The sequence below is a fragment of the Peromyscus californicus genome, unplaced genomic scaffold, assembly GCF_007827085.1.
Source record: "Peromyscus californicus insignis strain IS unplaced genomic scaffold, ASM782708v3 Scaffold_13__1_contigs__length_99412109, whole genome shotgun sequence".
Taxonomy (NCBI): domain Eukaryota; kingdom Metazoa; phylum Chordata; class Mammalia; order Rodentia; family Cricetidae; genus Peromyscus; species Peromyscus californicus.
The window spans coordinates 47,655,972-47,727,309 of NW_026294424.1; the positions used below are offsets into that span (position 1 = coordinate 47,655,972).

General features: G+C 44.6%; 1 protein-coding gene across 1 annotated transcript; it reads left to right on the plus strand.

The window, feature by feature from the left end:
* The first annotated feature begins 2,222 nt into the window (after positions 1-2,222).
* Anapc4 (anaphase promoting complex subunit 4) lies at positions 2,223-35,468 on the plus strand. Its single transcript, XM_052734936.1, has 28 exons — positions 2,223-2,534; positions 3,882-3,987; positions 8,102-8,234; positions 10,641-10,715; positions 10,832-10,858; positions 10,951-10,995; positions 11,574-11,658; positions 12,291-12,395; positions 13,879-13,962; positions 14,970-15,056; positions 16,867-16,931; positions 17,455-17,497; positions 17,607-17,683; positions 19,334-19,434; positions 19,525-19,576; positions 23,871-23,926; positions 24,109-24,155; positions 25,214-25,270; positions 25,580-25,636; positions 27,909-28,002; positions 29,883-29,980; positions 30,572-30,633; positions 30,714-30,752; positions 30,847-30,948; positions 31,795-31,869; positions 32,884-33,057; positions 34,576-34,699; positions 35,080-35,468. Exons 1-28 carry the CDS (start codon positions 2,406-2,408, stop codon positions 35,359-35,361), a joined length of 2,481 nt encoding a protein of 826 aa, XP_052590896.1. The 5' UTR covers positions 2,223-2,405; the 3' UTR covers positions 35,362-35,468.
* The last annotated feature ends 35,870 nt before the right edge of the window (positions 35,469-71,338 follow it).

Consider the following 71,338-nt stretch of genomic DNA (forward strand, 5'->3'; position numbering starts at 1 on the left):
TCTAGTTCCATCCATTTGCCTGCAAATTTCATGCTGTCATTGTTTTTCTCTGCTGAGTAGTACTCCATTTTGTATATGTACCACATTTTCTTAATCCATTCTTCAGTTGACGGGCATCTAGGTTGTTTCCAGGTTCTGGCTATTACAAATAGTGCTGCAATGAACATAGTTGAGCATATATCTTTGTGGTATGATTGAGCATTCCTTGGGTATATGCCCGAGTGGTATAGCTGGGTCTTGAGGTAGATCAATTTCCAATTTTCTGAGAAACCGCCATACTGATTTCCACACTGGTTGTACAAGTTTGCATTCCCACCAACAGTGCAGGAGTGTTCCCTTTGCTCTGCATCCTCTCCAACATTGACTGTCATTAGTGTTTTTGATCTCAGCCATTCTGACAGGTGTAAGGTGGTATCTCAGGGTCGTTTTGATTTGCATTTCTCTGATGATTAAGGATGTTGAGCATTTCTTTAAATGTCTTTCAGCCATTTGTGATTCTTCTTTTGAGAATTCTCTATTTAGCTCTTCAGCCCACTTTTTAATTGGATTGTTCAGTATTTTGATGTCTAGTTTCTTGAGTTCTTTATATACTTTGGAGATCAGTCCTCTGTCAGATGTGGGGTTGGTGAAGGTCTTTTCCCGTTCTGTAGGCTGTCTTTTTGTCTTATTGACCATGTCTCTTGCCCTACAAAAGCTTCTCAGTTTCAAGAGGTCCCATTGATTAATTGTTGTGCTCAGTGTCTGTGCTGCTGGTGTTATATTTAGGAAGTGATCTCCGGTGCCAATGCGTTCAAGAGTAAATGTGTCCTTTTAATAATTACCATATATTGCTGATTATGCAGTGTGCTATTTATGTTTCATATGTAACAATAACCACATTGGTAAGTGGGGTGCATGTTTCCTATAAATGCAAATACTTCTTATAAATGCAAATACTATGGTTCTAGAGCTCTTACTAGAACTTCAAACTGGATCACATTAAGTTAGCTCTGAATTTCTTTCCAAAAACAGCAAGTGAAGTAGTGGGGAGACAGTGTAAAAAAAAAAAAAGCACTACAGATGATAAAATGTAGACTCATTCTGCTAAGAAGGGTGCTCTCCCATCTTGCAGAATGGGCTTTATACTTATACTTAAAACTGCTCCTCAGAGCAGTTGTAATCAACATACTGACTATTGAGGTTGTCTGGGCAGTGTCTATCCACATTCACTCACATAATGACTGCATAGATAGCTGTAGAATAAATCCTGATTCATCTTTTTTTTTTAAATTTATTTATTTTATTTCATGTGTATTGGTGTTTTGCCTGCATGTATTTCTATGCAAGAGTGTCAGATCCCCTGAAATTGGAGTTACAGACAGTCATGAGCCGCCATGTGAGTGCTGAGAATTGAACCCAGGTCCTCTGGAAGAGCAGTCAGTGCTCTTAACCGCTAAGGCATCATCTCTCCAGCCCCATATCCTGGTTCCTGTTAACCGTGGTGGATTTGCTACAAGTTGTGAAGTGCCCATTTAAAAAGTGTGAGAAATCAAACTATTATTTGTCCCGTGTCATGGAGGGTGTAAGCGCTTTAACATTTGGCTGTAAATCGTAATCACTTAGTGCTTTTTAAAAAATGGTTAACTCTCTTTTAATTTGCTAAAATGCTGCCTGATAGGGAGGGTTTTTTTGTTTGTTTGTTCCAGTTTTTTTGTTTTGTTTTCCCTCTCTCTCTCCAATTCTGTTCTGTAGCCCGGGCTGAAAACTATCAAGAGGGTGTCAAAGGAGGTTCCAGGAGTATGTGGATCGGGAGTATTGATCAGAGCACAAACCTGTGACAATCCCTTCCTCCACAGCAGAGAATTTCTGAGCACACGGAAAAGATCCAGAAGGGTTCCCATAGATCTGCACGTAAGCACTGAGAGTTGCTCTCGGTGCTTGCTAGGTACCGGGTTAGCAGAAGTAGCGGACCCCCGGGAACCTCAGAGCGCGCTCCGCCCTAGCCACGCCCTAGCCGCGCCCTAGCCACGCTCCTCGCACCTCTAGCCGCGCCCATCCCTGCTCTAGCCCCGCCCATCCCAGCTCTAGCCAGGGCCAACTTGGTCTGTGGCACTGGCCCGCCCCGCCCATACAACCCCGCCCTCCATCAAGCCCCGCCCAAGTCTGCCGCCATCCGCTCGCCCCGCCCCGCCGGCGCCCCGCCCCCGAGCCACTCACTTCCTCTCGCGAGGACGTCCAGGCGTCGGCGCCGCCGGAAGCTTCCTCCGAGCGCGGAGGGCGGAGGGAGAGGGCGGGGAAGGCCGCTGGCTAGGCGTAGGCCGAGTTGGTGACTCTGGCAGGTATCGCTGCAGGCAGGGCTCTGCGCCAAGACTAGTGGCCGGGTGCTCCGGCGGCCTTCACCTGAACGTTGTTGCAGGGCAGTCCCCATGCTGCGCTTTCCGACCTGTTTCCCATCCTTCCGGGTGGTGGGAGAGAAGCAGCTGCCCCAGGAGATTGTTTTCCTGGTCTGGTCACCCAAGCGGGACCTCATTGCTTTGGCCAACACTACAGGCGAGGTAAGTGAGCCGGCAAGGAGTCCGTCATGCCTCGAGCCTCAGTTTCCCCTTTTGCAGACATGGCGCATCACCTGTCTACCCTGCTCCTACATCTCATCGTGGCAGTTGTCTTTAAGTGAAAGTGTGAAGGACCGTATCTGCCAAACGTGGTTTATATTTCCATTTCCTGTGTGGCAAGCACAAATGCCCGCAAAAGTTCTGCACACCCAGGTCTCCATGGATTGATGGAGATCAATTTGGCCAGGGTTGCAACCTCTGAGCAGACCCACAGACTCCACCCAGAGTTGACGCAGATTAGCAGGAGAATGAAGAGGAGCTCAAGTCCAACTGGAAATGTGTGTGTGAAGTTGCTACGGAGGATGTTTGATGATTTAAATCCTTGTATTCTGGGTTTTTACATCTTGGTTACATCTAGCTATTTAAAAGATCATGAAGTTTAAAGGCCCATGCCTCACAGGATTCCTGACAGAATGGGTATGAACATTGTCAATTCGCATTTCTAACATTAGAAATGTGAACGTGAATTATCGAGTATAACCGAAGCACACCCAACTTTCTGTTGAGAATTACTATTTATTTACCTGACAGCCATCTTGAATGGAAACCTTCACCTACGCCCCTCTTTCCTCCTCAACCTTTTGTCAGTTTCCCTGACAGCAGCCAGGTAATTGGTGTGTGTGCAGCCAAGTATGGAAAACTAGATGTTCAGGAAATCCTAGTATCCAGGGAAACTTAGTGTACCAAATTGCATTATCACGCTGTCTGCCATGACTCTGCCTCTAAGATCCACAGCTAGAAAGTGGCATAGTTAAAAGCCTGGGCTAAGATTGTGATCATGTCACAGCTCCCTTTTGGTGCTGTTTGTGTTGTTTCTTTTGTTGTTGTCTTAGACAATCTTCTTGACCTTCTCTAAAAAGTGAATCTTAAAGGGGCTGGAGAAAAGCTCGTGGTATTCTTGTAGATGACCTGGGTTCGGTTCATAGCACCCATATGGCGGCTCGCAACTGTCTGTAACTCCAGTTCCAAGGAGATCTGATGTTCTCCTCTGGCCTCCTAAGGCTCCGACTGCCCAAATGTGGTACAAATACATTCATGTAGGCAAAATATTCATACAAGTACTTAAAAAAAGATATGAAAATGTTTAGGGTACAGAGCTACGTTCGGCCTTCGCAGTTTACCCATTTCTTTGAAAATATCTTATATTCATTCAGACACTGTTCTCTTTTGTTTTTTGGCTAGCTAAATACTCAAAAGTAGTAGTTCAAAAAATTGGTTCTGTGGCTCTAGGTTCATTTTATTCCTGAAAATGAGTTTGCAAGTTTCTGCTATTACATCTTTTTGTCTTAGGTTTTACTTCATCGACTTGCAAGTTTTCATCGAGTTTGGAGTTTTCCGCCAAATGAAAATACAGGAAAAGAAGTGACCTGTTTGGCCTGGAGACCAGATGGCAAACGTAATGATAATGCTATAAACATATTCTTCATTTTCATAAAGTGTACTCTAGAAGGAAGCCTGTTTTTTAGAAGAAAATTGTTCTTGGTATATTTTAGTTATGATTTTGTTTGTGTTATATAGTCTTGTTGTATAGCCCTGACTGTCCTGGGACTAGAACTTACAGAGATCCACCTGCCTCAGCCTCTGAAGTGCCGGGATTAAAGATGGGTTACCATACCTGACCTTATATTAGAATTATAAATACTAGTTTGAGATTTTTTTTTTCTTTTTAGAATGTTTAAATTTTTTTTCATGGAAGTCTGTTGTTGGCAAAGATGACTCTTTAATGAACCCTGGCTTTGTGGCAGATAGACTCAAAGTCTAACACATTTATAGAGTTCTTGGCTTATGTTTTCTGTGCTCTTTCATCCTACATCATTTGATCCAAGTACCACACACTAGTCCATACAGCTTCATCATAGCCTTTTCTCCACCTGATTCATTTATCACTGAATGTGAGGCTCATAAACACTCTGTATGCAAGTGACTTGCCACACCTGAGGGCCATCCACTGTGACTCTGATCATTCAGTGTGTGTGTGTGTGTGTGTGTGTGTGTGTGTGTGTGTGTGTGTGTGTGTGTGTTGTTTGTTCTACATTGAGAGTTGCTTGAGCTGTTGTTCAGTGTCAGAATAGTGAAATGCTGTGAGCTGCATCCTGAAGTTCATCGGGATGTCCAGCCTATGGTCTGTAGGCTACATAGGGTTGTGGATAACAATGAATGTAACCCAACAGAAAATTGTTAACATGCTCAAGACATTTTTCACAAATGGGATTGCACAGTTCTCCAGTGTGAACTGTGTAGATGACAACATTGTATTACCATGTCAAAAGGTTGAACAAGCCTGAAGGTACTTGTAAAAAAAGTAGATTGCCTTTGTAAAATGAATATGTCCTCTGGCTTATTTTTTTCTAGATTAATAGAAGTAAGTACTTAAAACTTCTTTAAAAGCATATCACCTAGCCATAACTGTTTTGGTGAACCACTTTGGCAACACTCCTTGATAAAACATGTATGTAGAAATCTATATGTGTACTTTGATCAGAATTCATTTGATACATACTATTTCAATAGGTTTTGTTCAGGCTCAATAGAAACAGATGTGCCATGTTCAATGACCACACACTAACCCACTGTACAGTGTAATTTACATCTTTTGACCCTGATGCTTATCTTACTGTCAGTTTTCAGCTTTTATAGGCAGTGGATAAGTAGTCTGAACATGTGGGAGAACTTTGTCTGATTAACTCCTTAGATTAATTCCTAAATATAGAATTTCCAGGGGGCTGGAGAGATGACTCAGTGGTTAAGAGCACTGACTGCTTTTCCAGAGGTCCCTGGTTCAATTCCCAGCACCCACATGGCAGCTCACAACTGTATGTAACTCTAGTTCCCTGGGAACCCAATACCCATGGCAAAATACCAATGCACATAAAATAAAATAAAAAAATAGAAAGAATGTTCAGGAATGCTTTAAAAATCCCATACTCATTCTCTACTCCTTTTCTTAGAAGATGAATAAAGTGTATAAAGCCAGAGGAATGTGGCTCTGTGCAGGTCATAGTGTTTGCCATCAGGCCTCAGAAGCTCAGTTTGACCTCCAGCACCCACACGGTGAGAGAAGAGAAATGACTCCCATACGTTGTCCTTTGACCTCCACACATGTGAACACATTTGTACCCATAAGCCCTCACAAATAAGAAAATAAATGTAATAGAGGAATTTGTCCCCAAACCCCAAAATAGGGTTAAACTCAGAGCCTCCCACATGCTAGGCACTTTATTACTAGTCCATAACTCTAACCCTGAAATTAGAGGTTTGCTTGTTGGGTTTTTTTTTTTAGATACAGTTTCACTTTGTAGTCTAGGCTGGCCTTGAACTCATGACAATCTTCCTCCTACCCCAAGGTGTTAGGATTACAGGCCTGAGCCACCACACCTGACTTAGGAAAAAAAAAATTTTTTTTTAAAGCAACATTTTGAGGACTTTATTATTCATCTAAAAGTATAGGATCTCCAGGAAAAAAAAATCATTAAAGCCAAATATGTATTAAAATGTGTGCCATATAAACAGAATTTCATGTTTTTGTTAAAAAGTGATCATTTCAAGGGTTTTTAACTTTTTGAGAGTGGTGGCGGAACCCTGCCTGGTGGGGTAGGCCTGGAGTCCCAGCTGTTTGGAATGCTGAGGCAAGAGAAGCACTGACTTGAGTGTTTGAGGATAGCCTTGGCAACTTAGTGAGACCCTTTCTCAAAATAAAAGGTAAAAGTGGCTGGATTTAAAGGACATCTGAGGCGTTTCCATTTGCTAGCTATCACAGATAAAGCTACTATTAATATTCATGTTGAAAGAGACAAGGCTGGGGATATAGCTTAGTAGTAGAATGTGTGAGAGACCCTCGGTTCAGTTACCAGTACAGCAACAAACAAAACAAAACCATTAAAGGGGGAGGGGAGAAAGCAGGCCAGTCTAGCCCCTCCCCAGGCAAAGTGGCTTGTAGGAGTGTGAGGTGAAGCTCACTCTCTGCTTTGAAGCTCTGAAATTGTGTGTGTTAGGAAGATAATGACTTACATAGAGGAACTGCCCAGATAATTCAGCCGAAGTCAGAGAACACAGGTTCCTGGCAGCTGGTCATCTTGCTTCTTAACATGAGATGGAATAAAGAGAATAAAAGACTTCAAAAAAGCCAGCAAATGGAACCACTTTCTGTCTTGTAGGCTTGTGAATGGGGGTGAGGGGATGCAATATATCTCTTGTTAATAAAGATAAATTTCCTGGGACCTGTTAGATATTTTCTCATTGAAAGACGGTCCCAGTCTAGAGACTTTGTTGTGTAAGTTAATAAGTAGAATATGTGGGAAGATAGTAGACAGGTCATGTAGTTGGAACACTTGACAATAAGCTTAAGTAATCAGCATAACTATATGCAAAGATCTCTTTAGTCTTTAAAATATTACCTAAACTAATAGATAGTCCCATGAAAGTCTTACCAACATGCTGTGGGATGGTCTGTATGTCAAATGTGTTGCTTATTGGTCAATAAATAAATCACTGATTGGCCAGTGGCCAGGCAGGAAGTATAGGCGGGACAAGGAGGAGAATAAAGCTGGGAAGTGGAAGGCTGAGTCAGAGAGACACTGCCAGCCGCCACGATGACAAACAGCCACGTGGCAAGGTATAGATTAATAGAAATGGATTAATTTAAGCTGTAAGAACAGTTAGCAAGAAGCCTGCCACGGCCATACAGTTTGTAAGCAATATAAGTCTCTGTGTTTACTTGGTTGGGTCTGAGTGACTGTGGGACTGGCGGGTGAGAGAGATTTGTCCTGACTGTGGGCCAGGCAGGAAAACTCTAGCTACACCAACATGGCTGTTTAAACAGGAGCTGAACAAAGACAACAATAGAAATGTTAATGTGGACAGGAGAAAGCCCTGGAGGCCTCAACTCTGCATAAAGAACACAGGCAACTAAGAAATGGGAGAACAGGAGAAATGGTCTTCCCCAGGGAAGAGCATACAATTGTTTATCCAGTACCAAATGGTCAGCCCTGAAAACATACATACAAGTGACATTATACAGACTGAGCAGGTTGTACATGTATTTAGGAATATGTATGCATGTATGTGTATATGTGTAACAATTAAAAAAAAGAGGCCGTGATTTGGAAGCGAGCAAGGAGGAGTGTATGGGATGGTTTGGAGGAAAGGGAAGAGGCAATGATCTAATTGTATTATAGTCTCAGAAAATAAAAGCGAAGCTAAAAACGATTTTAATTTCATTGACTTAGGTGTGTGGGGTGCCTGTGCCGTGGCACCTGTGTTGAAACAGGACAGCTTGTAGGAGTCAGTTCCATTCTTCCACCCTGTGGGGCCCAGGACTAAACCCAGGTAGTCAGGTTAGTGACGAGGGGTTTTACCTGCTGAGCCATCTTGCTGGCCCTCAAAAAAGAACTTTTAGGCTATTAGAATGTGTTTGAAACATTAAAATTGGACAATAAGTGAAATGCCCATTTACTTTTCTGAAATGTCATGCTAATTTATTCTGGTTATTTTCTTTTTCTATTTCTTTTTAGTTTTGGCCTTTGCTCTCGCTGATACCAAGAAAATTATTTTGTGTGATGTAGAAAAGCCTGAAAGCTTACACTCTTTCTCTGTGGAGGCTCCAGTTTCTTGCATGCATTGGATGGAAGTGACCGTGGAAAGCAGGTAGAATACAATGGGGGAAGAGTTGGGAAGTTTTCAGAGCTTGTTCTCATGTTATTTCTGAGACATGTCCTTCCTGTGTGCCTAGGCCGCCCTCGAACTTGAGATCCTCCTGCCTCTCAGCCTCTCATGTGTTGGGGGATTGTGGACATTTTACAGGTACTGCCCGCTGAAATTCTCATTGTTTAGAATGGAAATGACCGTCAGTGCTGTGAGTGTGCATACACTGCAGTTTTTAGTTTAAATTATCTGGACGAGGGTTGCAGTTTTTATTACTTTGATTTATCTGAGTGCCGTTTGTTTTGTGAGGAGCTTTGTCCTGTGGTAACGGACATTCTTAGGGCATGAACAGTGCTCAGTGGAGCAGACAGCCTGATAGTTCTCTGTGTCCTTGGCCCAGTCTTTCCCTTGTTCCCTGGAACAATTTTCCATAGTTTGTGTAGACAAGGGAATGCCTGGGTTATAGTGAGGAAGGGCCAAGGCATCAGTGACACTGGCTCATGTTAGGGACAGAAGGGTTTTTGAAAATGTGAGTTTCTATTTCCCAATAGTTCTTTTTTTTTTCTCCTAATTTTCACTAAATTACTATCAAAATGAAGTTATAAATCCTGAATTTTAATTGGCAACTGTAGATGAATTGCTAAATGGTCTTACTAATAAAAAACTCAGCCAGAAATTGGGGTTAAAGCCTGAGAGAGATTAGAGGAATAGAAAAAGCCACAGTGAACCTCACCTCACCAACTCTGCAGCTTCCAAAAGTGGGCTACTTCCTGTCTACCCACACCTATATGTCTTTCTGTTCTGTTCTCTCATTTGCTGTCTCAACCCAGCTACATCACTTTCTCTTCCTGCCCAGCTCTGTTACTTTCTGTCTGTCTGTACAGACCTCTATGGTTAGTGCTGGGATTAAAGGCATGTGTCACCACGCTTGGCTCTGTTCCCCAGTGTGGTCTTGAACTCACAGAGATTCAGACAGATCCCTGCCTCCCAAGTGATAGGATTAAAGGCATGTGCTACCATTGCCTGACTATGTTTACTATATATAGTGGCTGGCTTTTTCCTCTGATCCTCAGTTAAATTTTATTGGGGAACACAGATAAAATATTACTGCAGGCAGCCTTCTTAAGTGGGACATAAAAGAAGCAGGTGAAAAGGCTTTAGCCTGAGGTTTGAAATTCATTAAAGATAAGCCAGAGTGACTAACCCATCTTCAAATACTCAAGGATTACAAATAGTTATATGAGTTTCTAGAAGTCGAGAGAAACAGAACATGTCATGTGATTTGTGTCCCAGCCCAGGTACCTGCTACTTAACCAGTGCTTCTCTAAAGGGAAATTTTACACTGTGAGTTCCAGGGTGAAAAACATGATTTCCAGGTCACTACTTCTTTACTTTTTCAACCATTTATTTCCAATTATATTTAGAGATAGAATTGAAAAAGAAAAGGCAATAGAGATATTCCTGAGCCATACATAGTGGTACACACCTATAATCCCAGCTGTGAAGAGTATTTCAGGAGTTGGAGAGGTGGCTCGGCAGTTAAGAACACTTGCTGCTCTTGCAGAAGACCTGGGTTTGGTTCCCGGCATCTACATAATGTCCCACAACCATCCATAACTCCAGTTCCATGGATCTGCTGCCCTCTTCTGACCTCCTCAGGCAGCAGGCACACAAGTGGTGTACACACATGCATGCGGGCAGAACACACATACACAAATATATCCAAAAAGAATGAAAAAAGATAGACTGTTCAGAATTAATGGCATAGTTTATATAACCACCAGACTGCCACATCCCCCAGTCTGCATAACCCATAGAACCTGTCATTAAATGATACAATAATCACAGTTGCTTTAAATTATTCTTAGTACTTTGTTTACTGTAGTTTCTTAGATCAAAATCAGAAATCATAAGTTCACAGTCTATCTGAACATTGAATGTATATAAATATGTTTCATATGCTGACAAAAATCATTTCTTGATATTCCTCTGTATGTACAGTGAGTAGGCCAGTTTGTCAGTTTGTTTTGAAAACAAAACAAGCCAGGTGGTGGCGGTGGTGGTGGTGCACTCCTTTAATCCCAGCACTCGGGAGGCAGAGGCAGGCGGATCTCTGTGAGTTCGAGGCCAGCCTGGTCTACAAAGCGAGTTCCAGGAAAGGCACAAAGCTACACAGGGAAACCCTGCTTCGAAACCCCCCCCCCCCCAAAAAAAAAAAAAAAAACCAAACCAAACTAAAACAAAAACCTTAATTCCCCCTTTCTCTTCTCATACGGGCTTACTAACAGGGTTTGTATGTATCTCTGTGGTAGAGTTACAAAACTAGGAATCTTTTTTTTATTGCATTTTTAATGGAAAGAGAAGCAGAATCTTTGCTGTTGTGTAATGCTTGACTCCCCTCCCCTTTAGTGTCTTAACATCATTTTATAATGCTGAGGATGAGTCCAACCTTCTTCTGCCTAAGCTGCCCACATTGCCGAAAAAGTATGTATCTGTTTTATTTCTTTGGAATGAACCTTGCCGTTTCTCTTCTGCTTTTAACATGGTACTAGTTTCCCATGCGCTTCTCAAGAGCATACCTTATCTCTGTTTTCTTCTAGTTACAGCAACACTTCAAAAATATTTAGGTAAGTATACCTTTCTTATTTTCAAACAAGGTGGTCTTTTATTATCTGAAAGATAATATTGAAGGGTGACCCAATTTATGTTTTTGTTTTAGTGAAGAAAATTCTGATGAAATTATTAAGCTCTTGGGAGATGTCAGGTAAATCTTACAGATATCCTCTTTGATTTCTTGAAGGTGATGTTTTGTATCTGTGGGAGTTTTCAGAACTTGAACAGCCGATTCTTCCTCATGTTACTTCACTGTTGACATTGAAATCTCTGAACAGCATACAGATTCAGTGTCTATTGTGTGGCCACTGATTTTTCTGAATTTTAGTAATGTTATAGTGTATTTTAAGAGGATAGAAGTACTGGGGTTTCTAGATTTAATTTGAATTTTCCCAGTTTTTAAAGCCTACAGAATGTATTTTCATCCCCTTCATGACAGAACTGAGGGCACTGTGCGTTAGCTGGCAGAAGGCTCATTTCATTACTGATGATGTAGAAACAAGGTGGGGCCATGTAATTTTACTGTAGACACAGTTTTTTTTAGGCTGTTGGAAGTCTGTTGTTCTTTTTGAAGGAAAAAAAAGTAGCAGGCCTTAGTAGTCGTGGGCTTGCTGTGGGTTCAGCTGTGTGCAGTGCAGCTGAGGTATAGCTGAGCAGTCCTGTCTGGTTAAGAAAGCAGCCGGCTCTGCTCTTGGTCGGGCCTCAGCATGCTGCGTTGTTCTCACTTAGGCTGAACATCCTTGTCCTTGGAGGAAGCTCTGGATTTATTGAGCTTTATGCTTATGGAATGTTCAAAATTGCCCGAGTAACAGGGGTAAGTTCTTCAAAATTTTCTGTTTCTCTTAGAAAACAGCAGCTGATTGCTTACAGAACAAGGAGAGAGCAGGTTGAGTTTGTTTGGTTGGTGGTGGTTTCAGCTTGAGTTCGTGTTGAAGTGTTGAGAGGTTAATTTTAGTAAGGTAGAAGTTAGTGCTCCTGTGTTTGTGGCAGCCAGCAGCTGCTGGTGGAACTGGTCAGGTTTTTCCTTTTACAGAATGATTGGTCCACTTGATTGTGATCGATTGGTTTTTAAGCCTGCAGTGGACAAGAGTTAAAGTGGGTGAAAGTTTGTGAAAGCAGTCATAAAAGCAGCCCTAAACTCAGTACAAGTCTCCCCATGTGGTGAAGTCTTCATTTTCTCCATAGCTCGTTCTTCTTACTCATGAAGGGAGAGGGTATCTCAGATTCTGTGGAATATGTTGGTTCTCCAGTATTTGGTGTAGATCCCTTCATGGGAGGAGGACAGATGGAGGGTGTTGGTGTGTCCTTGTGCCACTCCATAGATAGGAACCAGGCTTGTGCATTTCTACTTTTTAAAGTTGGTGTGAACTTTTGCTTCCATTGTAAGCAGATGCAGCCTGTCAGTAATGGCAAATGTATGGGGCATGGCGATAACTGTTTTTGCAGATTGCCGGTACTTGTCTTGCTCTGTGTTTATCAAGCGATTTGAAGTCTTTATCGGTGGTCACAGAGGTTTCCGACGGTGGCACAGCAGAAGTTTCATATTTTCAGGTGAGTATTAGAACCTTATAGCAGTAGCAGGTACATGGTTTATAGAGTTTTTTCCCCTGGTGCTAGTAATTGAACTCAGGGCCTCAGGTATGCAGAGCAGGCCCTCTGCCATTGAGCCACATTCCACCCCTCACAGGTAATTAATTACTCATCTCACTGGAGTCTAATAATCAGTAAAACATAAACGTCTGTTTAGGATTTCTAAATCTTGTATATTGAATGCCATTGTAATGAATATTATTCTTGCACACTGCAGTTTAGTTTTCATAGTTAAAACTGTTTTGATAGTCTGTTATGGCCTTACTAATTGGTTACTTGACCAGTTTAGCTTTATACTGAATAGTTTTTTAGGACTTTGTCTCTCCTAGTAATGAAAGCTTATATTTATTGTCACTTAGTATGTGATAGGCACTTAGTGCTTCAAACACAGCAATGTAATGGGTAGGTGCTGCTGTTGCTCTCCTTTGTAGATGAGACTCCAGGCACACAGGAATGTAGAGCTCACTCCATGTTGTCGAAGAATTGGAAAGTCAACCAGGCTTTCTGGTTCCAGCTGTGTTCTCAGCTAGCACATTGCCTCATGTGTCAAATGATCACTCAGGATAGGGGAAGATCTTTTTTAAACTGTGGCTTATGTCATAGACTAGGCTACTGACAGGGCTTCTATAGTTAGATTATAGCTTTGTTTTGTCAAGGAGTCTTCCCAAGTATTTCTTCTGAGCGGTCCCAGTGTTTTAACCTAAGTATGTCTGAACTCTCAGAAGTAGGACCAGAAGAATTTGAAGTGTGGTATTTGCAGTCCTTCCTACAGTCTCTGTTCAGAATATCAAAGAGCCTGGGACTGTAGCTGTTTGCATCTGCTCTTCTTTATGAGGCTGAGAAACTATTGATTAACAAGTTTGTATCTGAGCTCTAATAAAGTGATTTCCCCCATGAGGTTTGTGATAGAGTTCTTTTTTTGTTGTGGTTTTGAGATTAGATCTCATGTAGCCTAGGCTTATCTCTAACTCATTGCATATAGCTGAAGATGACCTTGACTTCCTCTTTCTCCTACTTATATCTCCCAAATGCTGTGATCACAGACACAATGGATAATGACAACCACATTAAAATATGACTCATACTACTGATAGTCATGTTTTAATCCATATCCTTTAGTTATTTTTACTTGCATTCAATTTCTACATTAATCTGTGGACATTTTAAATATTCTCATAATGGCGTTATAGGTTGTTGCATCTGTACCTACACAGAAGGGAGGGATGACTCAGAGCTGTGCCCCAGTTGGAAATCCCAGAGTAGTCACTTACTGGTTTCCAAAATATGTTGTGCTTACGGGGTAGGATTCTGATAAGTTTTCCGGTATACAGTTAGATACAGACCCTTCTCTAAGCTAAGGGCTTGTTTTTGAGCTGAGCAAGAATAATTTGTCTTCAAAACAAGCAAATGCTCCTGTGACTCTATTTATTGTTTTATTTTGTAGCTTGAAACCAATCTGCTATATTCCTTCTTACCCGAAGTGACTCGCATGGCCAGAAAGTTTACTCACATTTCAGCTCTTTTACAGGTATGCATCCATAGCCTGTTTTATGTTAAGCATTTTACTGGAAGCTTCTAACTTTCCATAAAGAAAAACCATCAAAAATGTATGTTGTAAAACTACCTGCAACAGGAGTACTATAGGCAAATCTCACAGTATTTGTTAAAGCAAAAGTAGAAATTTAATTGACAGTCTCCTGTCCAATCCTGTTAACTGCCTAAAAGAAAAGGGGAAAAATCTTATAAATCTTCTAAATTATTCATAATGAAAATGCAACTTAAAAAAATTTTTATAGATAAATTATTGTAGAAAAAGAGTTCATATGACTCAACTTTTGTTCATAGTAAATCCATCCTAAATTAGCTCATAGTTTTGTAGGTGAGCAGTTTGGGCTAGGCTGATCCAGAAGTTTCTATAGATCTGTACCTGGTGTAGCTCACTTTAAAGTGAGCTGGTCATGCAAACAGATGTGTGTTCCGAGGCTGGAATGCTTTGTCTCTTCTCTACATCCTCATCCTCTAGTACCTTGACCATGCTCATTCACGTGGTGATGGCTGCAGGAGTCTCAACGGTGTGAGTCTAAGGGTGCAGAGACTTTTGAGACTTGGGCTCAGTTGCGCTGTTTGTGATGTGTTCTGTTAGAACAAGACACAGGCCAGGCTAGACAGTGTATCCGGATGGAGCACATGCAAATCATTACTAATCTTTTGTTGGCTTTACTGCAGTTCTTATTTTGTTGGATGATAAAGATTCTAGAGGTTGGTATTTTCGTAGGGGACCTGTTGAGTAGCTGAACAAAGCAGCATGTGACAGCATGCATAAAATACAAAAAACACAAGGATACTTGTTTTCCAAAACACAAACTTGGGAATGTATTACTGTAAATTTGTAAGAATCACTGGATAATTTAGTTTCTTAGCTAAGTGATTACCAAAGCTTAGCTATGCTCTTTTTTTTTCCTATAGCTTTAATGAGTTAGAGGAGTACTTGAATGTTTTGGTTTTTTTTTACTGTATTTTTCCTTTTGTTAATAGTATATAAACTTGTCACTGACTTGTATGTGTGAGGCCTGGGAAGAAATACTGATGCAGATGGACTCTCGGCTCACCAAGTTTGTACAGGTAATGTCCTAATAACGAACTTCCTGTGGAGAGACTGAGTGCATTCTGTATATGCTTTACGAGGTAGATGAGGGTCGGAACTGGGCATGGTGGTTCATGCTGTAATCCCAGCACTCAAAAAGACAAGGCAGAAAGTTTGCCATGGCTTCAAGGTTGACGAGGGCTACAGAGTGACACCCTGTCTCAAAGAAAAGGTGACAGACTGGAGAGATATCTCAGTAGTTAAGAGCATTTGCTCCTCTTGTAGAGGGCCCAAGTTCACATTGGTTGGCTCACATCCAGCTGTAACTCCAGCTTCAAAGAGATCTGATGTCTTTGGCCTCTGTGGGTACCTATACTCATGTGCATGCGCATGCACTCACACACACTCGTAATTTAAAATAAAATAAATCTTAAAAAAAGAGCCGGGCGGTGGTGGCACACGCCTTTAATCCCAGCACTCGGGAGGCAGAGCCAGGTGGATCTCTATGAGTTCGAGGCCAGCCTGGGCTACCAAGTGAGTTCCAGGAAAAGGCGCAGAGCTACACAGAGAAACCCTGTCTCGAAAAACCAAAAAAAAAAAAAAAAAAAGAAAGATTAGTTTGATTTGTAAAAGGCTAAGACCATTATTTCTTTCAGATGGCTTAATAGGACCTAAGTATTTTGGGGGGTGTGCAAAAAGAATTATATTAGTTTTCTGTTGCTGTAACGAAGTACTGAGGCTGGATAATATATCAAATAAAGATGTTTATTTAACTCCTAGTTTTAGATTCTGAGGGTTCAGTGTTGTGTAGCATCATTTGTTCTCCAGATACTGAGGAGGATTTGTGCCAGGTAGCTGAAAGGATCTGTATCAGCTCAGGACCCCTAAGACCAAGTTCTCAGCACAAAGGAGATTTATTTGCTCCAGAGGGACAGAGGACAGGAATAAGGGACAAAGACAGCAGATAGAGGAAGAGGGAGAAGGGGAAGGGAACAAGGGAGAGAGGCAGGGGTATTTGTCCCAGGGGGACAAAGTACAGCCTCTGGATAGAGAGGAGACAGGCGTGGCCCATAGGAAAATGGTGATTTATGAAGATAAAAGGGGAAACCCTGTGTCAGGATGAGGTGTTTAATTTTAATTAGGCATGCTAATTAGGAGAGCCAAAAGGGGCTTCTGATTGCTGGACTTCAATACTTTCATAGCTGAACCTTAGTGGTCAGCCTCAGGAGGAGGAAGTGGCCAAATAAGGGAAGTGGACCTTGGTGGCTAGCTTTAGGAATGTAATCTAACATTTTTTAGCAAGACAGAGGGAATTGGGGAGAAGGGCAAGGCCTGCCAGAGCTATGTTTGCCATGCTTGGGCTGGCCAGAGTCCCTTCAGTGGCATCTTGGAAGGAGCGTGTGTCACAATAACAAAGGAAGCCAGGCAGTGTGGTTGGGTTGTGTCTTGGAAGAACTAACCAGGGTCCTCTGGGTATCACCTTCATTTCTTCCCAATGACTTAATCACCTTCTATTCTCACCTACTTTTAAAAGAGTCCACAATTTCAATGTCATCACACTGAGGACAAGCCTCCAGGCGATGAACTCTTGGGGGACAAACCACATCCAGACCATGGCAGACTCCTCCCTTTGGTACAGCTGGGTGGGGCAGGACTGTGAGATGGAGCCCGTGGGGTGAGGAGAAAGGGCAGGTGTTGAAATAGGGACTGACAGTTTCTAGTCACGGATGCTGAGGTGATGAGTTTAATGTCTGAGGAAAGAGGAAGAAGATTGTGTTCCTATAATATTGAATAAATATACTTATTATTCATAAAATAGGCATCATCTATTTTTTTCACTTTGTCTAGGAAAAAACTACAACGACATCAGTGCAGGATGAATTCATGCACTTACTGTTGTGGGGGAAAGCCAGGTGAGTGCACATCCGGTGCTCTTAATCTGACTCTCTTTGCTGCCTTCTTCTGACAGTAATGATTTCAAAAGTAATTATTTTCTTTATAAAAATAAAATATAAAATTCTGGTATAAGACTCCTCTCCCCCCAAAAAGTGAGTTTTTAAGATTTTCCATGAACTTTTTATATAAATGTGATAATTTTGTTTTTAATGTATGTATGTTGGATGTTAAATGTCTCAGAACTTTTATGTAGCCAAGCTAGCCTCTTCCTTCCTTGTACCTTGGGTAGATAACTGCCCAGGGTGATAATTAGTATAACCCTTCTGGATGTTTGGAAATGTATAGTTCATTCATTTCTGGATCCTACTATGTCATTTCTGTCTCTTTGTGAAAAAAAAAAAAATCCTTATTTTGACAGGTGCTATTTCTTCATGTTTATTTTGTTCCAAAATCATGATTGTACTTTGAAATTTAGGTTTTAAATGATGCATTCAGTGTTTGAATGGAGAAGTTACTAAATTACTTTCTTTTTTGTTCTAGTGCTGAACTTCAGACTCTCCTGATGAACCAGTTAACAGTGAAGGTGCTGTTAAAATATATATGTTTAAATGGCTGTTAAGACATTCTTACTTTTTTGGAATGACATATAGTATCCTAGTTACATGCTAAATGTATTTTTTTCTCTTAATTAGGGCTTAAAAAAGCTTGGCCAGTCTATAGAGTCATCATATTCCAGTATACAAAAATTGGTTATAAGTCACTTACAGAGGTATGGAAGTGATGTAGAATTTTTTGATATTGCATCCGTACATACATGGCATTGGTCATCTTTCTGCTTCCTTCTCTCCATTGTCTGACATTCTCCTTTCAAGCCTTTTCTAGCTATTTGCACTGGCATTTTAGGAATGCCAGTCGGCGTACTCAAGACTGAAGTCAGTAACGACAGTTCTTTTTTTGTGAAATAGTTTTCCAGCATCTTTTAACCAGGCCGGACTCCATTTGGGCTTTTTTTTTCTCATTTAATTATGCAATGGGCCACATAGCTTCTAATGCGTTATGTGTTTTTTCATTTACTATCTGGGCAGTTTGCTCACGTCAGCTCCACTTCACACAGGAGTTAGTTATGTGGCTGGCCCAGTGTTCCTCAGTATTAGGCCAAGGCTTGCTCCTGGGTGTTTCAGGCCTCCTGCTGTTTCTGTGCATAGCAACTTGAGGGAAGCAGTTTGTAAGTGGTTGCTGAGTTTTGGTTTACATTTTGACAACTCTCATCATGGAGTACCTAGACACACCTCCAGTCCCCTGAATTGGTCTGTTCGAGACCACACTGTCTATTGACTTCACTTTCCCTAGTGCATCTAATATTGTAACTTAAAAACTTGCACTACATTTGCTTTACTCTTAGAAGCAAGGCCTTTTCAGGGCCTTGAGCCTGCCTGCCTCTCTGCTTTACCCATACTAGGAGTCTTTTGGCTTTCCAAGCTTGATATGGTGTCTTCCACCCAGGGCTTTTTTTTTCTTCTCTTTTTAAAGTAAATATCTTTTCTTTGATGTCTTTGTTCATTTATTTCTAATGGTCCTGGGAATGGAGCCCAGGGTCCTAGACAGGTTTGGTAAACACCCACTATTGAGTTGCATCCCCAGCTCCGCGTAAGGACTCAGACAACCTCCTTTCTTTGTGGATCACTCTCACCTTCCCTTTACTTGGGTTCTTCAGCACCTGTCTCCATTCGCTCCTGCAGAAAAGCCTTCAGCAGTGTCTGGAGTAGATCAGGGTCTTCCATTTCACCTGTGCGTTTCCCTTAAGGCCCTTAGGGTAGTTCGGAAGACGTGCCATATGACTGGTTGTGACCATCTCACCTATTACACTAAATGTTGTGAGGACCTTACCATTGTTTTCCACTTTATCCCCGGCATCTAATGTCTGACATGAAGTCAGAGCTTAAAAATATTTGTGAGGACAGCCTGGTGTCACATGCCTTTAGTCCTAGCACGCAGGAAATAGAAGCAGGTGGATTTCTGTAAGTTGGAAGCCAGCCAGCTTTGCATAGTTCAGGTTGGTCAGGGCTACATAGTAAGAGTCTGTCCTTTAACAAAGGTGTCTGTTGTTGAACAGATGTCCATACGGTAAAGTGCCAGGATTAGGATGAGAGGTACAGATCAGTTGGTAGAGAGCTTGACCAGCAAGGGAGGGACATCGTCTGGTCAGAGTAGAGAATCTCATCTGGTAGTTTTGTGTTTTCGTCTCAGTTGTCATGATGAACAAATGCTTCTTCTAGTTCTTAGAAGTAGTTTGGGGAAATAATTCTTCCCTGTAGAAAGATTGTGATGTTTGATCTTACTTATGAAATGAAGCGGTGTTCAGCCGCTTGGTTGCCGACCTTGGTAGTAGTAATGATACTTAATCTCTGCTCTTTGCTAGTGGGTCGGAGTCTTTACTGTATCATTTGAGTGAACTTAAAGGAATGGCTTCATGGAAACAAAAATATGAACCTCTAGGACTGGATGCTACAGGCATTGAAGGTACTGATTGAATTTCTCAGTAGGACTATGTTAGAAACGGTTCACTTACTCAAAAAGTGACACTTACTTGTTTGGTTTTTTTTTTTTTAGATGCTATTACTGCTGTGGGTTCTTTCATCCTCAAGGCAAATGAACTTCTCCAGTAAGTAATGGGTTTCGTAGGAGTGTGGCTATGAGAATATTTCTTTTTACTTAAATAAGAATCTACCAAGTTGACCTGATTGTCTTAAGATAATTTTTAATCAGAATTATGCCAGTAGCACAGAGATCATTTAAAGAGAAAATTTATTTTCCCCTCCTTCCCTTGATCCTCATCCTGAATCGTCCTTGCAAAGGGAATCGTTCTAACTCCTGTGTCTCTGTGTTACTTCCTTTACTTCATTCTCCTAAATCACAGCTACATTTTATTTCCTATACCTACCAATCTTCATTCTTTTTGTTTGTCTTGATTTTCCTGAACATTGGTGACCTTCTTGTCTTGTCTTGTTGGGTTGGGTTGTGGCGGGGTCTTCCTGTGTTCCCAGGCTGGCCAGTGCTACAGTCACAGTGTTCTCCCATCCCCTACAGGCCTTGTTTTCTTGCTCTGTCTCTAGCACAGCCTTCCCTGGTTTCTCTGGAGGGTGCTGCTCCATCCTGGCATTCCTCTGCCCTACAGGTGCCCTTTCACCGGGCTTCATGCTTTGCTCCCTGTCTGGCTGTTTGCAGAGACCAGTACTGTCTCCCCTGCTTTCCTCATTAGACAGGGCTTTCAGGATCACCTCCTTTTCTTGATTATTCTTTTCGGAAGCACATCCTAAAGCAACTTACTCACAAAGTAGATGTGGAAGGTTCACTTCCCCTGTCCTTTTCCTACCTTCAAACAAAGTGGATGATTTGGGCAGGACTTAGGATCGGAAGGTGAACTATTACTCCTTGAATTTTCTCCATTGCTTCTAGGGTTTTTTTTTTTTAATTGCCAGTAAGCGGCAGTCTCTTGCTCTCTCCTGGCTTTGAAGGATGTTTTTTATTTCATCTTACAAACAATAGTCTTAATCCTTGACATCTTGAGGTTTCACAGTTGCGTTTCTCGATGTGGGTATTTCTGTTTGTGGTGCTCATATCCTGCTAACTTATTCTAGTGATTTCTTTTCTTTCCTTAACTGAAGTTGTCTTCTAGAAATCTGTTTGGACAGATAGTGACCTTAATGTTTGGTTTTTGTTTTTTTTTTCTTCTCCATGTCTCTAATTTTTTCCTTACAATTTTTAACTTTGTAGTTTATTTTCTGAGAGAATTTCTTGGCTTAATTGTCCAATACTGCCACTCATTCATATGTCATTTATTGAACACTTAACTATATTTTTTGTTTGTTTGTTTGTTTTTGTTTTTTTGGACAGGGTTTTATTATATAGCCTGGATTGGTCTTGAACAACCTATGTAGCCCAGACTGGCCTTCAATTCATGATGCTCCTGCCTCTGCCACCTGAGTACCATGATTATGAATGTATCCTTCCACTCTGAATTCTTGTTCTTGAAACTGAGTATACAGCATTGACCAAAATTGATAAAAGTCTCTGCCCTGTTTTGATTATAAAGCTTAGATTATAATGAGGCTTAGATTATAATGTGGTAAGACAAGACATAATAAGCAACAGATAATTGAAATAAATATGTCAGTAGTTAAATAAATCAGGCAACGGATATAAGATGTGGTTATGCAGAGAGCCTCTCATATACTTGGATTATGTATTCACAGATACAACCATCTGTAGGTCAAAAATATTCAAGAAAGGACAGTGTATCTTTTTTTTTTTTTTTTTTTTTTTTGGTTTTTCAAGACAGGGTTTCTCCGTGTAGTTTTGGTGCCTGTCCTGGATCTCACTCTGTAGACCAAGCTAGCCTTGAATTCACAGAGATCTGCCTGGCTTGCCTCCCGAGTACTGGGATTAAAGGCGTGCACCACCACTGCCTGGCCTTGTATCTCTATTATATAAATGCAGACTTTTCCCTTGCCATTATTCTCTGAATAATACAGGCAGCTAGCTATTTACACAGCATTTGTTTACGTTAGTCTAGAGAGGATCACCTATGTGCGAACACTGCACATCCTTGGGTGTGGGTGTCCTGGTAATGGGAGAATAAATGCATGATGGCAGGAACAACTGAAAGCTCACATCTTGATCGGAAAGCAGGAGACAAAGAGCACATTAGGAATGGAGGAGTCTTGAAACCTCAAAGCCTGCCCTCAGTGACAAACCCCAACAAGGCCACACCTTCTAATCTTCCCGAACAGTTCCACCACACAGGGACCAAGTATTCAAACAGTCTACGGGGGCCATTCTCATTAAAGTCCTTCAACTAGCCCCCTTCAGTGTGAAGACAGCTGTGGAGTCAGAGAGGCCTCACAGGGAAGATGAAGTTAGGGGGAGGTAGGAAGGGAGGGAGTCCTGTTGACATTTGGAACTTCGTTGGCATGGTCAAGGAACTTCAAGGGGCAATGTAGTTGAAGTGAATTGAATAAGCACAAGAGGTGGAATGAATTGAGAGGAGCCAAGGAGGGTGGGCTGTGTATGTAGAGCCCACAGCGATGTAGAAGACAGACTTTTTCTCTGGGTGTAGGAGAGCCCTTGGAGAATTGGGAGCCACAGGGTGGTACTTAAGTTTATAAAGATCCTTTGCTACATAGTGTTGAAAATAGATTGTAGTCAGGCAGGGGCAGATACTAACTGGCACGACTAATTTATTGTCTTTAATTATTTTACTACATTTCTTATATCCTACCTAGTACTTATTCTTCGTAGACACTGAGTGTATTGTGTATATTAAGTGCTTTTTTTTTTAGAAGACATTTGCATGTATTTTCTAAGAATAGTTATTTTCCTGCATACCGGAATACATTTACCAGGACTTCAGCATTGGTGCAGAACTTTAGTTCAGTTTGGGTTTGCAGTATGTAAGAACGTCTCGTGCATCTGGTGCTTCAGTTGCAGAGTTTCTAAGCCTGAGCTGCTTCTCACTCCTCCTTAGGGTTTCCCTAGCCTCCAGCTTTATGCCCCATCTGCACTTGACCTCTGCTGCTGAGCTCTGCACTCACCGGTCCTTGGCATTTCTAAATTCATTTTTATTTCTTCTTTGTATTTTTGTGAGTTTCTAATCCGTATAGTCGTTCTCCTTGCCCACTGTCCCTTTAAGGTAGCATTAGAAGATAAAGGCTATAGACACTGATGCTCAGAAAACAAATGGCAGAAATGACATTGCTTTTCTTCCTCTTTAAGTATTTTGTGGCTCACCACATTAGCTGAGAGTACATATGAAATATTAAGGTTTCTGTGATTGCCTTTCAATGTAAATACATGTTTCTTTCAAGTAAGTAGATTGCAGCATTATTATACTACTTACAGATGGAGAAGCTGAGGCAATGAACATTTTGATGTTAGGCTGATTGCCTGGGGTGGAACTTAGCTTTTGGAAAAGACATAAAGAAACCTACTGTTTTCATTGTTGGTGCAAAAGTTTTTTGTTACATCACTTGGTAACTTGTAACATTCAGGAGCAGAGAGGAATGAATGCATGAGTGCTTTCTACTCATTTTCCACCTCTGTGTAGCCCAGGACTCAAACGCAGGGAGTGTGCTGCCTCCACTGGGCTGGGTCTGCCTCCCTCAGTTAACACCGTCAAGACACTCCTGCAGAGCAGCCCACAGGCCAGCCTGATGGGAATGCTCTTGGAGACTCTTCCTAGTGATTCTGCAGTGTGTCTTGTTGATTGTGAGCACAGACCATCACAGATGGTAGTTCACTTTTCAGAGCTGAAATGCAGCATAGGACTGGGTGAGGGTTTGAAAGACAGGAATGAAAGGTCCCAGTGTTACTTGCTTAGGGTAATTACCTCATCGATGTAATCTTAAGGAGTTCAGAAGTGGTTTCTTTAAGATAAAGATTTACAGTACTAAATTTGGTGATACTTGTGTGTAATGCCCAGGGAAATTCAATTTTTGAGAGATCTCATTTATTGTCAGAATTAAAAATCAGTTTTGCATGTCTATTGATGTTCGAGGTGATGATATCATACAGATTTGTAATGATGATTTCCTTTTGGAGTTAATGTTTTTCTTTTTACTGACTGGTAAATACTGTTTTTAACTGAAAATAATGTTGAAAACTACTTCTTCCTGATTTGTTTCTGAGTACTGAGAAAGGCTGTTGTACAGCTTGTAGCACGACACTTAGAACCAGTTGCAATCTAAATTACTTGCTTTATTTTTTAAAAGAACCACTTTGCCTTTTAAAAAATATTTTTAGGGATATGTTTGTTTTGTAAAATGCTGCTCTGGGTGTTTAAATGTCGTCCAGACAGGATAAAGTACAGCAGGAAGGGGCATTGTATTTCCTGACAGTTGAACAGTGATACGTGAACTGCACATGATAATTTTTTTCTGATTTATTTTTTACCTTTTTAGAGTTATAGATAGTAGTATGAAAAACTTCAAGGCATTTTTTCGGTGGCTGTATGTAGGTAAGTTGAGTGCAAATATAAATCAGATTTAAATTCTTTATAGTTCAATTTTTTTGGGAGAAATATGTTTTCCTTAGTAAAGTAAACCTTTAGCCTTTACATTTAGCCTTTGAAATGTATCTGTAATTAAAATTGTGTTTATGGTGACCTTTACAGATAATTTTAAAAACCTTTCTTTCTAGCAATGCTGAGAATGACAGAAGACCACGTGCTTCCTGAGCTGAACAAGGTAGTGTATAGGAGCTTGGGCAGCCCTGCATGTCCACATCAACGTATTCAAGAAAAACATTAGTACTGAACATATGAAGGCTATTTTCTTTCCTTTCCCCTAAATAGTACTGTAAACAAGGGTGTTTACACAGCATTTTTAAAATTTATTTTACATATCAACCAGTTTCCCCTTCCTCCTTTCCTCCTGTTCCCTCTCCCCATCTCCTTCCTTCCCACCCCCACCCCACCCCCATCCACTCCTCAGAAAGAGTAAGGTCTCCCATGCGAGTCAACAAAGCATGGCATATCAAGTTGAGGCAGGACCAAGCTCCTCTCTGCATTAACGCTGAGCAAGGCAGCCCACCATAGGGAATGGACTCTAAAAAGCCAGCTCATGTGCTAGGGATAGATCCTGGTCCCACTGCTAGGGGCCCCACAAACAGACCAAGGTACACAACTGTCTCCTGTATGCAGAGGGCCTAGATCAGTCCCATGCCAGTTCCCTAGCTGTCGGTCTAGAGTCTATGAGCTCCCATGGGCTCTGGTCAGCTGTCTCTTACACAGCATATGTTTACACAGCATTTACAACAGGGTTTCTCTGTGTAGCCTGGCTAGCCTGGAACTTGCCCTGTGGACCAGGCTGGCCTCGAAGCTCAGAGATCCACCTGTCTCTGCCTCCGGAGTGTTGGGATTAAAAGTGTGCACCACCATCACCCAGCTTTTTTTTTGGCTTTTTGTGTCTTATATCTTTAAAAAAAAATCTCACATCATATTATTATGGCCACCTAACTTCATAATATCTGTGTTTCCTAAAGTTCCGTGACATGTGATAGAGCATCCTTATAGTCCCTACTTTAACTTCCTTACGTCTGAAATGCTTGCTGATTTTCCTAAGTCAGAGCTTGGTCGACAGTAGTTTCTAGTTGTCAGCATTGGGACAGGTGTTCATGATCTCTCTTAGGGAGGTGTATGGAAGAGGCCTGCCAGCCCACCAGGTCTGAACTGTGCTCTTTAGGAGTCTGTTATTGGGGTGCTTTCTTGGTCCTGATTTGTTTCCTTCGTCTTGTTTTCTTACAGATGACTCAGAAGGATATAACATTTGTTGCTGAATTTCTCACTGAACATTTCAATGAAGTAAGAAATTTATATTTCTGTAGTTTTTGAGAATAATTTCACTAACCCTTAGCAGTGGTAAGAGGTAGCTGCATTTAATCCAATTTTGTTGAAGACCGTAGCAATTACATTTAAAAAAACTATTGAGCTAATCAGTGGCAGGACTTGCTTAGCAAACTTAGTCTGCTTCTCTTTGTGTGTGTCTCACAGTCTTTAAAAGAGTAATTGCAACAACAGATTTCTTGTAAAGTACATATTTTTTGTTTAAATTAAGATTGCTGTCTTTTTATTTTAAGCTAACTTTAGAATTAACCTGTATTTATCTTCCAGGCTCCAGACCTTTATAATCGGAAAGGAAAATACTTCAATGTTGAAAGAGTTGGTCAGGTATGGACATTGGATTAAACTTGTTTGATTTTAAGAACTAACTGAATAGTGTTAATTTGAGAGGGAGTGGTGGGGCATAGGAAGGGCTGGAAGGAGAGGACTTAGGACTTAGGATGCTTTGGAGGGAAAAAAGAGAAGGGGTGAAATGATATTATTATTTTTAATTAAAATAAAAATTAAAAAACCTAGTGTTATCTATATTATCTAAAGTTTATGTCTATTTAATATCAAATATATTGCAAGTTTGCCTTTTTAGTAAAATGATCAAAGATAAATGTTAACTAAAATATTTGACTCAGAACTCTTTTATATTCTGAATGATTATTGAGAATCCCAAGCACTTTTAAGTCAAGTGTTAACTGTCACATGTGGATATTACTGTTAGTGTAAAAGTATTTATTCATTCATTAATTAAAAATAATGCACTTGTCATTAATGTTTTCATGGAAATTTTCAGTGGCCTGGCATTGCTTTATGTATTAGCAGGTCTCATTTCTGCCGAGCCAGTAGAAGACAGTTTAGGTCCCCCATTCACTTCTGTGTCCAGTCTCTGCTCTGAGGTGCTGATTTGGCTAATGCAGCTCAAGGATATCTGGAGTCCTCCCCACTTGTTCTTGCGGGGGGACAGCAGTGTAACAGCTTTGTCTGTCTCTTTTGATACAATAATGCCAAACCCAACAATGGTGGCTTCTCAGAGGTTAGTTTTCGTGTGGAATCTGAGATTCTGTCAGTGAATTCTCCATTACTTGGTCACTGAGTCTGTTCATCTTCCTTTAATGGGGAATAATCTTTTATCTGTGCATGTCTTTGTAAAATCATGTCTTGGTATTTTTGCAAATATTGGTTCTATGAGGTCAAAGATCAGGTGCTGACATGTTATAGCCAGTAAGTCTCCAGAAGTTACCTTTCATTGACACTAGCCTAATCAGAGAACTCTTTAATACTGTGGAGCTCTCAGACTTAGCAGTGGCGGTTGCAGTTTCCTAACTTTTAGTTCTTGCTTAAATGTTTGCTTCTTCATTGAGACAAGGTCTCACGAAGAACCCTCGTCTCCCCTTGAACCTACAGTCTTCCTGCTGGGATTATAAGTCTGTGCCATCACACCCAGCTGGGAGTTTAAATGTTGTATTGGCATGAAATACCTTCTGGTTGTTTGGCTCAGAGTGACGGGCTTACTTTATTTTCCAGAAGATACCTTCTTAATACCAAGATGAATAGTTTTTCCTCCAGCCACTTTTTCAAGTAAAGATGTAGTTCTGTGTCTTCAGAAGTATCTCGTCTAACTTTAAACTAAAACAGTTCCACAAGTGCCTCTCCATAGGATAATTTTCATGTGCAGCAAAAGTGTCATGTGCCTTCTTCCCAGTTCTGTCCCACAGAATATTAAAGATTTGTACTCAGTGGTTGAGATTTAATAAAAGCAATAATTTTAAAACAACAAATACGTGGGGGCTGGGAACTGCAGTGAGTGCCTGTCTGGTCTGGACAACTACCTTCATCCTTGGTGTAGACACCAGCCACTTTTCCTACTACTGGTACAAATGCCAAGCCAGTGAAAAGGGCAAGTGATCTTGGGATTGTTACAAAGCTGCTGTTGATCTGTTGGATCCTTGCAAGTGTCTTGAGAACTCCCAGGGATCTGTGGTCATACTCTAGAGTACATTGATAGTTGGCACCTAATTTATAACCACTTAAAATATGCTCATGGAAATGAAGTACAAACTTAATTCAGTGTGTGATCTCTAACTTCACTCTGACCTTTCTAATCATTTTCAGTTGGTTTGCTTGGCAGTTAGTAGACTTCTGCCCCCTCGTGTTTTTTTTCAAGACCGGGTTTCTCTGTGTAGCTCTGGCTGTCCTGGAACTCACTCTGTAGACCAGGCTGGCTTTCAGACTCACAGAGATCCCCCTGCCTTTGCCTCCCGAGAGCTGGAATTAAAGGTGTGAGCCACCACCCCCTGACTTCCACTCACTTTTACAATGGACTTGCAGAGAATTTGGCAGTAAAGCACAGCAATGTACTAAATAGAAAACAAGCAATTTGGGAAGCTTCACTCTTTTTTTTTTTTTTTTTGGTTTTTCAAGACAGGGTTTCTCTGTGTATTTTTGGTACCTGTCCTGGATCTCGCTCTGTAGCCCAGGCTGGCCTCAAACTCACAGAGATACTCCTGGCTCTGCCTCCTGAGTGCTGGGGTTAAAGGCGTGCGCCACCACCGCCTGGCTGGGAAGCTTCATTCTTTATTGAGTTTCAGTGGTCAATTTTTACTTATAGTACTTGAAAGATGAAGATGACGACCTTGTGTCACCCCCCAACACAGAAGGAAACCAGTGGTATGACTTCCTCCAAAACAGCAGCCACCTGAAAGGTACCTCCTGAGCTTGCTAACACTCACCTGAGGCCAGGTCCTTAGTGCTCCAGTTGATAGCCGAGCTGGAGACCTGCTGGGTGTCCCTGACTTCTTTGGGCTGGTTTTTTATGTCCATTGTCTTTGATTGTAGAGACCGCAAAATGACAAATAGGGTGTTATACTCTCATGATGGGTAGAAAACACTATGTGACACCAAGTAAGATGTTTTTCCTTTTATTACATCAGCTAGTCACAATCCTAATTGAGGGTTCTGATATTTGCTTCAGTGTGACACTACAAACCTCGAGTGTCAGAGTCTTTAGGAATGGGAGCTTAATATTCCCACCAGACTGCCCAAAAGGGCTAGGCCCCGAATTGCCTGTGCCTTTGCCTAGCAGACTGCAAGGAGTTTCCATACCTTCCTCTCTTCAGCTTGGAAAAACTCAGGTTTCCTAACTTGCTTACTAAAATAAATGACAGCTCAGAAGCAGCCAGGCAGGAGGTGTATGGGAGTAGGTACAGAGGAGAGGCCAGAGATTCTAGGTCCTCCCAGCACTCTGTGTTCACCAGCCTGGAGTCTCTGGAAGCCCCAGCATATGGTTTCTTTAATAGAGATTTTATTACATAGACCTGTCTGATTACGTCTTGGCCATTGGTGGTTGAACTCAACCTCCTCCGCATTTCTCCTCCATCAGGGTTGGCAGATAGAGTTGGAAAGTGCAGCTTCTGATCAAGGAGCCTTCCATAGTGGCCTTAGTAAAGCCAAAGCCTTCCTATCAATTGGGAATTCCAAGGGTTAGGGGAACTGTTCTAGGACTGGGAGACAATGATCATATATGCCTTTCTCTCATACCATTCTCTGTTGGGAGCTTACGAGATGAATGTTTAAAATATATCTACCAGTGTAGCCAGGTATAAGGTACTGTGTGTAGGGGATCCCTGCAGAGCTGCGGAAGAGCGGGCCTTCAGAGTTGGAGTCTGTGTTCACAGCTCTTGGAAGTCCTTTATTCCAGGTAGCTGTCTGAGCTGGCTAACCCTGTTTGGTTTAATCTCTAAATTGGAGACTGTGATGATTCCTTGCTTCATACAGTTATTGTAAGCAACACTGGCAACAGGAAAAGAAACTTAAGGGCTGAGGATATAGTTGAGCAGTTAAGAACTGTGATCCTCTGGCAGAAGACCTCAGCTTGGCTCCCAGCACCCACACCAGGGTCTCACAACTGCCTGTAACTCCAGCTCTAGAGGAATCTGATGCAGGCATTAGCACTCACCTGTACAAACCCATACATGTAGATATAATTAAAAATAAGTAAATAACAAAAACAAACAACTTTGCAGAGCAGGAAGGAGAAAATGCTTTATCATATATTCCTTTTTTTTTTTTGAGACGGTTTCTCTGTGTAACAGCCTTGGCTGTCCTGGAACTCTCTTTGTAGACCAGGCTGGCCTCAAACTCAGAGATCCACCTGACTCTACGTGCTGGGATTAAAGGTGTACACCACCACCTGGTCATGTATCAGTTTCTACTGATAAAGTAGTCTTTTTTAAAAGTTAAAAAAAAAAAGATACTTGTGTAGAGTAGTTTCTTATTTCTCGTTTCTGTTTTAATATGATGCTCTCCAACATAACCCTGACTGCCCCTGTCACCAGAGCATAGTGAGCTGTGCTCTTTACTAGACCAGCAGAAATGCGGTTGGGCTTGGGTGAGAAGAGAGGTGGGTTTAGTAGCTGGCAGTGGGGGGTGATGGGATGCAGATGCTGTGATGGCATTTAATGAGGTGTATACATAACGGTGTAATAATTCCACCATGAAATACACTGGGGTGCTTCTCTTTTCTCCTAATTACTGCTTTACTTAGCTTGTTTTGGGTTTTGTTTCTCTTTTTGTTTGAAACCAGAAAGTCCTTTGCTGTTTCCCTATTACCCTCGAAAATCATTGCATTTTGTGAAAAGGCGGATGGAGACCATTATTCATCAATGTTTGCAAAAGCCAGCAGTAAGTCTGAACGAAATGCATGTCTTTGTGTGGGAATGAGAAAAACGGCAGTATCTGGTCCGCTTATGAAAACAACCATAGTATATAACTGTTTTTCATTATTAAAGTGGACAATTTCTTATGGTTCATCGTGCTAGCTCCTTACATGAATTTTAAAAATGGGCTGGTGAAAGTGTTGGCATCTTTAGGGACTTGTCCCCAGAAGAAGGCTTAGTTGTTTTGAAGTTTGAGTTCCAAAGCTCACATGTCCCGTTTTTCACTGCTGAATGACGGATGCTGATAGACTAGTGAGAGGTGGGCTTTCATTTTGCCTGCACATCAGTGCCAGCCCCTTTTAAATTCTCTCTTGTCCTTCCCATCTGCCATTAAGGTTTCTTACCTTAAGGTTTAATGATACGGGTTTTTTTAAACCAAACTTTAATGATGATAGTCACATTTTCTGTGGAGTATCTCTGTATGTAATTGCACTAATTATGTCTTTTTCCTTTTTGTTTCATGTTGGTTTGGGTTTTGAGCATGCTGGCTAGACATTCTTACCATGAGCAGCATCCCCACCCTTGATAATTTGTTTTTAAATCTTACTTTATATAGGATGTAATTGGAAGATCGATGAATCAAGCAATTTGCATTCCATTATATAGAGATGCTAGGAGGTAATTCCCTTTACCCATTGTGAGCTATAAGTTTAGCAATGATTATAGATTTTCCTCATTTTGTTTTCTTGTTGTTTCAGTATGGACTCTGCCCGTAGATTGCTAAAATTCCCATTTCTGTAAGTTTCTTCCCCATCCTGTGTGAATAATATAACTCTGTTTCAATCTTAGGCAGCTTGATACCATATCCTGACTTTAAATTTTGTTCCTTAGGTGGAATAATAAAACTTCAAATCTACATTATCTTCTTTTTACTATTTTAGAAGATTCGGTTTATAAAATGTGTATCTTAAGGAGACATACTGATATTTCCCAGTAAGTATTAATCTGAAGTTTGAAATTGCAGAGATTTTATTATTTTTTTAACAATTAACACACAGCTTCTCTTCCAGTGTTTTTGATCCTGAAAGATTTATTTGTTATCCCCTCCCTGTGTGTGTGTGTGTTTATCTACATGTGTATGCAGAGGCCAGAAGAGGCATTCAGTCCCCTGAAGCTGGGGTTACAGGCAGTTGTAAACTGCCCAGTGTGGGTGTTGGGAGCTAAACCCAACATTTCTGGGTACATCATGGAAGGCTTTTCATCTTGGACTAATGAGATCTTTCAGTAAATGGGAGGCTCTGTCCACAGAAACTTGCTTTGAAATTCTAAAGAAAAGTCAAGTTCACAGTTCCATTAGCATCTTAAATGGTGTTAAATCTCAGTTTAAAGGAAAGTTTTGAGGCTGAGATGTAGCCATAGAGAAACAGTTTGGCCTCTTCACATATCCTAAGTTAAGTATCTAAATACTTTTTGTTGTTATTTGTTTGTTTGTCTGTTTGTTTTGAGACAGAGTCTTATTGTGTGGCTCTGGCTGTCTGGTAACACACTATACAGACCAAACTGGCCTGGAAATCAAGAGATCCTCCTACCTCTGCCTCCCCAGTGCTGGGATTAAGGGTTTAAGATTTGCCACCTTGCCCAGCAAATATCTGAATACTTTGATGACTGTGAGATTTTTAAACCAAGGTGATTTCTCCTGGGATGTGTAGCTCAGATAGCAGCATTCTGTAGCAAAAGTGTAATGTTCTCCATCTGCCAACTGCATTCTTTCGAGTGTTTAGGTTATTGACTATCCAGTTTGTTCCATAACTTCTTCTTTATTCCCGTTCTTTCTTCAAGATCTGTCAATAATGGACTAATTGGTGTTAAATTTGGGAGCTTCACATATGCCACAACTGAAAAAGTCCGAAGGAGGTAAGTCTTGACCCTGTTTGAATGACAAGCACAGCTCCTGGGGTGGGGGCTTCTGGGTACTGTAGTTGTTGGGTAGAAGGGCGTCAGACTCAGAGATGGCAGGGGCAAAAGCGTTCTCATTTCCCAGAGAGGAGTAGGGCTCTTCGTAATACATACATAGAGGCTGTTTTCCTTAGAACTGGCGAGAACTTTACCGCCTCACAGGAATTTGTGGGTCCTATTGCTGTGCTTTCCTGCAGTTCTTCTAAGCCAGGGAAGTCCTTTGGTTCAGGAAGCAGATGTCCAGTGAGACAGAAGTCTTTGTTACTGCCCTGAAGCAGCAACAGTTGAAGTGATGTACTGGGTTTTCTTAGGGTTCAGAAGGATAGTGACAATCAAGCCAGCCCTGAGGCTTTGTGGAGGAAGAGCCAACACTGACCACTGCCTGGTCTTTTCTTACTCTGTTTTCCTAACCCAGTGTTTTCAGTGATTCTTTGAGATAGGTCTGGTTTTCACCTTCAGAATATAGCATGAGTGCCACTTATGAACTCTTAGTAGACATAAGGCCTGGCCTTCCATGTCAGCTGTTTGAGAACTGTGAACCAGCTCCACAGATTTTTTTCTTTTTTCATTATTACCTATTTTTTTTTTTTTTTTTTTTTTTTTTTTTTGGTTTTTCGAGACAGGGTTTCTCTGTGTAGCTTTGCGCCTTTCCTGGAACTCACTTGGTAGTCCAGGCTGGCCTCGAACTCACAGAGATCCGCCTGGCTCTGCCTCCCGAGTGCTGGGATTAAAGGCGTGCGCCACCACCGCCCGGCTAGATTACCTATTTTTAAGATTTAGTTATGTTGGGAAAAATTAGTACAGAAAGTAATTTACTAATTTTTAATAGAAACTGATGGGATAATTTAATTGTCTTGTAGAGAATGTCAGCGTCTTAAATTATTTGGACCTCAGTGCCAGCCTGAAGTGATCCCATGCAGTGTTTCTTAGAGGTCATGATTGTTTTGCTTTAACAGAATATTTTACTTCTAGCACGTACAGTTGTCTAGACGCCCAGTTTTATGATGATGAGACTGTAACAGTCATCCTGAAAGACTCCATGGGACGAGATGGAAGAGACAGGATCTTGGTTCAGTTGCCGTTGTCCTTAGTGTATAACAGTGAGGATTCCGACGAGTATGAGTTCACTGGGACTTACTCGACAAGGTAACTGACTCGTTAGGAGATTGTCAGCCTCATAGGGCAAGAAGCTTTTCTGTTGTCCTCCCCCTCCCCTCTCCCCTCTTCTAGACAGCCTTACCTTAGTTAGCTGGCCTTGAACTCATGGTCTTCCTGTCTCGGCCTCCCAGTTGCTAGAACTACTGGTGTATATCACCATGCTAGCTAACAATTAACTGGTATTTTGTGTTTTTGTTTGTCTAGGTTTTTCGTTTTGTTTTGAGACAAAGTCTTGATATATAGACCAGGCTGGTCTTGAACTCATAAAGACACACCTGCCTCTGGGATTAAAGGTGTGCACTGCCATGCTTAGCAACTATATTTTTGATATATATCAAAGATTTGCCAGGCTGTGGTGGCACACACCTTTAATTCCAGCACTCAGGAGGCAGAGCCAAGTGGATCTCTGTGAGTTTGAGGCCAGCCTGGTCTACAGAGTGAGATCCAGGACAGGCACCAAAACTACACAGAGAAACCCTATCTGGGGGGGGGCGGGAGATTCTTATTGTTTAGGCATGCCAAATAATAGATTTTTAGTTGGTAGGGATAACTATCAAGGCAGCTGAATGGAAATATTCCTACTTTATACTTTTTGTCTTTGGTTTTCTGTGTTGCTGTACTGGAAATTGAACCCTAGGTTTTCCATATGCTAAGAAAGTGCTCTACCCGCTGCTATATTCCAGCCGACTTTTTTTTTTTTTTGAGATAGTCTCACTGTGTACCTTTGGCTAGCTTGGAACTCACTAATGTAGATCAGGCTGGCCTTGAACTCATAGGACTCTGCCTGCCTCTGCGTCCTGAGTGATAGCATTAAAGGCCTGTGCCACACCCCTCTTTTTATTTGAGACAGTCTCACTAAATTGCCTTGGCTGGTCTTGAACTCACTCTGTTACCCAGTAACTTGTGATCTTCCTGTCTCACAGGTTTCCAAATTGCTGGGATTACAGACTTGTGTGCTAGGCTCAGCTCTATGTGTGTGTGTGTGTGTGTGTGTGTGTGTGTGTGTGTGTGTGTGTGTGTGTGTGTATTTTGTTTATATTGACACAAACTTTATTAGCTTTCTTACTGCTTTGGTTTAACAGTTAGTGAAGAAGGATTCCTAAGAATGGCTTTGTTCCATTTTCAAGGGCATTGTTACCTTAGTTTGTAGTGGAATTCAATTTAGATCTGTATTTAGTGTTTTCCAGAATTAGGGCTTCTTCATTGTTCATTTTGAGAGTATGTGGCCTGTTCTAAGAGGTGAGTTTAGTTGACTCTGAATTTTTCCAAGTAACTAAGATTCTCTCTAATTTTAAAATGCATGTACTTTCTTTCTTTGAAAGAAAATTAAACATTAGCTAGCATGATGCTCTGTGTGTTTGGCATTGCAGTATTTTTACAGCCTGTCTTATCAGGGCTGTTTTGGGGCAGCTGCTAGAATTCTGTTGAGAAGGGAAGGGTGGGTAGAAGAGTCTCCCCTGACAATCTAGGGAGCCCTTTTGACTCGTGGTTGTTTTTCTTCTGTAGGCTCGATGAGCAGGGCAGCATTATTCCCACACGCACCCTGCACTTTGAGAAGCACTGGAGGCTCCTGGAAAGCATGAAAGCACAGTATGTTGCTGGGAATGGCCTTCGCAAAGTGTCCTGTGTGGTAAGTATTGCAGAGAACGCAGGCCACGCCTGACTTTGCTCCTGTGGACCCTTCATCAGATACATTGTCTGCGAGGCCCTTTGTTTGTGTCACTTCTGAGTCATTGTTTCTATTCATTGCAAGCATGTCTTATTCTAAGAAAACTTACTAAATAGGAAAAAATAACTCTGGATTCTGCTAATCTTCCAAACTGTTTTATGTAGAGGTCATTTTACATAAAGTGAAAGCTGAGTTGAGTGGCTGTGTAGTAAATTAGGATTAGGAATATACTCCTGTAAAGCCATCCTTTGGTTTAAGCTTCTGATTTTAATTCCTTGACACAGAATGTATTTGTTAAGCCATTCACTTAAGCAGTATTCATCTGGCCTTGTTTACATTAGTTAAGTTCAAACCTCCGGCATGTGAGGGTGTTTGAGATGGACATCGATGATGAATGGGAGCTCGATGAGTCTTCAGATGATGATGACGACGACGATGATGATGATGACGATGACGATGAGGAGGAGGAGGCGGAGGAAGAGGAGGAGTCCGGTGGGAAGCCTGTGAAGATCAAGGAGGAAGTGTTGTCAGAGTCGGAGACAGAGGCTCCCCAAGATGCTGCTGCCCTAGACCCAGACATAGTCATCAAAGTGGAGAAACTTGACCCTGAGTTGGACTCCTGACCCAGTTTCGCAGCATGTGTTGTTGTAGCAAAAACGTAGTGGGTGGACTAAGTTGGTGTGGGTCACGTTGAATTGTCTGTGTAACGAAAAATAAATGGTAAATTTTATTTTTTCATACTCTGTTTCATCCTTCGGAAGACAGTCACTGTGGTAGATTTCTTTCTTGCTGAGATTTCTCTTTCATGCTGTGCAGAGGTAGTGTTCAAAGAAAACGCAAATTTGACCTGAAGAAAAAGGCAAGTCATTTCTGTCAAAGGTATCATTGCATTTGAATAGTCAGGGTGCATATTCCTGTCATCCCAGCAGTTAGGAAGCTGAGGCAGGAGGCTGAAGAGAGTTCAAGATGAGCTGGACTAAACGTAGCTATTTATCCCTATATTTTGGTACATTTCATGTATTTTATTTAAATTATTATTTTTAATTGTGTGTGTGTGTGTCTGTGTGTACGGTTATACAGAGGTGTGTATGGGAGCCCTCAGAGGCCAGAGGTGTCAGGTCCCTTGGAGCTGGAGTTATAGGCAGTTGTGAGCCTCCCAGCATGGGTGCTGAGAATCGAACCCAGGTCCTCGGGAAGAGCAGAGGGCACTTTCAATTTCTGAGCCATCTCTCCTGCACCTACATTTCATATTTTAAAAACTGGGCCTAATTTTCATCTTCCTTTTCTAAAGTTTTATGTTTCTAGGGTACTTGGAAAATTTTAAAGTAAATTACGTTGATTTACTCTAATGTTAAGCCAAAAGATAAATCCTGTCTTATGATTGAAATAACAAAACACTGCTTGGTAGCCATGTGATTCTCTTTCTTGGCTGTGTTCCTGTTTGTGGACTTTTTAGTGTTTAGATGGGTCTTTCTCTCTGTGTAGACCTGGTTAGCTGTTGGCCACTGGGAACATGAGGTGTGCAGACCAACTACACCTAACCTGAATTTAGTGAAAATGGGGTGTCACTTCCTAATGTTCATGCCTCCAATAGAATTGTAGTCTCACATGCCTGTTCAGGAGATTCCAGAGTGTATGTGAATGCTAATATACAACAATGCACTGATAAATGAAAGACTGAAATATCTGTAGGCAAGAAGACATATTAATAACCAGATGTGTCGGTAACTGTAGGGTTGCTATGTACTTTAATAGGTAGCTCACAGTTGGGTGTAGAATACTACTAAATAGAACGTACAGCAGCTCTTTTTTTTTTCCAGACTTCCGTATTGGACCTCCACTGAGCAAGGTGCTCAGTGCTAAAGTCCCATGTCATCAAAAAGAGACTAGTCCTTTAGTCTGAACTTTAGAGAAATCAGAAGAGAAATAGTAACCCAAATTCCCCAAACAGTTCCTTTCAGTCAGCATGACAGTGAAGTTCTTCCCTCTGCCTTAATCCTCACAAAAAAGTGATGGGTGTCAACCAGTTGGTTTTCTGTGTTCTGTCTCCCAAGAGCTCCAAATGCTGAATTTACATTTGGAATTTCATGAAGGACAGTGGAGTGTGAGAGGAAGGGTAGAGTCTGGCAAGTGCAGTGATGCTGCTGTTCCTGGCTGTGGGTGTGGGAGGAACATTAGGTAAAGCTCCCTGTCCAGTGGGGCTTTGGAGCTTGAGGGGGAAATGAGAGCTTGTGGAATGTTGCTGGTATGTGTGATACCTGACAAGATTAGCACTTGGGGTGGGGTGGAAAGACAGAATTTCTCTATTTAGCCCTGGCTGGCCTCGAACTCAGAGATCAGCCTACCGAGTGCTGAAATTAAGGAGAGCACCTCCATGCACAGATCAGATTACCACTTTAAATTTTTGTTTTGTCTTTTCTTATTGAGACTGGGTCTCTATATAGCCCTGGAAGGCCTTGAACTCAGAGACTCACTTGGCTTCTGCTTCCAGAGTGCTGGGACTAAAGGTGTGCACTAGCCATGCCTGGCTAGATTAACACTTCTTATTTAAGGTGTTCCGTGTTGCCCTTTTCCAGGATAAATTGTGTGGAAGCTTTAGAAATTTGAATAGCATACCTCCTCTCCCCCCATTTTATTTAGTTACTTGGTTACTTTATACCAGACTTAATGTTAACAGTGGTAAATCCTTTCTAATTCTCTGGCTTTGCAGTTTTTGTTTCTTCCCATTGTATTCTTGATTTTTTTTCACAATGAAAATTTTACACTCATCAAATGCTAAAGTATCCCATCTTTTAAAATCAGAATAGTTGAGTCTAAATACAAAGGGAAACCAAGCAGTATCACCTTGGGTTTATGGCACCATGTAAGAAGGGGAGTTAATACATATGAGTTTGTAGTTTTGTACTTGGGAGGACATTCGGCCAGTCGACACAGTGCTAAAAGATGGCTGTAACTGAAACTGGATTTCTTAATCTCACTAGGAGCTAGGCAGTGTTGAGGGCACCTTTTGAAGTTGTGATAGTCATCTATAGCCTTGACATCAACCAGCCTCTTGTTTTGACTGTCTGCCCTGTCATTATTTAGTTCTCGTAGAGCATGGGGATCTAATAAGATTGTACTCTCAAGGTCATGAAAATCTTACCGTGATAGCAAGGACTGTTTAAAAGCAGAAATGACCCCCAGGAGAAACATGCAGTCCAGGAGAGTCTTCTTGTCTTTCTGAGATGAGATTTCACTGTGTAGCCAGTCTGTCCTTAAAATTCACTACAGTCCAGCTGTAGCCTCACCAGTGTACATAGTATACCACAGGCCGGAGAGACAGCTCAGCAGTTCAGAGCACTAGCTGTTCTTGCAGAGGATCCAGGTCCAGTCTCCAGCACCCACACTGGGACTCACGACTGTTTTTAACTCCAGTGACAGGAGATCTGACGCCCTCTTCCGGCCTCTGCAGGGACTAGGCATGCACGTGGCACACATAAATACAGGCAAAACACTCATACACGTAAAATACCTTTTTAAAAAATATTATAGCATGCACCACCATACCCAGTGGTGGTTGCTTCCTCATTCTTGTGACATCATACCCAAAAGAAACACCTTGCTGGAGGACACCTTTAGTTTGGCTCACAGTTCATGAAACGGTTCATCACATCATGATGGAGAAGTAACAGGACCCACTCCTCTCCATGATAGTGGGACGCAGAAGTGTGAGGTGGCTGGTTACACTGGAGTGGCAAACAGGATGCAGAAAGCTGACACTCGCTGAGCCAGGCTGAAAGCCCCCGGGACCCACCTCTTCACGTTTGCTTGCCATAAGGGTTCCACAGCCTCACTTGACAGCATCTGTCGTTAGCTGGGGACTGAGTGCAGAGACACACATGCTGACAGAAAGGGCATTTCACATCCAGACTCTAACACCCAACTAGAAATGTGTCGAGTAGTTACTTCTAGGAAACGCTTTGTTAATACAGTAGGGAGATCATAGATGTTTGCATTGCACTTTATTTTCGTATTTCTTCCTAGACCAAGATTTCCCAAGCACATACTACTCACATCAGAATTGCCCCAGTTAGCGAATACAGCTGCAAATGTAGGGATTCGACTCTGATCCCACACACTCAGCATATGAGGGTAGGGCCCAGGGCTGCATCCATGATACATTCTGTCTTTTAAGGTTGAGAACTACTTTTTTTGAAAGCTGTTTCTAGAAAATGAATTTTGTAGTTATAAGAGCATACACGGCTCCCTTACAGACATTGAAAATTATTTTTTGTTCTTAAGAAATGATCCTAACTGGAAGTTAATTACACATGCAAGATGCTCACACATCTATAAATCTGTTTAAACGATGGAGGCATAATTGTACCTCAACTCTCTTTATGCATTGCAGCATGTAGAAATGAATCCCTTAGGGCCCCATTTCATTCCTAACAAGATTATGTTCCGCTGAGTAGTGGATGCCGAGTTGGATATGTATGGTCATGCTGGTAATAAGCCATTACAGTTCATAAATGTCACCTTTCCTCTGGTGTGTGCAGTCAGACTGAACCTGGTGCCTCAGGACGCAAAGTGCAATGTGCACTGATTGTTGTGCGGATGATAAATCTGCCCCACGACAAGACTTGAGATGAAGTGAGTGTTTACTGGCTTGTTATGTCTTCAGCGCTAACATGAGGGAGCGGGCCTGTTGTTTGCACGGCCTGCCGTCCAATTTACAAGGCTCGCCTGTCCTCCAAGACTAAAAACTTGAGGGACGATCTTTCCTCATTTCTGCAGTCCTGACTCCTGTTAGTGAGTGAACATTATTGTTACATTAAGTTGTATTTCTTTCTACAGTTTCGATGGTAAAACTGGGTTCCTGGGAGTGAAATGAGATGAGTGGGCAGTGGCTATAAACCACACTCCTCGCTGCAGACATTTCAGGGAGTCTGGAAAACTTGTAACAGTGCAGGTGCCTCCTCTCTCCTCGTCTCTGCTTGCTTTGCCCACTGTGGCAGGAGGAGGTGTGAGGGGGGTCAGGTGTATCTACAAAGCAGTCTCTTCCCATGGGGGGTAAGCTCAGCATCTCCATGTGTCTGTGGGTAGCAAAGGGCTGCAGCCACTGCTCTGGGGCCCTGTGCAATTCAGGGTCACTTTCTCCGCAAGAGCTGAAGAAATGGGAGCGGGCCCAAGTGACTGGTTGATAGATTCCATCAGGCTAGAGGAGTCGGGTATACTAAATGCTGCTGGGAAGTGGAGAAAGGAAAGGTCAGTGGGCTTTTACCTCAAGTTGCACATAAGTGGTGACATGGATAACGTGTCTGCAGGAGTGTTGAGCTGTGGATAGATCTGAGATGAGAAAATGGGACCATGGGTAGGCAGCTCTTGCTGTGGGAGGCAGAGGAGCAGAATAGATGGCCCATAGTCCTTCCCCTCCCCCCACCTCCAGGACCAAAGTTCTCACAGCAAGAGTGGAGAGGACAGGTGTGAAAGTCACATTAGAATGGTAACGTAGTTAAGATCACTTTCTACAGCTGCTCAGACGTGGGGGTGGCCAGAATGAGAGTTAGGTGTAAGCTGAGATGGCATTTATCCAGTTTACTAAGACCCAGACTGGAAGGAGTATTTGCAGGGGAGTCAGGGAAGGTCGGCACAGTGATAGGGTTAGGAGGTGGGAGAGTATGGGAGTTTTACCATCAGAGGGTGGAAGACAGGTCGTGGCCACGGAGTAGGAGAACGGTGGTGTAGACCACAGACATGACCCTGATGGTAAGTGTCACCAATGGCAGTTGACGGCTGCTGTGGAGGTAAAGGACAAAACATTGAGACTGAATAGGTAGCTACACTTTGTATCTGGACAAATCATAAAAAAATAAGTGCCTACTTATGAAAGGCTTGGTCTCCAGCTGTGATGGTTTGAAACTGCAATGTCCCCCAGCACGCTCCTCTGCTGAGTGTTTAGTCCCTACCTGGTGGTGCTGTTTTGAAAGGTTCTGGGATCTTGTTGGAAGCCTTTGAAGGTTATCCCTGGTCCCTGTTTCTCTAACGAAACTTCCCTGCTACTAGAATATTCTTCCTCACCATAGGCCCAGGATCAGTGCAGTCCGGTAACCATGGACTGACTTAAACCACGAGCCTAAAATTATTCCTTTCGAGTACTTGATCACAGCGATGCAGGAAGTAATCTACACAGAAGCCGGCCTGAAGCACTATTGGGAAGTGGAAGAACCTTTAGCAGGGGTGGCCTAGTGGGAAGACATTAGATCATTGGGGGCATGCCCCTGAAGGGGACACTGGGATACCTGCCTGTGCTGGCTAGTTTCATGTCAACGTGACACAAGCTAGAGTCAGCTGAGAGGAGGGAATTACTTTTTTTGTTTTTTAGTTTTTGGGTTTTTTTTGGGGGGGGGAGTTTCCCTTGTTTTTCGAGACAGGGTTTCTCTGTGTAGCTTTGCGCCTTTCCTAGAACTCACTCTGTAGCCCAGGCTGGCCTCAAACTCATGGAGATCCACCTGCCTCTGCCTCCCGAGTGCTGGGATTACAGGCGTGCACCACCACTGGCTGAGGAGGGAATTTCTTGTTTGAGAAAATGGGATCGGGCTGTAGGCAAGCCTGTGGAGCATTTTTTAAATTAGAAATTGATGTGGGAGGGCCAAGCCCATTGTAGGTGGTGCCCTCCCTGAGCTAGTAGTCCTGGGTTCCATAGGGAAGTAGGCAGAGCAAGCTATGATGAACAAGCCAGTAGGCAGTACCCCTCCATGGCCTCCGCATAAGCCCCAGCCTCTGGGTTCCTGTTCTGTTTGAGTTCCTCTCCTGACTTCCTTTAATGATGGCCTATGATGTCAGAGTGTAAGCCAAAGAAGCCCTTTCCTCCCCAGCTTGCTTTTGGACATGATATTTTATCGTGTCAATAGCAACTCTAACTAAGACACAGCCCCTGTGTATGTGTGTGTCTCTCTGTCTCTCATAGACTGAAAACAAACCAAAAACACATTTTTCCTTTTTAAAATTAGATTATCTCAGGTATTTTGTCACAGGAAGCAGAAGCTGACTAGCATACTGTTCACCAACTGAGTGGTCAGGGTTTTAGATGGCCCCTCTGTGGCAGTTAGGGTCACCTGAAATGATGCAGCAACCGTGGAGAAGACAACAATGAATTGGGGGCTGAGGTCAGCAATGAATTGAGGTTTTGAGAGGCCAGGGAGAGGACAGTCAGTGTAGGCCACTTAATATGGAGCAAAGCTGGGACCCAAGCCCTGGAGACCAGAGCACAGCTGTGTTCCTGAGTCCCACACTGACTGCCTTGGAGGTGCCGGTATTGAACACTGATGGTGATAAAAATCATCATGAAATAAAAAGGTTATGGAACCTACACAAGTAAGACCTTGCCTTTTAATCAACTCCAGCCATAGGCTGGTGCTTCTGACACCTGAGAGAGTAAGATCTTGACCTGTGATGTGGGCCAGTTCTGATTTGGTTCCACACCTGGAAGCAGCCCCCATCTCTGAGGACTCTGGGAAACAAGCCATGATAGTTATTCTCCTGCCTCGTGTCTTTGATGCACTGCTGATCACGCAGGACCCAGTGAGGAAGAGGCTGTCTTAAGCCAAGTGCCAGGAGACTGGACCTGAGCCAGCCCCTGCTTAGAGGCTGGGGGTCAAGCTGCTGGCAAACAGAACACAAGCAGAATGAGAGACCCTCCCCTGCATGAAGGTGTAGGTCAGGACTGCCCCAGCTCTGGGTCAGTGTGGACCAAATGGCCACCTCTGGAGGAAGGGCCCAGTCTAGACAGCACTGGCCTTTCTGCTCAGTTCTGGTTTCCATATTCCCAGGAGATCATGCATGCTTCAAGGACTGCTTTAGCAGACCCAGGAGCGCCCCAACCCTGCTGAATCTGGGAACCTCTGTCTCTGCCAAATTGCACCAAAAGTCCTGGGCTCTTGGGGCCAATCCAGTCCTCAGGCACATGGTGCTGCTAAGGATCCCCACCCGCACCTGTCCCCTCCCCGCTCCTTGGCTTCAGTTGGTTTGTTAAGGTTCTCTGTAGGAGTCTGTTAGGGAAGAGGAAGAGCATGGGAAAGCCTTCAAAGTGCCTTCCAGAGCGCTATCTCGCGGTTCTCTGATCTACTCTGCAGCCAAGGGATGCTGTTTATAGATCAGAAAGAACACAATGAAGTTCCGAGAGGTTTGGGGTTGACTTGCCCCAAACCGCACAGCTAGGAGGGACAGAGTGCAAACCAAAATGACAGTCCTGCCTTCTGCTGACCAGTACTGCCGTCAAGGATTGAACCTTTAGTAAGAGCTCTTTCAAGCGTATCTGTGATAACTCATTCACCCCGGTCCGCATCCCACGAGGTGAGTGCTATGATTAGCCTCGTTCCACAGATGAAGAAACTGGGACGCGGGGACACTGACTAACTTGCCCTTGGGCATTCTGTGGCCCTGGGGCAGGATGCTCAGCCAGGCGGTCCAGCTGTAGAGTCTGCGGACCCAACTAGCTTCAGCAGGCACCCGTTGTCCCCTGGCTCTGGGTTCCTCCCTCCACTGTGCCCTCCGCCCCCGTTAACTGCTGGACCCTGACCACCGTCTCCCTGAGCACAGCTGTGATGGCTGTGGCAGCTGAGACCGATCTTGACAGTCTTCAATGTGCAGGGTTTCCACCCTCTCAGCCCTGCCGAAAAGCAGCCCTGCTGTAAAGCAGCCCACAAAAGACTTTCGCTTTGCTTCTCTGCAGACTGGAAATGGGATTTGCAGAGCTGGGAACCCAAGTCTGGCTTCTAACCTCAGTTGAACATAGACTCCTCTCATGACACCACTGTCCATGTCCCCTGTCACCTTTGTCTCCCGTGGAGATCTCTCCTGTCCTGTCAGGTCTCACAGAGACACAGTTTGCTCTGTCCCCAGACGTGACCAGCTCATGAGGTTGAAGGAAGGACAATGGACCATGTCTCCTCTCCAGTCCATTTCCTGGTTTGCCAAGATAATTTTGCATTTTGCTGGTGTGCAGACTTCAGTGTATCAAAGCCCCCAGGGAAGGCAGGGGGCTTAGGGAGAGGAAAGGGAATGCTTTCTAATGAATAAGTGATAAAGCTAAAGGCAGACTTGGTGGTGGCAACAGGAACTTAAACTGTGTGACATGGTGAAACGCAGAACAGAAAGGCTCATTTTTTTTTTGATCCATCAAATGAAAACTTCAAAATATGAGAATCCAGTATCCTGAAAATAATTGGGTTGCAGTTTGGTTTGCATGTGTGGGAAGATGCATGTGTATGTGTATGCTTCCATATCTGTGAGCACTTTCTACCTCAGATGTTGAGGAAGGGCCTCTCTCTTGAACCCAGAGCTCCTTGATTTGGCTAGTCCAGCTAGCCGGGCTTGCTCCAAACATCCCTGCATCCATTCCCTAAGCACTGGGACTCCAGGTGAGCAGGGTGCCATCCTGGCATTTATGTAGGTGCAGGGGATCCACGCTCTGGCCCTTAGGTTTTCAAGGCAAGTGTTCCACCTGCTGACCCATTTCACCAGCCCTAAATTGTTTTATATAATGAATTTCTCCGTCAAAGAAAAATCACCGGTCAATTACCATCTTTACCCATTCAACGTATAAAGAGACTTGGTGGAGAAACACTATCTTTGGAATTGGAAACGGAATGCTGTCTGTCTTACTTTATGGTCACCAGAGGAGTGAGTCTTTCCTGAAAGGTTTAACTGAGCAGAAAAGACTCACCTTGCATGGGAGCAGCACCGTCCCATGGGCTGGTGGGTCTTAGCTGCAATAAAAAGGAGACAGCGACTGAACACCAGCCTTCATCTCCCTGCTTCCTGGCTGCAGGGGCAGGGTGAGCAGCTGCCTCATGCCCCTGCCACCCTGCCTCTTCTGCTGTGATGGATGTCCCTTCCAACTGTGAACCAGAACCAATGGCCTTCCTCCCTCCCTTAGAAGGCCTTTGTCAAGTAGTTCATCACAGCAATGGTGCTGATACAGTAAAGGATAGCTCTTGCATGGTTCACGATCCTCATTGCCTGGTTAAATAACGACTCTGATTAAAGACAATTTCCCTGTTTAAATGTCCTTTCTTTGGCTTTGAATCCCATTAAGACTTTCAAATGACAGATTTTTTTTTTTTGCTCGACTGAAAGTATATAAGGTAGATGCCATCACTGTGGCCAAGGATATCTTTCTGAATTTTGGAGAAGCAATCTTATGGGCTGCTCTCTGTGTGTGGCCTCCCAAGGTAGCCGTTTGCAAGGGGAAGGCTCACTTGAACGCACAGGTCTGAAGGATTGTTTAAGAAGAAATCCCTTTACTCTCAGGTCATATCTCTAAAGCAGAGTATTGGAGAATGGCCATAGACACATAGTATCCCTGAATAGTGACCAGTAGCCATAGGCAACAGGACCTCAATGGGGTTGATCACATTACATCCCCAGTCAGGAAGAAGAGAGCTATGAGGACTTATAGAACTCTCAGCTCCTTCTCCAGCGCCATGTCTACCTGCATGCCTCCATGTCCCACCATGATGATAATGAACTAAACCTCTGAACTATAAAGCCACCCAATTAAATGTTTCCCTTTGTAAGAGTTGCTGTGGTCATGGCGTCTCTTCACAGCAATAAGAACCCTGACTGAGACACTGAATCTAATTTATGATCCTACGCTGTGTGTGCTTCCTCTTGCTACTGTAGCAGATCCTGTTCACCAAGTTGTGTTTTTTGAGCTGTCCTTGCAACCTTAGCCTGAATCCCACTTAACTGTGGTGAATAATGTATTTAATGTGCTGCTAGATTTGATTTGCTGTGACTTGGGTATTTTCCCTCTATGTCCCCTGTGGATAATGATCTATCGTCTTCTCTTTTTGTTATATGTCTGTCTGGTGTAGCGTAAGTTTGGAAAAATTCCTTTCCCCTCAATTTTTTTGGAGTAATTTAGGATAAATTGGTTCTTCTTTGCACATTTGGTAGAATTCGACAGTGAAACCATCTGGTCCCAGGCATTTCAATTGTTTTCTTTATGTTTATTTTGTGGATGTCTATGTGTGTGGGTGCTCATGTGCCACCACACACACAAAGAAGTCAGAGGCCAACTTGCAGAAGTCAGTTTTCTAATTCTACCATGTGTGCTCCAGGGATCAAAGCTAGACCATCAGATTTATTGGCAAATACCCTTATCAGATGGGCCTTTTACCAATGAATTGGGCATTTTATGATTGGAGACATTTTTTTTTTAAAGAGAGAATTCTTTTTATTACATTTTAATTTTCATTCTTGTGATTTTATATACGGGGTGGAGTGCCATGGCTCACATGTGGAGGTCAGAGGACAATTGTGAGTGTTGGTTCTCTACTCGATACGGGTCCCCGGGATTGAACTCGGGTTGTCAGGCTTGGAGGCAGGCGCCTTTACGTGCTGAGCCATCTTTCCAGTCCTAGTGGGAGAGTTTTTATTACTGACTCCCTCACATCACGAGAATGAGCTTTGGGTTTTATATTTGCTTTGAGTCAATCTTTGTATTAGAGTTCCCTAGAAGAACAGAATGGATACAATGCATGTGTATTAAAAGGAAATTTATTAGACTGGTTCATGCAACTGAGTAGTCCAACACTGGCGATTTTCCAGTGGAGGAGCTGAGATCTGACAGCTGGACACCGCAGCAGTCTGTGGAGAGTCTCGGGTCTTCGGGGCATGTTGAAAGCCCATACAGACTGGGATCTAATATCAGTGAAGGAACGCAGCAGCGTCAGCAACAGGGGAGATGAACTCGCCAGTGAGTCGTGAAGGCAGTGAGGCAAAAAGAGAAGCTTTCCCCTCATATTCCTGTTCTCTAGCCTGCCACCCAAAAGCACCACCCACACTGAGAGTGGGTCTTCCCACTGTAAATAATCTGATCAAGAAAACCCCTGCCAGGTGAACCTAGGAGCTTCTCTCTTAGTTGATTCTAGATCCAGTCAAATTGACAAAAGAGGTTAATATCAGAATCTTGGTGTGAAATATGTGCTCAGGAATTTGTCCATCTCTTCTAGGTTATCAACTTTGCTGGCTGCAATCATGAAAACCTTCAATGTTCCTTTGTATTTCTATAAAGTGTATTGTCATCTTGCCTTCTTCATATCTGATTTAAATGAATTTTTTCTTTTAAAGTTAGACTAGCTAAGGGTGTGCCAGTTTTGTCCTTTTGAAGAATTAATTCTTTGTTTTAAAGTCTTTGTAATTTTTTTTTTCAGACTCTCAGTTACTTCTGCTTTGATTTTTGTTGTTGTTGATATTGTTTTGTTTTAATGAGACGGTGTGGTGGTTTAAATAGGAATGGCCTCCATAGGCTCATATATTTGAATAATTGTCCATTAGGGAGTGTTGCTCCTTGACAGGGATTAGGAGGCGTGGCCTTGCTGGAGTAGGTGTGGGCTTGTTTCGAGGAAGTGTGTCACTGGGGGTGGGCTTTGGAATTTCAAATGCTCAAGTCAGGCCCGGTGGCTCACTCTCTTCCTGCTGGCTGCTGATCTGGTTGTAGAACTCTCAGCTACCTCTCCAGCACCATGTCTGCCTGTGTGCCGCCATGCTTCCCACTATGGTGATGATGGACTAAACCTCTGAATGTAAATAAGCCCCAATTAAATGTTTTCTTTTATAAGAGTTGCCGTGGTCATGGTATCTCTTCATAGCAACAGAAACCCTAACAAAGACAGGAGTGATCTTATTGCATCTCTCAGGCTGACCCTCAGTTTGATATGCTCCTGCCTCTGCCTCCCAAGTGCTGGGGTTGTAGGCAGAGCGACACCCAGGCCCTGCTTCTGCTCTGGTCTTCATTCAGTCTTCCTCCTACTGACTATGGTGTCATTTGTATTATTTTTCCTGGGCTGAAATAATAGTTTATTTGGGATCTTCCTGCTTTGATGGTGTGTGCTGATACACCATGGAAGGGCCTTGTGCATGGTAGATAAGTGTTCTACTGCTGAACCATTCCCCTCACCCATCTGCTTTTTAAAAATGTAGCCTTTGGTAGCCATAAGGTTCCCTTCTTAATATTGCTTTTGCTACAATGAAAATTTTTCAAAAATTTTTCCTGTGTTCTCTTTTTTCTACTTATTCATATGCATTACTTATTTTTCTACTGATATCATAAGATACCGTGACCATGGCAATTAGTAGAAGAAAGAATTTATTTTGCTGTTATGGTTCCAGAGGTCAGGGTCCATGAGGGTGAGGACAGCGTGGGAAGACATGGCGGCAGGCAAGGCTGAGCGCTCACATCTTGAACCTCAACAGAAAACAGAGAGTGCACTCAAAATGATGTGAGTCTTCTGAGACCTCAAAGCCCACCCCTAGTTACCTACTTCCTCCAGCAAGCCCACACCTCCTAATCCTCCCCAAACAGCCACCAACTGGGGGCCAAGTACTGAAACACCCGAGACTTCCGGAGGACATCTCATTCTACACCACAGCATACAAACTGCTTCTCTTACTCTTAAACACTTTCTGTCCTGTCTCAGTTAGGGTTCCTATTGCTGTGATTAAACACTACGACTCAAAATAACTTGGGGGAGGAAGGGGTTTTTCTCTGCCAACAGTTCCACGTTGCAGTCCTTCATTAAGTCAGAGCAGGAACCTGGAGGCCGGAACTGAAGCAGAAGCCGTAGAGGCGTGCTGCTGACTGGCTTGCTCCTCCGGACTTGCTCAGTTTGCTTTCTTATACCAGCCAGGACCACAGGTCCTGTGGGTGGGGTGGGGTGGCACCACCACCAGTGGGCTGGACTTCACACTCACTGGATCACTCACTAATCAAGAAAAAACCCTATAGATTTGCCTACAGTCGTCTGAGGGAGACTCAGTTGAAGTTCTTTTTTCCCAGGTAACTCTAGCTTGGGTCAAGTTGACCAAAACAAAACAAAGCTAGCCAGGGACACCTACTTTCTTATTTATTTCTTTTTAATCTCATTGCTTCTGTTCTATTTTCTGAAATGCTTGATCTCAACTTTATCTTCCACCTGACTGTTGGGCATTGGGTTGAGTCCAGATTGGGGCTGTAAGGAAGAAGACAGCCATGGCATTCTCAGTAGATGTATTTTGGTTAATATCTTTGATCGTTTCTGCTGGGTACATACCCAGGAGTGGGTCACAAGTCATACGTCAATCGTTTTTAAAAGTGACTATACCAATTTATTACTTCCTCTGGTAGTGTTTATGAAACCAAAGACAGGAACTTTGGGGGCCACCACTACACTGAAAAGGTAGTACTCAAAGATCAGCTCTGGGGTCACGGGGATGTTCATAGCTGAGAAATTCCTCTGTCATTCTGTCGGCCAGAAGGCAGTTTGTCTCACTAGTGTGTTGGAGTATGTAAAATAGACATTAGGCACCGGGCCCCCTCCTGGTTTACAGAAAGGTGCCTTAATTCCAACCTCCAGTTGTGGCACAGCCTCGCTTTCCAACACCCTGTAAATCACCAACTGGAGCGCCACTGAGCCTGTGTGATTCGGCCCCTCATGTCATCCAGCTGGGCAGAGGCGGCATGACCTTCTCCACTGTCACTTAAGCTCATCTTGCCCACGTGACATTTATGACAATGGCAAAATGTAACCCCTCTCTTACACCGGTCTGCACTTCAGAGTAACAGGTTACTCCCCTCTTTTAGCAGCGTGAATGGAAAAGACTGTGGCTCAGAGCGAGGGCATCAAAGTTTAAGTCCCAGGAAGACATCTGACTGTTGTGTTGTGCTGGGTCAGTCCCTTTACCTTTTTGAGATTCATTATGCTTGGCTCGGGGAGAGCTGCCTTTCAAGGGTAGGCTCAGGTAACGGGCACAGAACCGAACTGCAAACTTGAGATTATTGAACACGTGATGATGGTACAATTCGGATTTGATACAGCTGGTCAGCAAAATCCAACGGAGACAATCCCGGGGGAAGCGGGGAGGCAACAGTGAGAAAAAGCCAACTTCGGAAGGCAAAGCAGCAATTCTCCGCAGCCTTGTGAGGAAATGGAGCCCCTGTGCCTAACCAAGTGGCTGGTGCAGAAATGGATCTGACCACTAGAGGGCGACCTACGTTCAGCTGCGCAGAGGACTCTAGCCTGTGCAGCCTGTCCCTCATGATGCTTGCCGGTGTGACTTAACATTTGCAGGCCTGACATGACCTCTCCTTTCTCCTTTTTACTTCTATTACTTAAAACAAACAAACAAACTAATCGTCTTTTAACTTCACCATCATCATTCGTCTTGATTTTTGCCAACTACCTATTACTAGTCTTGTTATTTCATTTGCCATCTTTCGTTAGTAAGGAAAGGTCTTTAAAACAAAAGTGTGCTAAGTAGGTAGGCAAATGGATGAATAAATAAGTCACAATTTACAGAGAGAATTCTCCACGATATGAAGCCTGTGTCTACCAACCAAGCCCCTTTTCCAGATAGTGAAACTCACCGAGATGCCAGTTCTGAGACCGGCGTGGACTGACTCACCTACAGCAGAGCCACGTCTGCTGTCACATCTGTGTCTTCAGAAGGGAAAACCAGGGAGGGCCCTCTGCAGAAAGAGTCTGTTGATTTTGACCTTTACGATGAAGTCAAAACACAAACAATAAACAAAAAACCCCAGAGACTGAGCATCCAACAAATTCACTATATTGATATTAATGTAAACTGGGAATGCTAGTGTAGGAGACTCTCAGGTCACCTTCCTATAATCCTGGGGTCACAGTGCAGCTCCTCACTTAGAATCAAGATGTATTTGCCCCCACTTAGAATCAAGATGTATTTGCCCCACAAGCCTGATTGATGCCTGAGTTTGGATCTCTGGAATCCACGGCGGTGGAAGAAAAGAATCAGTTCCCCACGTGCATGCTGTGGCATGCCAGCATTCACACACAGTAATAATAACAAATAAAAATAAAAATGGATGATATAGCTCACCCTCATTCCCCAAACCTGATAGGTAACCCCGACAATCACTTCAAACCCATAACATATGGCTTAGGACTCCCTAATGATCCCTTTTCCCATCTGTAATCAGTGACAGAGTCCTCAAAAAGTCCTTTCCTCCCTGAAGTGATGATATCCCTCCTCCCTCTGCTTTTTAGGTGTTCCGGTCCAGCCAGGGCCAGCAGGTCCCTGCTGCAGCCTGTACCCTGGCTCTGCCCTCTTCCAGGGACACTCTCCCTCACACTCCTGCTGTGGTGGGGGCATCTCCTGTTGCAACTCTGCCTTCATTTGACTCTTTCTTCAAAACTGAAGCTCCTGCCCCGGCTCCCTGCCTTCTCCCACTTCACACAGCCTTCTGCTCAAGGCGCCTCTTTGTGCACTGAGACCTTGAATTTGAGCTCATGTCTGGTGGGAGAGAACAAGACCTTTTGTTTTCTTCACTGGTGTATCCCAAACTCCTGCTGCACGGCACTCACTGGGTGAACTCTTGTAGAGAGAGGTTGAGGACACAGCCTAGCAGTAAAACTCTTTAAAAAAACAAACGAACAATGACGACAAACTCTTCTTTTAGATTTACTTATTTTATTTTCTATGTATGAGTGTTTCGGTTGCATGTGTGTTTGGAGGTACATATGCATGTGCGTGTGTGTGTGTGTGTGTGTGTGTGTGTGTGTGTGTGCATGTGGAGAGACCAGAGGTCTGTTCCTTAGGAGCTGTCCACCTTGTCCTCTGAGACAGGGTCTCTCACCGGGGTTCACTGGCCCTGCCATGCTGTCTGGGTAACTACAGGGCCCTACCTGTCTCCACCTTCCCAATGGGGACCAGGTTATAAAGCCACGTCTTCAAGCTTACGCAGCAGACTCTTTCTCTACTGAACTGTCTCCCCAGCTCTGCCCCACAGGCTGTCTATCCAGCTGCTGCCAAGCCTTGTGTGTTTTCTAACTGGGCCATGGACCTGGACTCCCAGGTTCCATTGCTGCCTGCAGCTCTTGCCCCAGGGCACAGCAGTTTTACACGCCCCATAGCAGGAAGTGTGTACCAGCGTGGTCCTGTCCCTTGGCTGTTCTTGGCTTGGGCTGAGCAGTGCTGGGAGGTAAATCTGTGTATTGGGCGGTGGGTAGGGGGTGGTCTTGCTTCTGGTCCCCTTTAATGCCCTCTACTTCCAGCATCTCTACTCTGTGTGGCCTCAAAGCCTTTAGGGAGACTGCAGAAGGCTCTGAACTATGAAAGTTAGCTGGCAGTTGTCCTTTAAGTGTGATGTGAAGAACCTGGGTCCTCTGCAAGAGCAGCAGATGCTCTTCACCCCTGAGCCATCTCTGCAGCCCCTGAATTTAGATGACTCTGGGTGCTGCACTGACTTCTTGAAGAGGTAGGCTTTAGTGCAGAAATATTGATATGCTGTTGTGTAATATGTGTTAAATATTAATATGTTGTTGTGGCATCTATCCCAGGTTCCCAGGGCTTCCAGTGATGGTCACCTGCACACTATGAGCTATCTAAAATAAGGATTAGGGGAGCTGTGAGACCACACTCCTGCGGTCAGACCTGGCTTGCAGTACCAGATGCTAAACTGTGTGACTGTGGTGAGCCCCATCACCTCCTGGACCCTCTGTTTCTCCTTTTGTGAAATGGTAGCCATGACACTACTCTCCCGGGGCTAGGACAGGGTCTGTCCCTTGCTGTCTTCCCATCATCTGTATCTCCCCTCACCTCCTCAGATACCCTTTTCAGACCATGTCTCCCTCAGATGCCTCCAGGCCTAGCTCTCTTAGTGTGTCTAGAGGTCAGACTGCTCAGATAACCTCTCCTGGCCTCCTCTGTCACAGGCCACCTCCCTCCCCCTCTCTCACTTCGCTTCTTTGTCTAACACAGGCCCTCTCTGTGCTATGTGATGGGGTTATCTGTTTGGGTGCAAGCTACCTGTGCCTGTGGGTGTGAGATCTGGGAGGCCAGGGTTTTCTTGCCTGGCTCCCTGAGGAGCAGCCCCTGTTGGTGGGCAGGGCAGAACCCAGCTAGCTGGTGATGTCCTTGTGGATGGGGAGTAGAGTCCAGTGCTGAAGGGCAGTGAGGCCAGGGCAGGCCACCTGTCTGCTCTCCAGCTTCCCGTCTAGTCTTCCCTGGAGCCTGCACAGACTTGTCCGTTTCTCTTAGTGTTAGAAGAGGCCGAGCAGGCAGGGGTGAGCTGCCTGTGAGGGAGGCTCTGACAGAAAGGCAAGAGCTGGTGTGGGTTTTTCTTGAGATCCCCAGGTTAAACTGGTGGAGTGTTTTATTAAGTGTTTTTTAAAGTATGATTTGGGCAGTCACCTCAGGGCCACTACTTTTGGCGTCCCTGACACCTCAAGAACCCCAGGGGTAGCTTTTGGTGTGGCAAAGGCAGTTTGGGGCAGGTGGCCCTGAGGGAAGTAGGAGTGGGCAGTTTCCCCGTGTTCTAGCTAAGGCTTGGTGACAGTTCCCGGGAAAGCTTTGATTCTGGATAAGTGTCCTCAGGCTTCCTGGTACCTGTTATTGAGGACAGTCACACGGTGAGAAAAACAATATTGTCCCTGGTCCTTCTGTAGCACTTGAAACCTCTCCAGGGAGTCCGGAGGAGAATGTCAAGGGCTCTTGAGTGACTTTGGATCAGCTGATCAGCAGGAAGGAAACACTCAGCATAGCCACGGGTGGGCACTGCAGGGCTCCAGGCCATTGAACGCACCACCGACCTGGCCAGCAGGGCTAGAGGGATGGAAGTCTATGGCCATTAGAGCAAGTGAGCTAGGGTGGTCAACTGAAGGGCGATTGAAGACATTAAGTCCAAGGGTCTCCAGAATAAAGTTCATGAAATATTAGAGACCTTAAGATTTTATGTGTGGTTTCAGCTGGTGGACGAGTAGAGCAAGCATCCGTATGAGCTACTGCTCGCCTGCTACACGGGGATGTGGGGTTTGAACGGGGGCTCTATCTTCTGATGTTGAACCGAATAACACTGTTGGCTCAGCGAGCAAAGGCACTGTTAGCCCAGGCTGACGACCCGAGTTCGATCCCAGGACCCCACGTGCTAGAAGGAGAGAACCACCTCCCCACAGCTGTCATCTGATTTCCACAAGCATGTGCTCATGCAAGCGCATATACATACATGTTAAAAAAGACAGGATTGCAGGATTGCAGACATCATTGAAGTCCCCTGGTAACCTCTCCCAAGACCTTTCCTTTTACCCTTCTCTCTGAATGTGGTTGTTAGTTACTCCCAGGCATGTTTTTACACTGTGAACGTACGTATTGTCTCTGTAACATGTATAAGATTATGTGTGCTTTAAAGTTTGTGTGTCATAGATACAACACGTACTACATTATAGAATGCAGACTTGTCAACTTTTCTATCACTCCGTCTGTCTAGCCTTCGGAAGCTTGCCTTGCGTGTGTGTGTGTGTGTGTGTGTGTGTGTGTGTGTGTGTGTGTGTGAGATTCAGTGCTTGATTTGGAAGCTTTACTCATGGTGACACATAGAGACAGTCCCTTTGAACCTGCCGTCTGTAGGGTCCTCCTGTGAGCTTACACGCTGCAAGTTACTGGTCCAGACTTCTGCCAGTGAGCGTGTAGGCTATTGCAAGTTTGGGGCAATGCAAATAACACATCAGTTAATATTTTGTGTGCCCATCTCTTGTATGCTTGTGAGAGTTTCACTAGAGTATTGGCCAGGTTGTCACACCCTACCCAAATAAATAAATGAACAAGCCAGGAGGTCACTGTGTGGTGTCTCCACTGTCAACTTGACTGGATTTAGAATCGCCTAGGAGACCAAGGGTGTATCTCTGCAGGTGTCTCAAAGGGAGTTAACTGAAGGTGAGTGGCATGATCCTATGGAATAAGAGGGGGAAAAAAGAGAAAAAGCCATTAGAATGTTGCACCCTGCCCCCCCCCCCCATACCAGGCCCACCCTGAGGAGCCTCCTCTGTACACTCTGCTACCATGAATTTCCTCAGACTCCCCTGCCACAGACAGCCCACTGCGCCTTCCCCTTCTAGAACGGAGAGTCTGCACCCACTAGCCCCATAGCCCTTCCTCTTTGAAATTGTTCCTGTCACGGTGATGAGAAGGATGGGGTCTCATGCACATCTGCCTGCTGACAGAACTACCCACGGGACTGGGCCAGGACAAGAAACTTGCCCAAAGTCCCCTGCAGACTGTGCAGAAAACACTTGTGTGGGTATGCCACCCTTCTTAGCTCCCTCCCAACCTTACCAACACCCCCTCTCCCACATCCCTGCCAGCCTCTTTCCCAGACTCATGAGTTTCACTTTTCTGACTCATTTAGCTTCACCAGGGGCTTCTGTGCAAGCACTGGATCGGAGCTATCCCCTGGAGCCTGGTAGGGTCACTAAGGTCACACATGAATCTATCTGTAAATGGTTCAGCAGTGAGGAGTCGGGTCCCTGGATCCCCTCCTCTAGCTACACCCAACTGTTAACAGGTTCCATTCTGGTGCAGACTCAGTGCAGGCATCCACAGCTACTAGGTGTGTGTGTGTGTGTGTGTGTGTGTGTGTGTGTGTGTGTGTGTGTGTGTGTGTGATTACAATGACTACGCCCTGCCCAGAAGATGGTGTGGTGGTTTGAATGAGAAATGTCCCCCATAGGCTCACGTATTTGAACACTTGACCCCCAGTAGGTGGCGCTATTTGGGAATCTTTAAGAGGTGAACCCTAAACTGGAGGGTGTACACCATTGTGGGCAGGCTTTGAGGGCATATAGCCTCACCCCACTTACTGTTCTCTCTCTGCTTCCTGTGTGTAGATGAAAATGTGGTCTGTTCGCTTCCTCCTGCTGCCCCCACTGTGCTTTCCCCAACTGTCGCCTGTCTCCCCAGTGGGATGGACACTATCCCTCGGGAACCATAAGCCAGAGTAAACCCTTCTTCCTCACATCGCTTTCCACAGGGTGTTGTATCACAGCAATCGAAAAGTAACTAATACAGATTTCACAGCCCCTCTCCTCATCTCCTGGCTCTTATGTTAAAAAGCTAACATAGAATCTTTCTCATTTCGCCTTTAAAGAAGGTCCTCTTGCCTCAACCTCATTCATCACCTGAGTAATTTACCACAGTACACGGAGCTCCATAGAGTGTTCATTCCTGAATAAATCCTCTACTGGGGAAGATGACCCTCTGTTTGTTGTATAGATTTCAGAGTTGAGTTGTCAGACCAAGGGATCTGCAGAGATGTAGCCACACTGCATGCTGCCAAGTCGCTGTCCAAAGTAAACAACTTAAACTCTCCCGGAAGGTCTAACAGTGACTGTTACACGCTGTCCTTTTTAATGTTACAAAATAATTTGTGTGCTAAAGAAAAATGTGTTGTAGCAGACAGTTTGGAGGACTTACTATGGGCAAGACATTTCAGCATCACCTGCCTGAGTCTCCTAACACATCCTGCTGAGCCCTTGGGAGCACCTGCTTTCTGCAGAGGAGGAAACTGGGATGTAGCAGGGTCCTGCAGAGGTGGAGGGGCTGGTGCCCAACACAACCTTGTCCCCCCCAAGTCCCGCCCATCTCCCACCAACTCCTCTCTCATTCCAATGTTTTATTTCTTCAGAGAAGTGCACCACTATGTATAAGGCAGTGAGGGGTACAGAGCCTTGAGCCCACAGGTGTACTCCCTAGAGGGGCATCTGGAGGTACCCTCAGGGATATGGTATGCTGACTGCAAGCATCTTCTTTCTGCTGCTGCACAGCTTCCAGAACCTCAGCGCCTGACCTTTGGGAGGGGGAGACTTGAGGACAAGCTTTTATACATTTATTTTTATTTATGCATAGGGGTGTTTTTGCCTGTATGTATGTATGTGTACCACATGCATGCCTGGTATCTGTAGAGGAGGCCAGAAGAAGACACCCTGGAACTGGGGTTATAGACAGTTGTGAGTTGCCACGTGCATGCTAAGAATCGAACCTGAGTTCTCTGGAAGAATAACGAGTGCTCTTAACCACTGAGCCATCTCTCCAGCTCCAAGATGTAGTGGTATTGTGTTCCCCAAAATATTGTGTACCTTAATAAACTTATCTGGGGTCAGAGAACAGAAAAGCCACAAGATACTTAGGCTAGAAAATATTAGCAGACGCCTTTAATCCTAGCATTCCAGAGACAGAAATCCCTTTGGATCTCTGTGAGTTCAAGGCCGCATTAGAAACAGCCAGGCATGGTGACTCACGCCTTTAATCCCAGAAAGCGAGCCTTTAATCCCAGGGAATGGTGGTAGAAAGCAGAAAGGTTTATAAGGCGTGAGGACCAGAAACTAGAAGCATTTGGCTGGTTAAGCATTTGGCTGGTTAAGCTTTCAGGCTTTGGAACAACACAGTTCAGCTGAGATTCGTTTTGGACTCAGAGGCCTCCAGTCTGAGGAAACAGGACCAGTTGAGGAACTGGCAAGGTGAGATAGCTGTGGCTTGTTCTGTCGCTCTGATCTACCAGCATTGACCTCAATAACTGGCCTTGGGTTTGATTTTATTAGTAAGAACTTTTAAGATTCATGCTACACCAAGAAGAGAGGTGAGACATCAAAAGCTGTTGGTCATTGCCAGATAGCATGCTCAGTGCCATCTACGTCTCACCTCATTTAGTCCTGGGGGAATTTCCATACCCATTTTGCAGATGTAGGGAGAAAACTTTGGGGTCTCATCCCCCCTGTTCTTTTTCTCACAAACACCCCAGGAAGTCTGCATTTGTTTTTTTTTTTTTTTTTTTTGGTTTTTCGAGACAGGGTTTCTCTGTGTAGCTTTGCGCCTTTCCTGGGACTCACTTGGTAGCCCAGGCTGGCCTCGAACTCACAGAGATCCGCCTGGCTCTGCCTCCCAAGTGCTGGGATTAAAGGCGTGCGCCACCACCACCCGGCGGAAGTCTGCATTTGTATCTCCCTCTTTCCTTCTATACCCAAGAGAGATGTTGGGGGACGTTGGTGGGATTGAACCTCATGTTTCTGCTCACGGCTCTTTCAGGCTGATGGAGTAACTGCTGGTTCTGTTAGCAGTGCTTGCGATTTCTCTGCGGCTACCTGTTGCGCTTCAGATTTTTCCTGCCTGGCAGAGAAAATGGACCTGATCAAGACCCCTAGACTATATAATAAGTGAGTGTCGGAGCCAGGTGAAGAGCTGACCTCCATAACCTTGGTGTGAATCTGTGTGATTAAGTGGATTACCTGGGTTCGTGGTAAACACTTGCAGAGAGACCAGAGAAAGCCGCTGGGTTTGGTAAGAACAGAGGTGAATGTTTTCCTAAGGAGCTGTGTTGGGGGCGGGCGGGGGGGGGGGGGGGGAGGCTCTCTCTAGTGGTCAGCTGTGGGAATACTAACCTGGAGCCGCTGTTGAAAAAGATATTAAAGGACAGCCTGGAAGCAGGTGTGAGAAGAGTTGCCCATGTTTGCTTCTCTGTCCTCGTGGGACTGGGTATCTACATCCCACCATGGTTGTCTTGATGAATAAGTGCCAAGCTCCAATCTCCCTGCGTGAGTGCGTGAGTGGGGAGAGGGATTAGAGAATATAGGTGGGCAAGGGTGAGAGAACGGGGCTCCATCTACATGGCTTTGGAGGAAAACCTTCATCCTTTCTGGGTGCAGATCTTACACTGTGGCTGCTTTAAAGACTCCCATGCCCTATCTTAGTTAGGGTTTCTATTGCTGTGAAAAGATACCATGACCATGGCAACTCTTATAAAGGCAAACATTTAGTTGGGTGGCTCGCTTACAGGTCAGGGGTTCAGTCTATTATCATCATGGTGGAACATGGCTGTGTGCAGGCAGACATGTGCTGGAGAAGTAGCTGAGAGCCCTACATCTTGCAGGCAACAGGAAGTGTTCTGTCTCACTGGGCCTGGCTTGAGCATATATGAGACCTCAAAGCCTGCCTCCACAGTGACACACTTTGTAAGCATCGCAGCTCAGGCAGAAAAGTATCCTGACAGTGGGGAGCCAAGGAATACCACGAAGTCACTGTAAGGGTAGCGACTTACAGCTCTGCTCTGGGGAAAGGTTTCCCCAGTGCAAGTATAACAATTCTGCTCTGATAGGAAAGGGTTTTCCCAGTGAAGTTGTTACAGCTCTGCTCCCCTGGAGAGAAGTTTCCCCAGGAAAAATGTTACAGTTCTCCTCTGCTCCAGCTCTGGTGAAAGTTGCTACAGACGGGCTCCACCCAGTGAAAGCGTCACATCTCACAACAAATCTCACGCAAGAGATTTATTGGGAAGGAAGAATCCAGGAGGGTGGCTGCCTCTAGGGTGAGAAGCAGCAGCAAACTGAACACGGTACAGAGCTTATAGAGGGTTTCTTGGGGGAGGGAGGACAGAACTTTCCAGGGTGGCTTGGGATTGGTGGATTTTTGTAGCCTGGGGCAAGCTCAGGGATTGGTGAGGTTTTGTGCTCAGGGATTGGTGGGATTCTGCAGCCTGACTCTGGGGCAAGCTCAGGGATTGGTGGGATTTTAAGCCCTGGCCCTTGGGTCAAATCAGGTTCAGGGTGTTTTTCCTCAGTCCTTTGCACCCTACACTCTTCCTCTAACAAGACCATACCTGCTCCAACAAAGCCACACCTCCTAATAGTGCCACTCCCTTTGGGAGCCATTTTCTTTCAAACCACCACATGCCCTTAACCCCTCGTGCCTTGCTCTGTAAGGAAGCCTACTAACCTCATTGGATCTCTCAGAGTGAGCTTTGGTGGAATTTTCTTGGCTTGTCATTGGAACCTTAGGAGGGGAGTAGATGTTGTCCATGTCTCCTCCAGGGAAGGAATTTTAGTAGCAGACACTTTGAGAAAATGTGGCTTAGACTATACTTTTTCTTTTCTGTCTTTTGCGTGTATGCATGTTAGTGTGCGTACAAGTGTGTGACATGAATTGTGTGCAGAGACCAGTGGTCACTCTGCTGTCACCCCTTAAGTGCTGGCCACCTTGTTTTTGTGAGAGAGGGTCTCTCGCCAAGAACTCACCTAGTAGCCTAGCCTGGCTGGCCAGTGAGCCCTCAGAAGCTGCCTGTCTCCACCTCACCAGCACTGAAATTTCACATGTGCCCTACCACATTTGGCTTTCTAAAACAGGTTCTGGGGGGATCGAACTCAGGTCTTTGTGCTTGGAAGACAAGCGGTTTACTGGCTGAGCTGTTGCCCCAGCCCTTAGCCCATGCTTTCTTGAATTTCTCTGTAGAGATCCACCATAGACATCCCACCAATTAAGAAATCAGTCTGGCCTCAGGAATAACTCAACTCTAACCATCTAAGGTGACTCTGATTTAGGGGGTGCCACAGTGTGGGAAACAGTGCTCCAACCAACGGTGCTTGTGTGTGATGCAGCTGTGGACCCAGTGCCAACCACCTCCAGCCAGTGAGGCAGTCGAACTGAGAGCTGGGATGGGAGCACTCTACCCAAGAGTACCCCACCTGCCTCCTCTGCCTGAGAAGTCTGGTTGCCCTGGTGATGGATACTTGGGGAGCGGAGTGCAAAGATAGACAGAGACAGAGTTGCAAATCTTCCTGGCGGTGGACTGCATCCTTGAGTCCACCTTGGCCAGGACGCTGACCCTGGCTGCAGCATAGATGCTCTGTGAGCAGGACGGACCCTAAGGGTGAGCAGACACATGGAACCTGCACTTCATGAAATTGTCCCCTAGATAATTCACACTTAGGTGTGGGTCCGGAGCTGCGAGGGCCACCCCAGGTTATTTCCCGTGTGGATGTTGTGGTGCCTCTTGGTCTTTCGGTCCCACCCCCCACCCAGTCTTATTCAGTCAGTTTCCCCTGTGCTCCGTCTGGGTTTGGACCATTCTACGTTGCTTGGATAAAAGCCAGGGAAGCTGGACCTGGTGGAGCAGGCCTGGAGTCCCACTTTAGAGGATGACAACTTCAAAGCTTGCCTAGGGAGTGGGAAGACACAAATTAGTTCAAGGCCAGCCTGGGCAGTTTAGTAAAAAGGGGGCTGGGGGTGCCTAGCATTGGGAGGCCCTAGATACATTCTCAGGTGAGAGGGAGACAGAGCGAGACACACACACACACACACACACACACACACACACACACACACACACACACATACACACACACACACGGAGACAGAAAGATACACATAGAGACAGAGAAAGACACAGAGAGAGAGATATTTCCATGAGAGAGTGTCTGTGTGCTTATAGCCCCCGTCACCCCTACATCACCCTTTAAGTGACACTGGACACTTATTTCTGTCCAAAGCTGGAGACAAGTTGGGAGAGCCGTGAGCAGCAGGCCTCCCCTCCTCGTCACTGTTGGGTCCACTCCGAAGTGAGACGTTGTCACACGTTGTCTTTGGGAAGGGAGAGTTGGGAAGAGTTTGAGGAAGCCTCAGTGCTTGGGGCCGACACCTAGGGTCTGGGGCCTCCTTGTTTGCCTTCTGTTGTTGTCATGTGTTTGCTTGTATGAGGCTGGATCTCTGTAGCCCAGGCTGGCCCCAGCACTCAAGACAGTCCTGCATCAACACCCCACACTGGGATTGTAAGCATGAGCCACCATATACCATGCCCGGTCTAGGGCTGCCTGAGGCCTCCACTGTGATCCAGCGTCTCAACTGAGAGGAAATAGAGCTTTAAAAAAACACAAGGGTGGGCTGGGCTGCTCCCTGCAGCTCTGCCGGTTTACCTCATCCTTGCAGAAGAAAGCCTCAAATGGGAAGCCATCACCAGTGAAGATTCCTTTACTGCACACTTCTATGTAGTAGTAGACAGGAGACACCGTGGGGTTCAGATCTGCTCCTCAGGAGAAAAAAGTCTCACAGGAGAAGTCCTGTGCAAAAACAGCCACAGTGCGTGGCCTGGCCTGCAAGCTAGGTGCAGCTCAGGACTGTCGGTCCTCTCTGGGGAGAAAGAGTCATGCGTGCATTCCTGGGTGCCTTGACTCCCTCAGCAGACCAGAGTGCTCAGACTGGCTGGAAGGGGAGGGTTCAATGGTGAGCAAGCAGAGAGGACTCCTCTCCACAGAGGCAACAACTTGATTCAGCGTGTGGGTTTTATCCACTTTGTGTCCTCTGTCTTCTGGGAGTTTGGCTTTCGGTTACCACAAGACCCATGTACCTGGGCTCCATTGCACATGCTCGGTAAATAGTGAACGGATGACTTGTGTACACTTCTGGTGCCTTCTCTGTTAATTTTAATAGATGAGGGAAGTCCAGGCCCTGGCCCAGGGGCTTCTAGTCTGGCAGGGAGATGGCCCAGCACACAGCAATTCACAATCCTGTATCCTCAGTCCCAGGACAGTGTAAGCACAGAGGACCCATGCCCCACAAGGCCAGGAAGGCTTCCTGGAGAGGAACCCTGATTTTAGTTCTAAGGAATGGGTTGAAGATTTGGGTCAAAAAGAAGAGGAAAGGCTTTCCGGGTAGAAGGAACAGCATATGCAAAGGTCCAGAGGCCTGGGAGGGTACTGACCATTAGGGAGCCCAGTTACTGTGTGTATGTGGGAGGGGGTGTGGAAGTTTGAGTCCAGAGAGGAAGCCTGGCTGGCCTGTTAGGGGACCCAGGAAGGATGGAGCATTGTATCTACCACTCTGCCTTTCCTGTTTCTCAAGTTCCAGAGGATGCTTCCGGAAACATGCTGGGTTACCTGTGCTGGAATAGTGCAACTATATTATAAACACACTGGAGAAAGATGGCGGCTGAGAAGAGCTGAGCACCTCCCACTTGATGCCTCTATTGACTATGGAATCCCTTACAAGCACCCTGAGTGGTGAGTGCTGTTACCATGCCTGACACTCAGGCAGGTTAGGTCACTCCTCAAAGATCACAGAGTAGTAGAGGAAGTTTCTGAACCGAAGTCCGCTCATTCCAGAGCCTTGGAGTCCAACTAGTGAGGACAGGTCTCATTCTTTCTTGTCTGGGCTCCTCTGAGAGGCACTTTCTCCTGCAGAACATGCTGAGCAGTGACAGCAGAGACTCATTTAAGCACTGGGTGCAGGCCATCGTCATGAGAGATGCCCACAACTCTAGCTCTTCTCTCCGAAGTCTCCCAGGAGATCGCCATCCAGGTGAACACTCTCTCTCTGCTCTCACCAGCTCACCACTCGGTTCAGTGGACACCCAGGCTTCGCTGATAAAACCAGGAACCTGGCGCTCTTCCTATAGCCCAGGGAGGAGCTGTCTTTCTCTTGGGAGTGTTTATGGGTTTTCTTTGGCAAGGCCTGGCCAGAGAAAGGCTACAACTGTTTAGACAGTGAAAACCCGCATCTGTAAGGTGGGGGCAGAGGGAGGGGCTGGGCATTAAAAACCTAGAAGTACAGCAGTGGGTGAAAAGTAGAGTCTCGGATTGTAGGGACTTGAGAGTAGGAGCCTTGGAGGAGGAAGTGATAAGGTGGTGTCACATCAAAGTCTGGGTTTGAAATGTCTGAGACCTGTGTGACTCGCTTTGTTGGGGCTGGGAGCGGTTACTGGCCAGAAAGGGCTGAAGCCGAGTAAGTCGCACCCCCTTTTTAATAGGATATCTTTTTCATATTCAGACCAAAAAAAAAAAAAAAAAAAAAAAAAAAAGAAGTGCTAAAAAGGGCCATGGCCATGTGCAGCCAATTCGCTGCATGAACTGTGCCTGGTGCAAGCCCAAGGACAAGGCCATTAAGAAGTTCATCATCGGGAACACTGTAGAGGCCGCTGCTGTCAGGGACACATCCGAAGCAAGTGTCTTCGATGCTTATGTGCTTCCCCAACTCTGTGTCAAGCTGCATTACTGTGTGAGCTGTGCTATTCATGGCAAGGTAGTCAGGAATCGATCCTGTGAAGCCCGGAAGGACCGAACATTCCTACCAAGATTTAGACTTGCTGCGCCATGACCTCTACCAAAGTCCAGGTAAAGAGGTGGCTTCATAAAGACAGATGGAAAAAAAAAACATCTTGGAAAAATAAAATGGGACTTACCCTTTAAAAAAATAAATAAGTAAAAAGTAAAAACCTAGAAGTAGATGGAACCATGCATGTCTCTTCCGGATGCAGGACAGAACTGCGTAAACATCACCAGTCAGTGCTTCTTATCTCTCTGGTCACCTGGGCTGGAAGGTCCCAGCCTGCCCACCCCACTAGGGAAGGAGAGAGGGAGGTGCTCCCAAGCATGTGTCTGGCTGAGATGTTCCTTTGCAGGGAGTGTTGTTGATCTGTGTGTGTGTGGAGATGGAGGGAGGGGGCTTCTACTCCATAGCAGTCTGCCTTTCAGAAGAATGCAGGAGCCATGTCTTGATGTTCCTGGGGAGCGAGAGAGCAGAAGGTCATGATTTAGGGCCAATGAGATGGCCAGGCCTGACACCCACCCCGCAATGATCCTCAGAAGGCACACAGGCACACACACAAATACAAAAGACAGGAATGGAGGGAAGGAAAGAATGTTGTAGTTGATTTGGGGATAAGCTCTTAGTTCATCATGGTTAGTTTGAGAAAGTGAAATACCACGATATGACAGTGGAAAAGCCAGCTCCACCCCTCTGGTAATTGCATCACTCACTCATTCCTACCATCCACTCAACAAATCTGTTGGCTTTGGGTGCAGAGCTGGGAGGGAGAGCATGCTCTCCACGCAGCAGAATGGAACTTTCTAGTAACTTTCTCATGACTGCTGAGTTTCTTCCTGACTGGAATCCCACATCACTGATACTCGCCCTCATTTCTTGGCCTCCTCCCTCAAATGGAAACCAGCTCCCCACTTTCCCTGAAGCTTTTCTGGCATGAAGAGGCTGCACCTCACCGCCAGCTCAGAATGAGGGTGTTCTCCATGTGTGTGCTGGAATTTTCAGTCCCACCGAGCGTCGTCCCATCTCCTCAATGTCCCACTTGGCCCCGTAGCTTGCTGACCTCCCGGTCACTCCAGCCTGCGCCCATGGACACTTTAGGTACCTGAATCACCATTGTCTTCTCTGCTCCAGGCTCCATTGCCTCACCTGCTGCACAGCCAGCTGTTACCTGCTTCTCCTCCATCCTTAAGCGTCCAACACTCGCTTCCCATCCTCACTCGGAACCATGATGCCGCTGATGTCATCGAGGAGACAGGTGCCAGCAGGAAACACACTCTTGCCCTCACATCCATGCTTCCCACCACTCCTTCCAGTAGCTCTAGACTCCTCGCAGAAAACCCTGCTTGCCTCTGCTTGGCCCCATCTCTTCCTCCTACACCTCTAGCTGCCTCCTTCTCCGGGCTTATCCCCATCAGCGTACAGACAAGTAGGTTTCTCCCATTTTTAGACTTAAGACTCCCCTCCCTGTTGTTGGAATCTTAGATGGTCTTTTAATTCCAGAGCCAGATATCAAGGTGAAAGCTGAAAGATCAGAGAAGCAGAACAGCCAGCCAGTAGTTCTTACCTCTACAAAATCCTCAGTCTAAAGAGAGTAAGTTCCTGTTTCCTCACACCTTATATACCTTTCTCTGCCCAGACATCACTTCCTGGGATTAATGGCGTGTGTGCTTCCCAGTACCGGGATTAAAGGTGTGTGCCGTCAATGCCTGGCTCTGTTTCCAGTGTGGCCTTGAACTCACAGAGATCCAGATAGATCTCTGCCTCCTGAGTGATAGGATTAAGGGTGTGTTCACCACTGTCTGGCCTCTATGTCTAATCTAGTGGCTGGATCCGTCCTCTGATCCTCATGCATGTTTATTAGGGTACACAATATATCACCACACCTCCCCCAACTTGGTCTCCAGTGGCCCCTTTGTTTCTATGATTACCTAGGAACTTCTCTCGTCATGCATCTCTCCGAGCTCACATGGTCAGGTCATTTCTCAGTCCAGGATGCTGCAGATCCCAGGTACAGTGAGCCACCAAATAAATCCTGTCCCTTCTAACCCTTCAGTCTCCCCCATCTGTCCCCTCTTATCCATCACCATTACCTGACACTGATTCACGCTCCAGCCCCTCTCACCTTCTGTCTTTCTGTCTGCCTGTGGTAGCCTTTCCCCTCCCCAAATGCTCCTTCCTCCTCCACAGACACCCAGATAACCAAATGTGGCCTCTAGTTTATAAATGCGATGTGTAGGGATTTTTAAGCTCTTTCTTTATTTCACTTATTACTAATTTACTTACTGATTTTTTGGGGAAGGGTCTTGGTGTAGATCATGCATGAGCTGTCATCAAACCTGAGATCCCCCTGGCTCAGCTCCTGGAGTGCTGGAATTGCAGGTTTGAACCGCCAGGTCTGGCTTCCATTTCGTTTATTTTCAGTCTTCCTTTCTTTCTTTTTTGCCATGTTGGACATGACAACCAGAGCCTCAGGAACACCCAGCAAGGGCTCTACCACCAAACCATGGCCCTGACTGTTTTTTTTTTGCTGTCGTTTGTTTTGTTTTATTTTTTGAGACAGGGTCTCACTTTGTAGACCATACTGGCCTGGAGCTCACTATGCAGTCCAGGTTGACCTCCAACTTGTAGCAACCCTCCTGCCTCAGCTTCCTGAGCACTGGGGTTGCAGACATGTGCCAACATACCTGGCTTCCCTTCGGTGTTTTGACCACTCCGGCTCACTATTCTTCCCTTGAAGGTGTCTCCCAACTTGGATGGCTCACTCCCTCACCTCAAGTTCTTCAGTGTCTTCAGCGCCTGTGGTCACAGTACTGTATCTTTCACACACGTACCAGGCTTGTGGAGAGCCAGCTCTGGGCTCCTGTGAGGCACCTCACCGCCACTCACTGCCGGCGTCCCTCTAGAAATCAGGGTTGTGGTGTCTGAGCAATCTACCTGCCTGCTTTTTCCACAAGGGACATGTCAATTCCCATGTTCATCATTGAAGACCATAACTGATTCCTCAAAACCGGCAATGACACTTCTAGAGCTCCTTGGTCTTCTCTTCAAGAATGCCCAGTTTCTGGGGCTGCAGTGTTGTCTCAGTGGTTAATAGTCCTTGCTGCTTTCCCATAGAACCCAAGTTAGGTTTCCAGCACTTACATCGAGCAGCTCAAAATCATCTGTAATCTAAGGGGATATGACACCCTCTTCTGGTACCCGCACATGTGGTATACACTCACACAGACACATAAAAATAGCAACAATTTTTCTTCTCTTTTTTTTGAATTTTTATTTTATATATTATTATGTTTATGGGTGTTTTGCCTGCATGTATGACTGTGCACCATGTACATGCAATACCTGTGAGGGCCAGAAGAGGGCACTGGATCCCCGAGACTGGAGTTACAGACATTTATGAGCCATCCTGTAGGTGCTGGGGCTCAAACTCAGGTCCTCTGGAAGGTCAACCAGTGCTCTTAACCTCTGAGTCATCTCTCCAGTCTGTATAAAAATAATTTTTAAAAATCTGAAATAGTAGAAAGAAATGCTAGGTTTCCCCTCTTATCCTGATGGTTGTCCCTGAAGGATAAGGCCCAACCTGTAGTATAGAGGGTAGCGATAGGCTTGGATTAGAATTTGTTGAATCAGGCCTTTTTTTTTTTTTTTTTTTTTGAGACAGGGTCTCATGTAGCCCAGGCTGGCCATCACCAGGAATGACTTGAGATAGTTAATATTTTGACAAGATCTGGAATTAGTTAGGAGACAGCCCCTTGGTGTGTGTGTGTGAGGGGATTTCTAGATTAGATTAGTCTCTGACATGCCCCTAAGGGATTATCTAGAGGGAAGATACATTATGAAGTGGGAAGACACATGGGTAGTCCCTTTCCACAGGTTTGGGTCCTGGACTGACTGAAAAGGAGAAAGTGAGCTGAGGATGAGCGCTCATCTCTCCACTTTCTGGGTGTGGATTCAAGTGACCAGCCACCTCCTGTTCCGGCCGCCATATCTTCCTGCCATGACAGACTGAATGCTTGGAACTGTGAGAGAAAAAAAAATCCTTCTGTTCTTCAATTGCTTTTGTCAAATATTTTGTTGCAGCAATATGACAAGTCTTCCTGTCTCTACCTCTTAACGGTGGGATTACAGGGGTCTGCCACCATACACTGTTCTGTGCAAGCCCTCTGCACACCCCATCTGATCAGTCTTATCCACAAAGATGGGAGAAGGTGGGGGATCCTCTTCTCAGAGCCCATGCTCTGCTCTCCATTTCCCAGGAGCTGAGTGAAGCGGTGGCACTCAGTGGATTCCTCAATATAAGTTTGCTGAATGAGGGGTGTCACTCCTATTACCAATCACAGCTCACCTAATAGACAGTACAGGGAACTAAAATGACTAAGAAATAGTACCTCTCTCAAAGACGCTACAGTCTATTGGAAAAACACATTTGTTGGTTTTAAACTCAAGAGAAAAATGAAAAGCTCATTGAAGGGAGTTTTCTTAGGGCCTGGAGAGATGGCTCAGTGGTTAAGAGTGCTTGCTGCTCTTCCAGAGGTCCTGAGTTCAGTTCTCAGCACCCATGCTTGGTGACACACAGCTACCTGTGTGAAAGCCTTCTCCCTGCTGTCACAGGCCTCTGAACCCCACATGCGCGCACACTCACACACTCTTTTAAGATCAGAATGAAATATACACACATATAAAGTTTTCTCCAATGTAATTTAGAACCTACCCAAGAACAAATGCAAATATGGTTTTTATTGCTTCTTCCTCCTCTGGACAATAAACCGGAAAAATGATGAAAAGAAACCAAGCTCCCTCACACAGCTCTAGGCTCTTGGCTCTGGCTAGACTTCGGGAACTCTCTTGAGATATGCCAGGGCAGGTGATGGGAAGCAATGTACAAAGAGCCTGTATTTCCCTTCTTATGTGAGCAGTAGCCTCTCATGGTGGACACTTAGAACACAGAGATGGACAAGAGAAAACCACCACAGCAAAAAAACCCACCCAAACCTAATCATTCAGAGATATAGTGACTTTATAGTCCAGGTAATTAGTCTATTATTTACTTGTTTGTTTGTTTATTTCCTTGAGACAGGGTCTCTCCATGTACCTCTGCCTGTTCTGGGCTATATATGTCACTCTGTAGCCCAGGCTGGCCTCGAACTCACAGAGATCAGCCTGCCTCTGCCTCCCGAGTGCTGGGATTAAAGGCATGCACCACCAAGACTAGCTCTTTTCTATTTGTTCCAAACAAGAAAACCACTGCGGCTTTTTGCTTTATATTTAGGGAGTTTTGTTTAAAAAAAACCAAGTGTGGAAAGAGTAGAAAACAGAATTGAGAAAAAGACGTGAGAAGAAAAATTGCCCACAAGCTCCCTGAGCAAACTCTCCTGTTAAAGAAACAACAACAACAACACACACACACACACACACACACACACACACACACACACACACACACAGACACACACACACACACACACACACACACACACACACACACACACAACCTCCACTGCTTCCCCCCTTCACATTTTGTACCAGATTGGAAAACAGACAGATAAGCAAATGTAAATAAAAAGAAAAGAAAGAACTTGGGGTCCAAGCTCAAAAGCTGGGTGGCCGAGTGTGGGAGCCCCCACTGCAGACCAAGGCTGTCCAAGCTTTGGGTTTCCTGAGCCACACTAGACAAAGGAGAATTGTCTTGGGTCACATGTTAAAGCCGGGGGTCAAATCTTACGACGTTTTAAGTAGCTGTATGATCTTGTGTTGGATCCCACCCACGGCTGTCCTGAACTGGGGGTAGTCTGTAGACCACGTGTAGGACAAACCCTGAATTCCACCCCCAACCCCCACCTGTCTGTCTAGCTTTTGTTTGTTTTCTTTGTTTCTTTCTCTGTCAACAGAAACAGCACTGTCTGGTTAGCAGGGAGCAGGTCAATATAACGCACAACCATCCCTACTATTTTGCAGCTTAATTTTCCTTGACGGCGACCTGTAATTAGCTGGGCTGAGAGAGGCCAAGAAAGAGCATGGGGCCAAGCTGTGTCCTGTCATTCCCTGTAGAGTAAGAATAGATTCTGGAAAAAAAACAAAAACAAAAAACCAAACAAACCAAAAAATCCTCCCCCTTCCTAAGATGCCCTGTGCCTCAGGGAAGGACAAGGTTTCCCTGGGATCTTTGTGTGGCGAAGAGGAGGAGAGAAGCTCCTTACAGCATCCTAACCTTAAATACCTCCTCGCCGCCAGTCTTGGAAGCAGCCTGGAGTCCTCGCACAGATGGAAGCGGAGAAGGGCGTAGGAATGGCAGGGACCCGAGTTTGTGATGGTTCTAGATTTACTGAATGCAGAGGCTCCAAGTCATTCCAAGAGACTCAAGGGATCCCAGGCAGGTTACTGTGGTCCCGTTCTGTTTCGCCAAGTGCTAGACCTCCAGTCCACCTGCGTCACTGATGCCCAAGCTTTTCTAGAATCTGCTACGCCCTATGCTGGAACCACCCTGAACTCCAGGTCAGACATGTGGTGTATTTACTCGCTTCATTCCTTCCTGCCTCCCACCTCCACTGTTTCGAGCCAACTACTTTTATTTCAGTTCAATATATAAACTATTGTACTTTCCAGAAGTTTAAAAAATATATTAGTTTAATTAAAAGCATTTTCCACGGCACTATAAAGTTCATAGCCTGTGAAGCCACAGGGCACATGGTTCCTTCTCTGCTCCTGTAGAACATTAAGGGAATGGTCGGAACAATGATGGAAGAACTACTAGCCAGATGAAACTGGCAAGCATTGGAGCTGCTTTGCCCAGAAGGGGCCAGTGGAGAAATGGCCTTCCTGGAGCTCGGAGCTAGGTAGTTCTGACATATGCTCTGGGTGCTCTGGACCCAAGGTAGGGAGATATACAGTGGTCCCCTTATCCATGGGGACCTTAGGGAGATAGGCAGTGGTTTCTCTTATCCTTGGGAACCTTAGGGAGCCATGCAGTGGACCCCTCATCTATGGAAACCTTACTAGGCTTATGGTGGATGCTTGAAAGGATAATACCAAATTCTATATATAGTATTTTTCCCTAAATGTACATCCCTATGATTTAAAAGCTCAATTTATAAATTAGACAGAGCAAGGGATTCACAACAGCAACTAAAATGAAATAAGACAATTGTAACAATGTATTAAAATAAGAGTTATATGTAAGTAATTTATCCCAAGTTATCTTATACCTTCGTCTTTTCATGTACAATCTTTGCAGCGTCTTGTCAGCATATCCCCATCACCAACATCGCATGCTTGTACTCAGGGCTGTTATAAGGTAAATGTTACTTCAATATGATCACTGTAGTACTATGCCCACCAATCAGACAACTGAGATGGCTACTCGTGACTAGTAAGAGGGTGGTGTATACTTGTAGGAGCCCAAATTACTCAGGGTCAGAGAATCTGAGCTTGCTTTACCCAGCAGGGCTGCATAAGGAGATAATTTGGCCATAGGTGTGTTTACCAGGTGTTTGGAAGGGTCTACACTTACTTTGATCTTGCAAGGGGGAGGTCTTTTGCCGCTCCCCTTGACTTATTATAAAAAGCCCTTTTTGAATAAAGTTCTGGGCTGTTGGGTATTGACCCAGGCCCTCCTGAAGCTATCCTGTGTCTCTGTCTTTCTTATCGTCTCTTTCTAACCAATATTTTCTCATTTCTTTCTCCTCCACCCAAGAACCCTTTGATTGGTGGAAGCGGGTCGGAGCTGGACTCCCGCAGACTCCCACATATACTGAGTGGATACTTTGGAGAAAAGGATAATGCATATCCTAAGTAAGAGATTCATCTGGTGCTCAGAATGTAACTGAGTTGAAGACTTATTCCCATAGCTGGCCATAGAAACATAGCCTGTATGAGGAGGCTTAGGCAGAATGATTGACAAGAGTTCAAGGCCATCCTGGTTTATGTAGTGAGTTTCAGGCCAGCCTTGTCTACATAGCAAGACTCTGTCTT

Bases quoted from the DNA above. Each gene is read 5' to 3' on its own strand.
- Anapc4 (XM_052734936.1), top strand. From the start codon at position 2,406: ATGCTGCGCTTTCCGACCTGTTTCCCATCCTTCCGGGTGGTGGGAGAG. The intron at 25,271-25,579 runs GTAAGAAATTTA...TTTATCTTCCAG, and splicing joins TCACTGAACATTTCAATGAA to GCTCCAGACCTTTATAATCG. The intron at 30,949-31,794 runs GTAAGTATTAAT...TCTTTCTTCAAG, and splicing joins AGACATACTGATATTTCCCA to ATCTGTCAATAATGGACTAA.